Source organism: Ipomoea nil, unplaced genomic scaffold (assembly GCF_001879475.1).
Source record: "Ipomoea nil cultivar Tokyo-kokei standard unplaced genomic scaffold, Asagao_1.1 scaffold3016, whole genome shotgun sequence".
NCBI classification, from domain to species: domain Eukaryota; kingdom Viridiplantae; phylum Streptophyta; class Magnoliopsida; order Solanales; family Convolvulaceae; genus Ipomoea; species Ipomoea nil.
This window is the reverse complement of record NW_017619444.1, coordinates 2,191,088-2,263,176: the sequence shown is the minus strand read 5'-3', so window position 1 is coordinate 2,263,176 and position 72,089 is coordinate 2,191,088. Positions and strand designations below refer to the sequence as shown.

Genomic DNA, 72,089 nt, shown 5'->3' with positions numbered 1-72,089 from the left:
ACAACAATCAATTTTCTCCACTGGTAGCCCAAGCCCTTGTATTAGTTTCTTTGTCTGGTAAAAACTACCAACCATGTTATTGTCTTCAGGTAAACCATCCTTAAACAATTGACAGAATGCATCAAAGCATTGCTCTGGCAGACGATATTCTGTCTTTATGTTTAGCAATCGAGCCACAGCAGATAATTATGTCAACTTTTCACAACCAGGCCATAATTGTCTATCAGCAACATCTAACATGTCGAAGAATTTTTTATCTTCTACATTTGGCTCCTCACGCATATTCCTCGCTATGAGATTTGGACCATCAGCATCATAAACCATCTGCTGATATGATTCCAACGGTTCATTTTGCTCATTTAAACTCCAATTTGCATCAAACTCCATTGAAGTTCGATTGTGTGACATTTCTCCATGTCTATTCCACTCAAAGTAATTTGGCACAAAACCAAATTTGCACAAGTGAAATCTCACCATCTCAGTTTCTTCAAATGAGATGTGACGACATCTTTTACATGGACATCGAATTTTAGTTCCATCCATAAAATTCGGCTTACTACATGCAAACTCAATAAATGTTTCCAATCCTTCAATAAAATCTCGATTAAGATCACCACGTTGAGTTCGTCTTTGATGCATCCAACTTCTATCCATATTAGTCATTTATGCCTATATATTTATATTCACATATATTAACATGATTTTCAAAGTAATGATTATGCAACAGAAATTAGGCAAGGAGTTAAAAAAAAAATCAATGTCTCTAAAATACAAGTGAAAACAAAACAGAAATGACAAAGGGTTAAAATTAATGCATGAAATTCATATTTAGAGTATTTCATGATAGGATCAAATGAGAAAAATTGCTCAGCTCAACTTTTAAGGTAAATTTTCTGCCACTTAAAAGGGACAATATAAAGAGCCAACCTTTGGACTTATACTACTCCAATGTAAAGATAACTAATTCAGCAATTAATTCCCCCCCTTAGGTTCTGAGAACAAATTAAATAAAGAAAGATGGTTTTTTTCCTTCAACTGGAAAACAACAGAGTTACCAAAAGTGGATACTTTTAATTAGGCAAGAATGGCTCCTTTCACCACACAAAAAACCAATAATTATATTTTGAACAGGGAACCTAGAAATTCAAATCCAGAATTATAATTTCCACCTTTTACTGCTTCATTTGCTGTCAAAACTCAAAAGTTCACCAACCAAGAAACCAATAGAGCAGATATCAAACAACAAAAGTAACAATTCTCAGTTCATTGCCCAACAAATGCTATACTAAATTCAAACAAATAAACAAAACCAAACAAAAGATATGTTTTTTGAGTTTTTGGTTTAAGAAACAGACATCACAAAATCCTTAATTAAAAACAAATTGGTTTGGTGAAGTTAGCAAAGTTAATTTGTACAATTAAAACCACTTACATGTCCAATGCCAACTAATTATTATCTACATGTTTTGCACATGCTAAAGTAGCTTAACTACACTCAACATGCTTTGAAATATCATGTTACATGCCTTAACTTGCATGCTTAGTAATATCATTATATTGTGCTATACTAAGAGCCTAACACAATTCATAGCTACAAGCCTACATTTTAATCAGCTAGAAGCCCATAAGTCATTCATCAAGTTTAGTTTATTCTAAGCCTGTCCTCATATGAAACAATAATTAAGTTACAATATGAAATCTTGATCATAATCAGAAAGATATATAATCTTCTTAAGAGGACAAGGCAAGTACAGGTTGGTTCTCCTTATCTGCCTAGGGAAAATCTGTATGGTGATTTGTAACTGTGAACACATCTAGTGAAATCTTGGGCTTGTTAAATTAGTAAACCAGTAACAATCTGTTCATTAGAGGTTCAAAGATTAATCAACAAAACCAACAATTACAAATGGTCAACAAATGGGCAGTATAGGCTATTCCACAACAGAAGAGAGGCAGAATATAACCATCATCCATAGCATATTCAAACAACATGATTGATTATCTCACTCTAAGTTCAAGTTATATATATATAGCACTTACTAGTTCAATTCAACCACAAAATTACAAAGTGAAGCAATTTGATTCAATTAAATATATATTGTACCACCAAAATTAAACAATAAGCAGGAAAATATAGACTGGAAACTTAGCTTGGCTTTGAAAAAAAAAAAAAATAGATTTCAACATAAGGGTTCAAGAGGAATTATTTAATCGAAATTTGAACTGGAAAAAAAAAAGAGAAAGAAAAAATAGAGGAATGTACCGGTCATAAATGGAGGAGAGGAGACGGAGTTTTGGTGTGGACGACGATGAAGAAGGCTACGGCGGTGCTCTGCAGCATGGAGAAAACGCGAGGAGAATAATGCGGAGAGATCAAAGCAGTTGAGTTCGATATTTTCGCCGCTGTTCGGGTTGGTGAAGGAGGACACCGAATTTGGGTTCAAAACTTGGAAGATCTCGCCGGTGAATAAAGTGGGAACAAGCGAGGATAGCTTCACCGCCGGAGAGATTCAGAGCCCGGAATTTAACCGGAAAACAGGCGGGGGCATGGATAAGAAGAAGGAGGAAGATTAAAACACTTACAGCACGTTTGGTTCACGGAATGAATTTTAAAGTAATAGGAATGCTATTCCACAAGGAATGGAATAGGCAAGGAATAAAATATGAATTGTATTATATTGTTTGGTTCGCGGAAGGAATAGACTTTAGGAATTATATTACAGTGTTTGGTTGATTTAAGGAATAGAAATGAAATATGTTTTAAAAGACATAAATACCCTTATAAAAATATGTGATGGTAGTGGTGGTGGTGGCGGTGGCGGTGGTGGTAGTGGTGGTGGCAGCGGTGGTGGTGGCGATAGTGTTGGCGGTAGTGGTGGTGCTGGGGTGGTGGTGGTGGTGGTGGCGGTGGTAGTGGTGGGGCCGACGGTGGTGGTGGTGACGGTGACAGTTGACGGTGACGGTTGTGGCAGTAGTGGTGGGGGCGGTGACGATTGTAGCGGTGGTGGTGGTGGCAACAGCGGCGGTGATGGTGGTGGTGGGGGCGGCGACGGTTGTGGCAATGGTGGTGGTGGTGGCGGCGGCGGCGGTGATGGTGGTGGTGGCGACGACGGTGGTGAAATAGGATAAATTTATATATAGGATAAAAAAATTATGTTAAAGAAAAGGGTAAAAAAGAAAATAGATTCTAAAATCTATTCCTGAGCATTCAGTAATAGGCTAATACCAGGGGGGCCCTAGTAATAGCTATTACCTTATTTGAGGTAATAGGTTATTACCAGGAATATTATTCCTGGTATATTATTCCTGGTAATAGAAATAGTTACCAAACAAATGAATAGACCTATTACTAGGAATGCTATGTCATTCCCGGCCTATTCCGTGAACCAAACGGGCCATTAGGGCTTAGGAGTTCAGCGTGGAGGAGTTCAGAACACTTAGGGCTACAAAGTTTTCTTTTATTTTAATTTTAATTTCATAGTTTTTTTTTTTTTTTTTTTTTTTTTTTTTTTTTGGAAAAAGAAGAGGGTAAAACCCGTGGGTAAAAACAAAGCGCCTAGTTACACTGGGCACTATCGCTCACTCCAGCACCAGCATTGTCTTCCCACAAAATGTCTTCGAGAATCCCAGGCTTATCCAGCAGTTCCCGCGCCCCAAGCTCATGTAAGAGGGCTGTTGCGGCAAGGCGGTCGGCTGCCCTATTCTGAGTACGTAACACATGCTTAACGGCCACGGTTTGAAAATACTGATACTCCCGAGCACAGAGTTGAAGAATTTTGCACCTAATGTTTTCCCCTTTACCGATTACGGTGAAACTCTGGACAGTCCCTAAAGAGTCGCTTTCGATTATCAAGTTTCGCACCCCCCATTTCGTCGCCATCCTCATACCCAGAAGGAGAGCTCACCGTTCGCCTTGGTCTGCTGAGCAGGAGCCCAAGTTACACGTGAAGCCTCACACCCAGTTCCCCCGTGAATCTCGTAGCACGCCTCCACAGCCTGCTTTGGAGCTTGCGCCTTTGTAGCACCCGTCCACATTGAGTTTCAGCCATCCATCGTCCGGTTTCATTCATGGCCTCCGCTCTGTCGTACCTCGGCTCTTAGCGCTCCCTGGACTCTATTTCCGCTTGAAAGCCTCCGTAATTTCCCTCCTTTGAGCACTCACCCAGGTTATCTTCTATTGAACACCATCTCATTTCTCCAGCGCCAGCACCACCAAAGGCTTATTCCAAAGAAAGCTGGCCAATCCTCCGCCTAACTTAAGCCGTGGGATGCTCGCAAGTTGGCAGCGAGCCAATCAGTCCAGTTCATTGCTCGGACCTCCACCATCGCTCGCCATGGCATAATCCTTTCCCAGAACCCCGCAACCTCCTTGCATCCTCTGAAGATATGATCCAGCGTCTCTGGTTTCCCTGCACAAACACCACACATTTTATTAGGCGTAAATCCCCGTTTATGTCTTTCCACATTGGACATTAATCGCCCATGCTTAACTAGCCACAGGAAGTGACTAATTCTACTCGGAACTCTCAGACTCCAAATGATCTCCGAGTCTTTATGCACATTAGCTACATCGCTGTTGTTTAAAGCTTCGTACGCAGTCCGGACAGAGAAGCACCCGTTTGGCTCACCCAACCATCCCATTCATTGTGCACTAAGTCATCTTCGATCAAAGTAATGGCATGGATCCTCGCTATCCACTCGTCATCCAGCACTCCGTTTATCTTCTCCCACTTCCAGCCCTGGCCCCGTTCCTAGTAGTCCGCCACAGGGGCATACAGCTCCGAGAGACTCACTGGCCTTTGCATGTAGTCTCTGCCTTTCCTTACCACCCTAGTTAAGCCACTCTCCAGCACTCGCGTAGCACCTGTAATCCCACGCCATGCATTCGAAGATCGTCTGCTAGACTGTGCCGTTGAGTATTTTCCTCGCAGCACTTGCACCCAAAGCTGGTCTGGATCCTTACGCATACGCCATCCAAGCTTTACCATAAAGGTAGAATTGACATCCTAGATACGCCTGATGCCAAGTACCCCCCCCCCCCCACGCGTTCTTTCCCCTCGTGACCATCTCCCAATTAACCAAGCTAAGCTTTCGAGTATTGTTGTCCCCTCCCCAGATGAACCGTCTCGTTAAAGCCTCAATTTTCTGGCAAACTCCCCTAGGCATTGCCATCGTCTGCATTGTATAAGTCGGAATTGCGCAAAGAACGGACTTTGCAAGAGTAACTCTGCCTGCAAAACTTAAAGTCTTGCCACACCACCCTTCAAGCCTGGCTGTCATCCATTCGATAATCCCTGAAAAATTTGCCTGGGTGACCCTACCATGTAAAGATTGAACGCCTAGGTACCGGCCCAAGTCGGCCTTACGGGGGATGCCCATCTCATTTGATATAGCCTCTGCCTGGTCAACCTCAAAATTTTGAGAGAAGAACACCTGTGATTTTCCTAAACTGATGTGTTGTCCAGAAGTAGCGCAGAACTAGTCCAGGCACCGCCGCATGACTTAGACTTGCTCCAAAGACGCCTTGGAAAAAAGGACCATGTCGTCCGCGAAGCATAGGTGCGAAATTGTAGGCCCTGTCGCAGATAGCCGGACTCCCTTCCACATCCCGCTATCCACCTCCCCGAAAATTGCCTGGCTGATCCTTTCCATGCAGAGCACGAAAAGGGTAGGGGACATGGCATCGCCCTGGCGTATGCCCCTTCCAGTCTTGAACGGCGCCAACTGTGCCCCATTCCACACAATTTGCATGTCCGCCGTCTTGACACACTCCATAATGACACGCGTCCACTTCTTGTTAAAACCTGCATAAAAAAGGGTGTCGTTAATAAAATTCTAGGATAGGCAGTCATAGGCCTTTTCTAAATCGATTTTGATAGCCATTATCCCTTTCTTCCCCTTTTTAGTTCTCATTGAGTGCATGACCTCCTGGTACACCAGGATGTTATCAGAAATTTGCCTTCCTGGGACAAACGAGCTTTGAAACGGCCCTATGAGTTTCGAGAGGACAAATTTGAACCTGTTCGTTAAGGTTTTTGTAATAAATTTGTAGAAGACGCTGCACAAACTTATTGGCCTGAACTGCTTAATGGTTTTGGGCGAGGTCACCTTTGGAATAAGGACCAAAAGGGTCGCGTTAAGCTCTGCCGGGAGTTGGCCTGTTTCAAACACCTTTCTTACCATGCTATACACACTCAGCCCCCCCCCCCCCCCCCCCCCCACGGTTGACCACTCATGCTGGTAAAATGCCGCATGTAAGCCATCGGGGCCTGGCGCCTTCATAGGGCTCATGTCAAACAAGGCATCGTGAACTTCCTCCACTGTCACGTCCCTATTGAAAATCCGCCAGTCAATATGGCCGAGGCTCGGGAACAGACCCCGAGCGCATTGCATAGGCACGCTGGGTTCATCAGCCTGGAAAAGCTTTAAGTAGAACTCTTTAACGTGCTAACACAGCTTTTCCGGGTCGTCGATCCAAGCGCCCTCCTCATCCTTCAAACTCACGATTCTGTTTCTTGTTTTCTTTACCATAGTTGCCGTGTGGTAGAACTTGGTGTTTCTGTCCCCTGACACTATCCACTCCACCCTAGAACGTTGGTACCACATAAGTTCTTCCTGGTACAACACTTCCTCCAATTCTCCACGCAGCCGCTTCTCTAATTTCCAAAGGCCCCGGTGGAAGGACTACGCCATCCGTTTCTGAATTCTTCCTATCCGTGCCAACATAATTTTCTTTCTCACTTCAATACTGCTGAAGATCTCCCGATTCCATGCACCAAGGTCCTCTTGTACTTTCTTAATGTTTTCTTGAAGCCCGCGGCCGGAAGACCACGCCTGCCTGATCACATCACTAAAACTTTCGTTAGTTAGCCAGGCAGCCTGGAACTTAAAATTATAACTTACCTGGCCCCCGCCTGGGGTACACGATTGGAGTAGAAGTGGTGCATGGTCGGACCCCACACGTGGTAGATGCCGCACGTTGGCATCGCTAAACCTTTGGCGCTAGTCTACACTACATAAGGCCCTGTCCAGATGGGCCCCTTTTGCGTTCAGACTATTAAGGCCTCTCATCCAGGTATGCCGGGGCCCACTAAAGCCCAAATCCACCATGTCTTCATCGTGGATCCAATTGACAAAATCCTCGTTCCTCTGGTTTGCGGTGCTGTATAATTAGAAGTCTCCTCTTTGCAGGTGACAGCATTGAAGTCCCCCACCGCTACCCATTCACATGGGTATTCCGTTTCTGCGCTCTAAGATCATTACAGGGCCTTTTCCTCAAGTGGTGGCCCGGGCTTCCGTAGACGATTGCTAAACCCCATAGATCCTCCCCATTCTCTTGTACTTGCATTAAAATGAATTGGGGGTGAGTAAACTGAATACTAACCTCGACCGGTTTGTTCCAGAAGACCCAAATCCCCCCACTGAAACCAACGGCCTCAACTCTAATCCAATCCGAAAAACCCAGTCTAGCACAAATCCCGTCGGCCTGCGTGCCAGAAACCTTCGCTTCCACTAGCCCGAGCAGATTAGGCCTATGAGTTCGGATTATGTTCTTTAGGACGCGTTGGAAGCTCCTCCCTCCAGCGTCCTGACAATTCCAGATCAGACTAATCATAAAACCAAAACAAAGGATGAAAAAATACGGGATACCCAAAGCATGTAAGCAAACAAACAAAAACCACAAAGCAAACTCATGGGGCACTCAGCGCCCCCTCTGCCAAGCCGGCTTCCAGATCCATAACAACATCGCCTTCCTCATCAAACCGCCGTAGTAGATCACTATGATGCTCCTTAGTAATCTGCCAAACTAGAGAAGGAAGATCTTTGGCCAAACCACCAGCGACCATCCTTGGTGTTTCAACACCCAGTCTAACCTGCCTGCCTCTAACGACGATGTGTTCATTCTCCTCCGCCGCCCTTCTCGGCGTTTGTGCATTCTCCCGCCCATGTCTGCCGGTAACCACCGCTGCCACATTGCCACTCATTTGTTGTCGTACCCTGGGCGATGGCGCCCCCGCAATGGATGTTTCCCCTAGTTCCCCCTGGATTCGTTTTCAATTTGTCGTTCACTAACCACAACGTTCGGACAACGTGCTCTAATTTCGCCTACCACCCCCGTCATGTCTTTTCGTCTACTGCTATCCCTCACACCTCCGGCTGCCTGTTCTGTTTCCTCCACCCTCACCTGCTCGTCGGTCGCCTCAGGTTCATCTCCCATTAAAGGCACAAATTTGGAGGCTTGGACCAGGCCCCCTCCGTGGGTTCCGTTTTCCTCCCCTTGTCCATAGCCGTTTTTATGCGCTCGAGCTGGTTGTCTCGTTGCAAACCTTCCCTTTCGTGTTGGTGCAAGCATCCACGACCCAAACGGGATCTTGGGATCCAGACATTCAGACACCACTGGCACAGGCCCGTCGACTTTCTTTGCCCCCCCCTCCCCCCTCTATTTGCATCCGTGTCACCCTCCTGGGCATTCGCCGCTCTTCGCAGATCCAGGAAAGCCTCCTTCGTGTGTCCGTATAGACAGCATGCAAAGCACACCAGATGCATTCCTTCGTAGGAGACGTGTCTCACCTTCCCTTTATAGGTAAACTTCGAGATCAGGGGCTTCCTCATATCCAGCTTGACACAAATTCTGGCAAACATGCCACGCGACACCAAGCTAGTTGCTTGATCCACCCGAACTATCCGTCGATGCGATTCCCCAGCTTCCTGAGAAAAATATTATCAAAATATTCAGCAAGTAAATCAGGAACTCGTAGCCAAACCAAAATTTTCTCCGTAGTGTCATTATATGGATCAAAATTCGGCTCCCAAGGCTTCACGATTAGGTAGTGATCTAGGATCATCCATGGCCCTTCATACATGGCGAATTCCAGGTCATTGATCGATCCAAATCGCACAAGAAAATAATCATTTTCTATGGCAATCAGGTCCATATCATGCTGCCTTTCGGTCTCCACATGGAAAATAGTCGACGTTGGAGATACGCGTACCCGACCCGGCGGCCCATCACCTTGATGATCAGTGCCTTCCGCCAAGGGGCGCAGATCGCCTCGACCTCCTTCTTAGACAACCTTATCAAGTTCGATTCCATTCCTACTGATTATGCGTCCATTGCCACGCCTTCTATAGATTAGGTAACCATCTTTATCCAAAATCGTCTGACTAACATATTTTTTTGGAAAATACTTTGAACATTTACCATTTACCATGCACATCGAATTCTTCCGGAGTTGTCTGCATGGTCCGTGTAACATGAATGCGCTAACTGTGTCATTGTACTCATTGTCAGCATTTGGGTCTGGAATTTAAGCAGAAATTAAGGCATCAATTTCGGTTGTGGAATTTACCCGATTTATTCTTTTGGCAAATAGCAATATGTGCGTGTGATGGAGTTATCTTTTTTGAAAATTCAATCGTGTAGATAACTTAGCAGAATTTAAAAAAAAGAAAAAAACAGTTGAATTTTATACATTGAATTTAGATTTAATTATGGCACATTAAAGCATGTATGATAATCAAATACATACCTTCACATATGTCGCCAAACAGCTTTTCTGTTTTGATCTCTTCAATCAAAGCATCAAGTTTCATCTTAAACACGCGACAAACAGTATTGGGTCTATCCTCTGCTTTAAGGCCATGTTGTGCAACATACCGCTCAATCTCAGGCCACTTCGGGTTGCATGTGAATGTTATGAACAGATGTGTAACACCCCAGATTTTCGAAACTTTTGAAACTTATATAAAGAAGGTAAAATCTCATTAAATCCCAAAACGTAACATAAAGAGTACGGGGTGCTATGCCACACCTGAGCTAGAGAACTCAGGTGCACAGGCTAACTAACTAATATCCTCAACAATGTAAATGCATAACCATGACACGCAGGCCGAAAGGGAAACTATCTACTTCTATGTTCCATGATTCTAGCGCGCTCCCGTGTCTACTCTTCTGTGCCTGAAAGCCAAATATATCTGTTTAGCGAGAGATGCTGGTAACCCACTCCAACGCATTGAAATACAATACATATAGATATATACATAGTTATACGAAAAACCATTTCGAAGCATGAAGATATACCCTAAGATACTCAGGCTTTCAAAATAGGGAATAGACTCAACAGATAGGGCTTAGCACAGACAACAGACATAATCGAGCATAAACAATTCACAAGCATAAAGAAACAGGCAAGGCAGATAAAGATAAGCACAGTTAATATCCATAACCCAACATATACGATTCCCGGCATAAATCCCAAAGTCACCTCCCGAGACACTCATAACAACAACTCATCCATATCTCATCACATAGCACACTTTGTTGGCACCACAGGACCAATCGCATGCCCATACATGAGGGTCAGCGCATATAGCTCTGACACGGCCCTGCAGCACCCTGCCCCGTATCGCAACATGGAGGGGTCGATCGCAACCGACCGATGAACCGCAGCTCATCATAGTTTGATCGCAACCAAACAGTGGACCGCAGCCCAAGAGTAGTCATCTGACTGCAGCCAGGAAATATGAACCGCAGCTCATGTAGAAACGTTTGATCGCAACCAAACGGTGGACCGCAGCCCAAGAGTGTAAATCTGACCGCAGCCAGCTTCTGAACCGCAGCTCAGGAATAACCAATCCAATCGCAACCGAATTGGGGTATCATGCACACATAACGCATAGCAAGCACATGCAACCCACATTAACACATTGGGAAGGGGGAGAAAACGTATAACAAAACCTATGCGTGATCCTTCACATACTAAGAATAATCCTAAGGGGTTCATACTTCTTTCACCTAGGTCAACAGGATACCAATTCAACTAGCATGCAACATATAAGACTCATACAACCTACGAACGGTACCCGAAATATCAAACTAGACATAGGCACGATAGACGGAGTCCATTGGGACGCCACAGGGATCGGGGGAACATCAAACGGGGAAGCCAAAATCCCAAATTGGGTATTTTTCCAGCGGGTAGCCGGTGGGTGAGAGTTCACCTGCCGGCTGCCCGCCGGCGACGATGATTCCGGGCAGCGGGTGCCCGGCGGGCAGCTGCCGGGCAGCCGGCGATGCCAACAATGGCCGCGGGTAGGTGGCGGTTCCCCTACCCCCACCTACCCCCACTGACTCTTTTATCACAAAAACGTCCCGGGAACCTTTGTGGAACCCGAAACCATGCTTAGACACTTTCGAACGCAATTGATAACACACGTAGACAATTAACGGATCAAAATCAAGAAACATATGGCACATTACCTATCATGCTTTTCTAAACATAATCAACACCCAAACATACAAATTCCCACCCAATCTACCAAGAATAATACCATACGAATTCCACGATATAACCTAGGGTTCTAATTACTTTTAAATCACAAGAACACAATTCATCTTCTAATGTCAAGATTAGGTAAGTATATCACATAAACATCAAGAACATCATATAATCATCAAGAACATCAAGAACACCATATAATCATCAAGAACCTCTTATCATCAAGATTACCCATGGAATCATAACACCAATAATCAAGATCATTATAACGCATCATCAACACACAAGAATATGGGGGAAATCCTAAGAGAGGAATCATAGCTATGAAAATAGGTTTTGTTGAGACATGGGTTACCTTTTAGCCTTAATTAATTCCTTGGCTATGAAGGGTCTTTCTTGAAGCTTTCTTCTTTCTTGATTTCACCTATGGGAATTCTTGGAACTTCTTATGTGGTGAGGGATTATTGTGGTGGGGGGTTCTAGGTGCCTCTTAAGTCCCCTATTTATATATTTAGGAGTCCTAATTAGGAACTAATATTATAGGCTTGCTAATTCTATTCCTTTTTGGGCTAGGGGTTGGGTTTTAGGGGTGAGGGCCCACGGACCATGGTGGGCCTTTTCCCTAATTAATTATCGTAATTTAATTCTTTCTTTGGATAATTGGTTAAATGATTAATTGGTTTTAGGGGTCGTAACACGGGGTGTTACAAGATGTGGATAACCGATGTGCCTGCATATTGCCATTGCATCGTGATAGTTTTGAATCATATACCTAGCTCCACCCATGAATGATGATGGGAGTATAATTCTTTCATCCCGATCTATGGGATCTAATTCGCCCCTTGTTAATGCATCACTCAACCCCTGATAAGCTTCACAATGCAACGCCTTCTGATGAGTTCTAATGTAGATCAAGCATGCATATTCAATCATTGTATATGCATCAACCAAGTATTGTTGAAATAATCTCCTAGAATATAACAATGTATGCTTCTCATTTACCTTCTCATGTATATAGAATGAGAAATACTCGGTAGGGCTAATTCTTGTCCTACCACCATGATGTCCTTGCCGCCATGCATGTGTGCAAATCCCATTTTCCATGCTCACACCAAACATGTGGAGATCAATTATCATTTTGTTAGAGACAGAGTTTCTTTTGGAGATATTCAAGTAAATTTTATTTCATCCAAAGATAACATTTTTACTAAAGCATTGCCTGACCCTAGATTTTATTTTATTAGAGACAAGCTACAGGTGACTAGTATACCTTGTGCTTGAGGGAGTATTATGACTCTATGTATTTGAGTTAGATTATGACTCACTATCCTAGTCTCCCTGTGATTTCCTCCCATTGTATTCATGTATCTTGTATCTTTGTAATCATGTTTATTCAATACAATTTATTCCATTCCCATCATTTCTTTGTTAATTGAATGACTTTGACTTGTACAATCCTTCTACAAGCTTTGCTACTTTTTTTAGAAATAATTCTTATGCCATTTTTGTTCCAAAAGTAAAATTAAAGAATTTTTTTCTAATTGGCATGAACAATTTTGATTTCTTCCCCCTTTTAATTAAAATTTCAAAGAGCTAGAACTAAGTATCTCCAAAAATTTTCCTAGACTGTAAATAAAATAAAATTGAAAATATTAATAATTTTTAAATTACATGATTCCTCATTTTCTGCTGACCTTGGTACCTCTGTGCCAACTTTTATGGATTGGATTGATGTGAAAAGCTTAGTAACTCCGTTGAAAACTTTCTATGATATAACTGTGAGAATTTCTGGTTCTCTTTATGTGACATCTAACACTTTCTTTAGTGAGATCTCTGATCTTAGTTGCATGTTAGATGACATGACTGGTGTTGAATCTGGAAATGAAAAGGTGAATTTAATACCTGTTATTCTGTTGAGCATTGTTTAAAATATGTATGTGTTAATTCTTTGTATCTTAGCTTGGTTACAATCTTAACAGGATATGGACACCCAAATGAAAACTAAGTTTCAAAAATAGGGGGGGGGGGGGGGGAGGGGACACTGATAAAATGAACTGTGTGATATTCTTTGCCAATATTTTGGACCCTAGAGATAAAGTTGAGTATATGCCTGCCCAGTTTACTCAAATTTATGGTGAAGATAAAGGCAAAGACTGTTTTGCTAAGGTCCAATCTGCACTGGTTGAGCTGTTCAATGATTATGCAGCCACTTACTCTGTGAATGTAAGCACTGAACCAACTGCTGTTGCCCAACCTTCTCAACCAGTGACAGTGCAGTCTAGTGCTACTATTGTTGGTAAGTCACAATCTAGGTTGAAAAGTGAACTCAAAAGGCAAAGGTTGGAAAGTGGTGGAAGGATTAGAAAGACTGAGCTGCAGCTATATTTGAGTGAGGCTGTTCTGGAAAACAAGGATGATTTTGATATCCTTAGATGGTGGAAGGTGAACTCTGAGAGACTACCCACTCTCTCAAAAATGGCAAGGGATATTCTTGCAGTTCGAATATCCACTGTGACTTCTGAAAATGCTTTTTTTCTACAAGTGGTAGAGTGTTAGTGTAACACCCCGTGTTACGGCCCCTAAATTAAAATGAATTAAATTATCACCCACCCTAGAAAGGGAATTAAAACCCATTAATTAGCCAAAAGGGGGTCCACCATGGTCCAAGGGCCCTTATCCCTAAAGCCAACCCCTTAGTCCTGTAAGGAATAAGATTAGTGAACCCATGCCACTTAGACCATAATTAGGACTCTTAATTATATAAATAGGGACATAGAAGGCACCTAGAACTCACACCACAAATAATCCCTCACCACACAAGAAAGTTCCAAGAACTCCCTTAGGAGAAATCAAGAAAGGAGGAATCTTAAAGAAAGACCCTTCATAGCCAAGGAAATTAATTAAGGCTAAGAGGTAACCCATGTCTCAACAAAACCTATTTTCTTCGCTATAATCTCCTTCATTGGCCTCCCTCTATATTCTTGTGTCTTGATTGAATTCTTCTATGATAATTATGTTATGTTCTTGATGATTGATAAGATGATTTATATGCTTTCTTGATAATCTTGATAATCTTAATGTTGAGAAGAAGTTCTTGATTATGATGTGATGAATCTTGATGTTAAAGATTAAATATGTTCTTGATGATTTGGGTGAGATTAGAGCCCTAGGTTGGATTGGGAATTTGTATTGTGATGTTCTCGATTTGTATTTTGGGAGGGAATTCGCATTTTCGGGTATTGTTTACATTTAGAAGTCATAATAGGATAAGTCCTACATGATTCTTGTTTTTGATCCGTTAATTGCTTACGTGGTGTCGTTATTTGCGTTTAAAAGTGTCTAAGCATGGTTTCGGGTTCCACAAAGGTCCCCGGGACGAATAATTGAGAAAAGAGTCATTGGGGGGTAGGTGGGGGTGGGGGAACCCACCACCTACCCGCTGCCCGAGAGGGCGCTGCCCGGTGTGTAGGGCGCTGCCCGATTGTGCGCACCAACGGTGTGTAGGGTCGTAAGTCCCCTCTTGTAAAGGGGATCGCGGTCCACTGACTGGGCGCGTCAGCGGTGTGTCGGATCGTGGTCCGACGTTGAGTTCGTCAGCGGTTCTCCAAGGGTTGGTTGCGATCAACTCTCCTCGTACTGCGGTACTGAGGTAGGGTGCTGCGGGGCCGTATTAATGCTATAGGCATTAACCCTCATATTCGGGGCATGCGATTGGTCCCGTGGCGCCATCGATGATTATGTGATATGAATGATGATTGGATGATAATGTGGATTGGAATTGAGAAGTGGCTTGTGACCGTAAATGCATATTCCTTATGATGTTGTTATTATTGTCTGATATGCTTATCCCTATTTGCTGAGTCTATTCCGAGTTTTAAATCTAGTGTCTCTTAAGTGTATATATATATATATATATATATATATATATATATATTTCAACGCGTTGGATTGGGTTACCAGCATCTCTCGCTAAACAGATATATTTGGCTTTCAGGCACAGAGGAGTAGACAGTGGAGCGCGCTAGAGACTTGGGGCGTAGAGTAGATAGTTTCCCTTTCGGCCTGTGTGCCATGCTTATGTATCTACATTATTGAGGATTTTTAGTTAGTTAGCCTGTGCACCTGAGTTCTCTAACTCAGGTGTGGCATAGCACCCCGTACTCCTTTATATTATGTTTTGGGATTTAATGAGAATCTACCTTTATTATATAAGTCTTAAAAATTGAAAAATTTCGGGGTGTTACAGTTAGATCCTTTAGGAGTTCCTTAACTCCTAAGATTGTGGAAGCTTTAATTTGTACACAGGATTGGTTGAGATTACCAAATCAACCAATACAAATTGAAAAAAATATTGATGATTGTGAAAGGCTTGGAAAAGGTAATTAACTTATACTTTCATTACTTTGTGTTGGTCCCGATAGGGTGGTGAAAGTCTAGAGGGGGGGGGGGGGTGAATAGACTTTCAAGCGTTTTCAAAATAAATAACTCTTGGTAACTTCAACTCTAAATATCAAGTAAAATAGAGTAAGTTTAAACTGCACAGCGGAATAGGTAGTATGTAAAGAGTTATGCCCAATTAATGAGTTAAATACGCATGTAAGATAGAATAAAGTAACAGAGGTATCTTGAATATATAAAGGAGATGGTTCACTCAATATATAATAACAATATTCAAGATTGTAAATAAATATCGTATCACGTCGACCGTGTAACGAATGTTACATGCAACACATCAAACTTGCTTAGAATAATTCAATATTTAAGCTCAAGAAGTTTGAGTCACATGCATACGTGAAAACACACTGAACCCGAATGATTTAGATTGATTGTGAATAGTAAACGGGTTAGTCGGATAAGATAAATAGATAGAGCAAATTATGTAAGTGCGGTATGTAAATGAGAGAGGCAATTTATAGTGGTTCGGAAGTGGCGTAATCTTCCTAGTCCACTTTACTCCATTCACTTCTAGGAGTAATTCACTATTTTCCACACACAGTTACAATAGTGAATAAGCACAAGCACTTCTTCCGGATGTCTTGCACACAGCTACACCCAAATCCGAGTGTCTCGCACATAGCTACACTCAACTCCGAGTATTTCGCACACAGCTATACTCAATGCCAACTAAGTGTCTTGCACACAGCTACACTTAGCAATTACGAGTGTTTTGCACACAGCTACACTCACTAGAGTATTTTGCACACAGCTATACTCTTTTTACAATTGCAAATACAAAGGTAATTGTATCTCTCTCCAACTAGATTTTTTAGACTATTCAGACTAAGTTGTTGGAAAAATTAGCTTAAAATGGCATATTAAGTGGCTATTTTGTGGTACAATTATCAGTGGGGTCCACTTCCGATTTGGGTCGGGTCAAAGTGGATTCGGATTCTTCGTAGTAAGATGAAGAGATTGATATATTGTACGCTCAAAACGGATAATGGGTGAATGAGATATTAATTCTCAAAGTAGACCCATTTAAGTTGGGAAATGAAGGAAAATGTAGGACTTTGTCCCACATTGGTTTGGAAACAAGATTTGCCCCCCTTATATACATGAGCTCTTTTCAAGCTTGTAGAATTGTATAGCATAGAGGCTCTCTCGCGCGGGGGGGGGGGGGGGGGGTGCAAATCAAAATCCAACTAGAGGACATGAAAAAGGCTTGAAATCAAGCCCGAGCTCGCGTGCGCCGGCACCTGCGGGCACGAATGTCGTCCGGAAATGGGCTCTCGTGTGAACCTGCACCCCAACGGTCTGAAACCCAAAAGTTCAGCCTGTTGTACAGATTAAACTCATCTGTTACGGAATTAATACTGTTTTAATTCCAATTTTAAATTCTGAGTTTAATCCTACTTAGTGGTGACCGTTACAGGTGTTATACAATTGGTTTAATACCAATTTAATGGTCATGTTGAATGCTATCACTCCAACATCCCTATATAAAGAGAGGTAGAAGCAGTAGCATTACACACAGTGAGAAACAAAAGGAATTCCAGTAGCTTTTCATCTCAAAACTCTGCCTCTACTCTCTTCTTTTAGCCAACCAGTGTTCTAAGCTTTGCTTTGTTTGCTGGGTTCCTTGGTTAGGTGCTTAAACAAGGAATCGTAGCACGTTTTATCCTGGGAAACCTAGGCTACAACGCTCCTAGCACTTGTGGGAGGTAGCAAATAAGGTTTTAAGGAAAAGAACTTTGTGTTCGAACTCGTGCTAAACCTTTACCCAAACACTCAACCTTTTCCTTCCCAATTCTTTATGTTTTCCCATATAATATTAATCTTTTCGTAGGATTATTATTTTTGGGAATTTTCAACCATATTACCCAACAATCTTAAAACCTTATATCCGTTTCCCGTTGGTTGTTTATCTCTAATTTCCTAGAAGAAATGGAGAATCCAGTTTTGCCAGCTCTCGGGGAGGAGAATGTTGTTGAGAACAACAGTGGTGGGAATGGCAATAATGTTGCTAATTCCCAAGCTACACCAGTGAACGTTGGTTCACAAGATGGTGGGAGCACCGAGGGATATATTCCCATGACTCGGGTACCTACGGTACTGAGTGGTTCGGCCGAAAGACCGGAGAAATTCACCAGTATTGGATCGAATTTCAAAAGGTGGCAACAAAAGATGTTGTTCTACCTAGCAACTCTCGGCTTGGCGAGATTTTTGACCGAGAAGGTTCCCGAACTAAGGGAACAGGATGCCCAATCCATGATGGCAGTTGGCTATTGGAAGGATTCGGACTTCCTATGCCGAAACTACATCCTAAATGGATTGTGTGATGTGTTATACGATGTATATCGCAAGATTGGCACAGCGAAAGCGCTGTGGGAAGCTTTGGATCATAAATACCAAAGTGAGGATGCCGGCGCAAAGAAATTTGTGGTTGGCCGATTCCTTGACTTCAAAATGGTTGATTCCAAAACCGTGCTAAGTCAGGTTGAAGATTTACAACTAATCTTTGATGAAATCCGTGACGAAGGCATGACGTTGAGTGAAGCCTTCCTAGTGGGATCTGTTATCCACTTGCTACCTCCAGGGTGGAAGGACTTCAAGAACTACCTTAAGCATAAGCGAAAGGAAATGAACCTGGAGGACCTGATCCAGCGACTCCGAATTGAGGAGGGGAACAGGACGAATGATGGAAGAAATTCTGTCATTATTGGTGCTAAAGCCAATGTTGTGGAGCATGCTAAAAACTCCAAGAAGAACAAGAAGGACAAGCAAAAGCTAGGTCCGAAAGGAGGCATTACCAAGAAGAAATTTCATGGAAAATGCTTCAATTGTGGCAAGACTGGCCACAAGTCCTCTGAGTGCAAAGTTCCAAAGAAGAAGAACAAGAGTTCTGAAGCCAACATGGTTGAGGAAAGCAATCAGAAGGAGGTCGAGATTAGCCTTTCGGCTATGGTGGCCGAGGTGAACCTCGTGGACTCTAACCCACGAGAGTGGTTCATCGATACTGGTACAACAAGGCATTTGTGTTGCAACCGAGAGATGTTCAATACCTTTGAGACTGTTGAGGGCGAGAAGGTTTGGATGGGAAACTCTACTCAGTCTACTGTGGAAGGCGTGGGCAAGGTGGTTCTGAAGATGACTTCCGGGAAGGAACTGACGTTGAACAACGTGCTGTATGTTCCAGAGCTGAGGAAGAATCTGGTGTCTGGCTCACTGTTGAACAAGCATGGCTTTCGCATGGTGTTCGAGTCAGACAAGGTTGTTTTGTCTAAGTTAGGAATGTTTGTAGGCAAAGGTTATGTAACTGATGGGCTTTTTAAGCTCAATGTAATGCCTATTATCATGAATAAGAGCAAAGTTAATTCCGTTTACTTGCTTGAGTCTTCCAATTTGTGGCATGGTAGACTAGGTCACATTAATTATAATTCTATACGTAGATTAATTAACATGGACCATATTCCTAATTTTCAAATTAACACAAATAACAAATGTGAAATTTGTGTTGAGGCAAAATTAACGAAAGTACCTTTCAAATCGGTTGAAAGGGAAACTGAACCACTAGAATTAATCCATAGTGATTTGTGCGATTTTAGATCGATACAAACGAGAGGTGGTAATAAATATTTTATCACGTTTATCAACGATAGCACACGTTATTGCTATGTGTATTTGCTTAAAAGCAAAGACGAAGCCTTGGAAAAATTCATTCTTTATAAGAATGAAGTTGAAAACCAACTTAATTGTAAGATTAAGAAAGTTAAAAGCGATCGAGGTGGTGAGTACGAAGCACCTAATGGTGACTTCTGTGCGAGTGTAGGTATAATACACGAGCGTACTGCACCTTACTCACCTCAATCGAACGGTGTTGCCGAACGAAAGAATCGTACATTGAAAGATATGATGAATGCGATGCTTATAAGTTCGGGCCTACCTCAAGACGCGTGGGGTGAAGCTATTTTGACAAGTAATTACCTTTTGAATAAGGTACCCCACAAGAAGCTCGATAAGACTCCTTATGAGCTGTGGAACGGTAGGAAACCTTCTTACCAGTATCTGAAAGTGTGGGGGTGTCTTGCCAAAGTTTTGGTGCCAACACCTAAGAAAGTAAAGATAGGTCCTAAGACGGTGGATTGTATCTTTATTGGCTATGCACACAATAGTAGTGCTTATCGGTTCTTAGTACACGAGTCCCATAATCCGGACGTACACGAGAACACGATAATAGAATCAAGGAATGCATCTTTCTTTGAAAATGTATTTCCTTGTAGGTCCAATGAGGGACCGAGTTCGTCAAAACGAACGTTTGACGAAGCTATGGATAATGATAGTGGGGAATCCGAGAGAGAACCCGAGCTCGAGCCAAGACGCAGTAAGCGGGCGAGAGTTGGAAAATCATTCGGTCCTGATTTTCTAACTTACTTGTTGGAGTACGATTCGAGTACTCTAACTTGTTTATTAGAAAATGAACCCGATTTTCTATCTTGTTTGATAGAAAACGAGCCTCGAACGTACGGAGAAGCCGTGACTTCTACAGAAGGACCAATGTGGAAAGAGGCTATTAAAAGTGAAGTGGATTCTATTTTACAGAATCACACTTGGGAACTTGTTGATCTTCCTCCGGGTAGTAAACCCTTAGGATCCAAGTGGGTCTTTAAAAGGAAGATGAAACCCGATGGTTCCATCGAGAAGTATAAGGCTAGGCTTGTAATCAAGGGTTACAGTCAACGCGAGGGCCTTGATTACTTCGACACGTATTCTCCCGTGACGAGAATAAATTCCATTAGAATGATACTTGCTATAGCCGCGCTGCGGAATTTGGAAGTTCATCAAATGGACGTTAAAACCGCTTTCCTAAATGGCGAGTTAGATGAGGAAATCTATATGGAACAACCCGAAGGGTTCGTGGTTCCAGGCCAAGAAAGGAAAGTGTGTAAGTTGGTTAAATCGCTATATGCTTTAAAACAAGCGCCTAAGCAATGGCACGAGAAGTTTGACCATGCGATGTTAACTAATGGGTTTAAAATAAACGAAAGTGACAAATGTGTCTACGTTAAGGAAACGATAGACGGTTATGTCATTCTTTGTTTATACGTAGATGACATGCTCATCGTTGGTAGTAACGATCGGATGATCAAGTCTACCAAAAACATGTTAAATGCGAGATTTGACATGAAGGATATGGGTTTGGCTGATTTAATCCTCGGGATTAGAATCATTAGAAGACCTGATGGTCTGGTGTTAAGCCAATCACATTATATTGATAAAATCCTTGAAAAATTTAACAAGGATAATCATCAAGGGACTAGGACGCCATTAGATCGAAGCGTTCATCTAACCAAGAACCACGGGGAGTGTATTTCTCAAGTAGAATATGCTCGGGTTATTGGTAGTTTGATGTATCTAATCAGCTGTACTAGGCCGGATATTGCCTTTGCGGTTAGTAAACTCAGTAGATATACGAGTAACCCCGGTGCCATGCACTGGACGGCAATAGTGAAGGTTCTGAGATACTTAAGGTATACTCGAGACCTTGGACTGCACTATGGGAGATATCCTGCTGTACTTGAAGGGTATAGCGACGCTAGCTGGATATCCGATATTAAGAACTCCAAGTCCACAAGTGGCTACGTGTTTACACTAGCCGGTGCATGGAAATCCTCTAAACAGACCGTGATAACTAGATCCACGATGCAATCTGAGTTGATAGCCTTGGACAAATGTTGTGAAGAGGCTGAATAGCTACGTCATTTTTTAGAGGATATTCCTAATTGGGAAAGACCTGTACCTCCAATGTGTGTGCATTGCGATAGTCAAGCTGCAATTGGACGAGTACAGAATCATATGTATAATGGTAAGTCTAGACATGTGCGTCGTCGACATAATACCATTAGACAACTTCTCACAACTGGTGTTGTCTCGATTGACTACGTAAAGTCAGAAGACAATATAGCGGATCCGCTAACCAAAGGGTTATGTAGAGTAGCTGTGGAGAAGTTGAGACGAGGAATGGGTCTAAAGCCCTTGGTATAAAGTTCTATAGTGGACACCCAACCTAGCTGGAACCTAGGTTCAATGGGACAACTAAATTATGGAACGGAGCGTGTCACTGTGGGGGTCTCGGATGTACTCTCGTGTTGCCTGGTCCGTGTGCTCTCGTGTGAACCTGCACCCCAACGGTCTGAAACCCGAAAGTTCAGCCTGTTGTACAGATTAAACTCATCTGTTACGGAATTAATACTGTTTTAATTCCAATTTTAAATTCTGAGTTTAATCCTACTTAGTGGTGACCGTTACAGGTGTTATACAATTGGTTTAATACCAATTTAATGGTCATGTTGAATGCTATCACTCCAACATCCCTATATAAAGAGAGGTAGAAGCAGTAGCATTACACACAGTGAGAAACAAAAGGAATTCCAGTAGCTTTTCATCTCAAAACTCTGCCTCTACTCTCTTCTTTTAGCCAACCAGTGTTCTAAGCTTTGCTTTGTTTGCTGGGTTCCTTGTTTAGGTGCTTAAACAAGGAATCATAGCACGTTTTATCCTGGGAAACCTAGGTTACAACGCTCCTAGCACTTGTGGGAGGTAGCAAATAAGGTTTTAAGGAAAAGAACTTTGTGTTCGAACTCGTGCTAAACCTTTACCCAAACACTCAACCTTTTCCTTCCCAATTCTTTATGTTTTCCCATATAATATTAATCTTTTCGTAGGATTATTATTTTTGGGAATTTTCAACCATTTTACCCAACATAAGTCTCTAAGAATATTTGAGCACTTGCACTTTTAAATTTTCGTGTGTATTGCACTTCTATCTCGTGTCTATCTTGTGCACCTCTGCTTCTGTCTTCAAGTCTTCATGACTTTTTATAGGCAATCAAATATATCCGTTGAAGTGGGATAATTTGATATTTGAAATTTGAATCTTCATAGCCTGATATTGTTAACAATAGTAGGTCTTAAATTTTGATTTGATTGTCAACTTGCCTGACAAGATAATATCTTATCTCCAATTAATTTGTTCAAAATATTATTTTGTTGTCATATTGAATATCCAACGTATCTTTGAAATAAATTCATCTGATAGAATTTATTTCTAGGATAAGTTTTTATATTCATTTCTTTCATAGATATTTTTCCGTTCTGATCAAATGTCTTTCAGGCAATTTTGGCTTCTTGTGGCATGTGGATAGACTTAGAATAAATTCCTTCAAATTTGTCCAATTTCTGATCATCTTGCTTCTTTGCCACATTGTGCTCCTTTGACTTGAGCATCGTGCTCCTTGACTTGAACATTGTGCTTTTCTGATTTGGTCACATTGTGACCCTTTGGACGCATCGTGCTTATTCACATTGTGCACACATCGTGCTCCTTAGCATACATCCATTGTGCTCCTTAGCACACATTGTGCTCCTTTTGATAGCATTGTGCTTGTCCGAAAACTTGATTTGTAAAAATTAAGTCCTTGGGGGGAATCAATCTCGAGTGTGATCATTTTAATTAAGGACTTCTACCATTTCGCCGTTAGGCTCATCCAATCATTCTTTGCAACGCCATTCCTTTATGCTTCTTTCTCGGATGAATACTCGTAGGATTAAAATTAATTTCTCAAATTAATTTTGTTCTTCCTATGGTAGATTCCTTTTGATTCGCTATTCTGATTTATGATGCTTGTACTCAAAGACCTAAACACTAAGGGGATCTAAAGTACATTTGACTTCATCAAAACTTACAAAAATATTCCTATCACTTTGTATTTAAAATATTAAATAATACTATGTTTTACTGTTTTAATTTATGTGTTTTTGTCTTTTTGATTTGCATAGTTGCCAACTGGAGCTAGGAGTGCTGTAACTCCCCTACCCACCATTGCAGTAATGTTCATTCATTCTGCTCTAAATTTTATATTTAGCTGTTATTCTGTTCTCTTAGAATATTAGATTATCATTATTTGTTATGAGTTTTGACTTATTAATTTAATTATGTAAGTGAATTTTAGAAGTACATGACAATGGCTTCATTGGTTTGGCAACAATTAACTTGTTACTGCCTTGAATCCTTGGCCCCTTCCACTTGAGTCAACAACATGTTACATGTATAACAATATCAGTTCAGTATGTGCCTTAGCATTTTGCCTTGATCCATTTATGAATCTTGTTTGCATATGTTAGCCTAATCTGATCTGGTATTATGATTCTACCTTACTCTTGTACCTATTAATTTTCTATGGGCTATAATGATGCTTCCACCTTTGTCTGAATCAAAGGACTTTGGGATGATATGCTGCTCAAGTTTTGGTTTTTTTTTCCAAAACTTTAGAAGCAATTTCCTCCCAATCTTAATTTGATATGAAAACACAACAATCTGAGCCTATTTTAGTTTATGAACAAAAATGTTAACTGTTATTCTTTCAAGTTTTTTTTTTATGTTATTTAACTATGTTTTAAGTTTGCACCTCAAGCAGGAGGATGAGGAATGCTGAATTGCTTGAGATCTGATTTGCTGACTTGCTGACTTGCCGTTGCACACTTGAATACTGAACTATTTTTTGTAAACTTGAAAAATGTAATTAAAGTTTTGTAGTATGTTCAGTCTATAAGAGTTCATTAAGTTGTATGAGTTTTGATTTTTAAGTTGTAAGTTGTTAAGTAGTTAGTAGTTACTACTTAGCTAGTTAGCTAACTTAGCTTTACTTAAACCAATTTTTGCTGATTTACTTATTTTGTGCTTAATTTGTATTTTTTTTATCCAATCCGACTCAATCCGAAATCCGAGCAAAATCATCCGTAATCCGACTTTGAAATATCCGATGAGTTAAACCCTTAAATAAATGGATAGAGGAATAATCTGTCACTCCGAAATCTGAACGGTTTAGGGGTTCCAAAATCCGATCCGCCCGAACCCGTCCGATGCACAGTCCTAGCCATAGTTACCATATTCTAATAATCCCTTTTGTTACGATTCTTGAGCCTGAATATTTGGACAATCCTTTGGTTAGCTCTCTTTTCTTTATTGGGTCTAATCAATGGGATTCTCAGTTAGTGAGGGATTGTCAAGAAATTCTTAGTCTTCCTATTTTACCCTCTATCATTTTGTTAGAGACAGAGTTTCTTCTGGAAATATTCAAGTAAATTTTATTTCAACCAAAGATCAACTTGCTGACATTTTTACTAAAGCACTGCCTGACCCTAGATTTTCTTTTCTTAGAGACAAGTTACAAGTGACTAATATACCCTGTGCTTGAGGGGGGTATTAGGACTCTATGTATTTGAGTTAGATTATGACTCACTATCTTAGTCTCCCTGCGATTTCCTCCTTATATATTCATGTATCTTGTATCTTTGTAATCATGTTTATTCAATACAATTTATTCCGTTCTCATCGTTTCTTTGTTAATTTAATGACTTTGACTTGTACAATCCTTCTACAAGCTTTGCTACTTTTTAAGAAATAATTCTTACGCCATTTTTGTTCCAAAAGTAAAATTATTTTCTAATTGGCATGAACAATTTTGATTTCTTCCCCCTTTTAATTAAAATTTCAAAGAGCTAGAACTAAGTATCTCCAAAAATTTTCCTAGACTCTAAATAAAATAAAATTAGGAATATTAATAATTTTTAAATTACATTTTTGGCTCATCAAAATCTTACAATTATTCCTAATAGATTTATTTTAAAAACAGATGCAAGAAAATGATGTTCAAGGTTTCTTATTTGTTATCTTTGATGTTCAACTTTGAATACTATTTATATAGTAAGACTAATTAATACACCAAAATTCATGTTAAATTTTATATTGTATTTTTTTTTACAGTATATGTTCAACAATTATGCCAACTTTGATTGGGATGAGTTTCGAACCTAAGACATTCCTTATGAAAATCAATGAGTAAGTTAAGAATAATAAACAGTTAATGGATTACTCCATTAATGGAGTGCAAAGGTATTTAGGAAAAAATAAATAATATAATAGAGGGTAAAATAGGAAAATAAAAATATTAAAATAAAATTAATCTTTTGGTCTTCTATTAAAAAAAATAGTTGAAATTTCGTTAATTAAATACAACGGTATTTCGCTCTTAAATTATGAATATTTTTTTAAAAATAAATATAACGGGTCAACGCAGTTTGTATTAAAAAGATAAAAATGTCCTTCAATTTAACGAAATTTCAACGATTTTGTTGATAGAGGACCAAAATTGGTCATGTCACAATAATACTATGACCAAAAGTGAATGTTCTAATAAAAATAGATTAAAAGTAGATTGCCACCTATAAATATAAGACCAAAAATGAAATTAACTCAAAAATATAGACCAAAACTATAAGTCAAAGGTTGACTTTTACAATTTAGTTGCAACTCTTTACATGACCACAGATTCTAATATTCATCTTTAAAAAAAAAAAAATAATTCCAACGAAGTCAATTAATTATGTGATCTAGTACTTTAGAATATATTACTTGTGTGCATAAATAAAGAGAAAATTGACCAATAATTAGTCACATAAATGACTATTTGCATACTTAAAAATATATTTCGGTGTTTGATGATTACTTGTTAGCTAATAGTTAATTGAGTTGGTTGTTTTATCTAGTTAGTAGTATCAATGATTTATAAAAAGATGTTTGGTAAATTTACTATAGAGTAATCATTTGGTGTCAAAAAAAAAAAAAAAAAATTTACTCCAAGTTGTTGTAATGTTGTTTGTGCCCGTTAGCTCCTAACCGGTGATTTGAGTATAGTATTCAAAGTACTCCGTATAAGCTAAAACAAGAACATAGTATAGAGAGATAGGGGGAAGAGTAAGTTTCATTTCACTAGCCTCCAAACAATACAACATATGTAAGTATATATACAATGCAAGTATAACAGATACAATAATGGTATGCTTAATTACCGGACCGTTACGTCCGTTACATAATAATGTCCACTAAGTATATATATTTATAACACTCCCCCTTGGACATTATTTGTCCATAGTCTTGCCTCGTTAAAAACTTGCTAGGAAAACCCGGTGGGAAAAACCTAGACAAGAAAATAGTACAATAGAAAATATATTCATGCCTCATTAAAAACTTCACTAGGAAAACCACGTGGGAAAAACCTAGTTGAAGAAAAGAGTACATGATATATGTAAAAACATATATTGTATTTGGTAAGCCTCATTAAAAACCTTAACTTAAGAAAACCCTGTGGGAAAAACTTAGTTAAGGGAAAAAGAGTACAACCATAAGCCTTCAGGGCGCAAACCGCATAATCTTCAAGATTTTGGGGTTTGTCCATTTAACCAATTATTTTGCAACTTTTCCTCATTGTCATTACTATATCATACTCATGCCTCGTTAAAAACCACACTAGAAAACCCAATGGGAGAAAACTAGTGAGGAAAAGAGTACATGATATTTATGTATTTATTCGTTGCAAATAGTGCGCAATTGTTAGTCTTTTATGACTTAATCTTCAGGATTTTACGTTCAATCTTCTGGATTGATTCAAGTAAATGTATTTCCCGTTGTGTTGCAAATAGTGCGCAACTATTAGTCTTTTATGACTTAATCTTCAGGATTTTACGTCCAATCTTCCGAATTGATTCGAGTAAATATACTTCCCGTCTCCCCCTGAAGATAACAATCTTCAAGTTCTACATATATTTCAAAATTTGAAGAGATGGATTGGACAAATCTTCTGGATTGTCTCTAGAGTAGTGTACAATAATCTTATGGCTCTTCTAGAGCTCATATAACATTTGTGCAATACAAGTGTTATTGTCCTCATTTTGATCATTTAGGAAAATTCAGTGTATAACCAGTTTGGACTTGGCATTACAGGGATCAAACAAAATAGCCAGTACCCAAGTAGCCTATTAAAACCGTATCACAGTTTCTTACATAAATATCATGTCTTTGTATCTTGAAGATACCGGAGGATATGTTAATCATTATTCAAGTACTTCATTGTAGGGGGAGCACTAGATTTTGCTAGCAACTTCATCGCAAATATCATGCATGTTGCGATTATGGAACTTCTGGTTCCAAAATGGTGCTCCAACGATAATGAAGTAAGGGACTTCGAGTCCAAATGGTTCGTTATCTGCTTCAAGAGATTATTAGGCAACCTTTAGTTTGATAAAAACATGACACTTATGCATATAGACATGTGAAAAGCATTTTTAGATGTAGGTGACTGGTGTATAAAAATTCTTCAAGGAAAAACTCGATCTTCAAGTCGAGATAATACTTATAGCTTTCACAAGCTTTTTATTTCAAAAATCGATCTCAGTCTTTAAACATGAACTGACATCATCAAGCTCTTTATATATTTCATTGATGTTTACACCATCAATATTGACTGAGATAATAAATAAGTCCATTATCAACTCTTTATTGAGCACATAATGGTACATATTATTCCTTCTACATGAGGATAATAACCCCATTCGCAACTCTTTAAAGAGTAAATAATGGCACTTAATAATACTAAATAAATCCTCATTCGTAAATTATAAATCCATCAGGGATTTCTCATAGATATTTTGTAGGTATAGATTTGCTAACTTGTCATTGGAGCAAATCTTCTAGACAAATATTTTATCACTCTTCTGGAGTTCATGTGGATCAAGGTATTTTATATCATAAAAAACTATATACGTTTTTATTTGTCCGAAGTATGATGACTTCATGTCAAAAGCATCAATATGAATATTTGTACCTTGATTTGCTATTCCTTATTTCATCTCATAACTTAACAGTCGCTATGACAAAGCGGGAAAGTAATAACGAGATGATAATATACAAAATACATCTATAAGAACAAGTATTATCCCTTAGGCTTTAAGATGCTTAAAGCTTAGATTGATTTATAATATATCAATCCAAGTCATGGCGTTTAACATAATGCCAATATTCAAATGACTTCTCGAAAGATGTATTTTATACCTTAAGGATATTATTTAACATCATTTCCTTTTCTTTCTAGGAGAATCACCAAATCACTCTTTACAAATTACAAAAATAAGATGTGAATTTGGGAATTTTATGTCTCAAAGAAAAGGTATTCAAAAACTGACGTTTTGAAGCAGTGGACTTCTGGTCCTGAAGTATCCTTTTAGGTAAAAATGGTCCTTATCTACTTCGGGAGATTATTTGGACATAGACTAAATAGTATGTAAAATTCCTTTTAAGGAAATGCTCGATCTACAGGTCGATGTAATACTTGATTCTCCATCTCCAATAAGCCCCTTAATAAGTACCTACTGGTACATATTCATTTCTATAATTTCCTATTTTAAGAGGAAATTACTCAATCAATTGCTTCACTATTTTAAGTTTGAGTAAAGCAATTGTACTTCAACAACAAACGTGTTGTGATATTTATTCTCTTTCATTTTTGAGAATTATAAATCCATCAAGGATTTTCATATAAACATTAGTGTCTAATGACCCATAATTTCTAGGTCATGACTTTAATAAGCTGCATATCTAGAATTATTCTGCCAATCATGTAGCGGAACTTTTAATAATATTTATCATGGGAGAGTATACTTGATTCTGGGTTTCTGCGTGAACCCTTAGGCTACAGACTCGCTTTATATCTCACCACCTTATCATTCTTGTTTTCCTTCATACAAACACCATTTGTAACCTACAGGGTTAATACTTCAATGGTGTACAAAAGGAATATATTAGCGAGTTGAGATGTATATGCCTTTAATTGCTCTCTCTATATATTAATCAACCTAGGCGCTTCTGGCACCTAGTTCTGGATCCAGATTGTCATATAATATGAGCAATTTGAAGGCAACTGTGTTGTCGACAACTTACAATATTTTTAAGAATCTCTCCCATATATATAAAAGTAGTTTTCGAAGTTAACCAGATTATAGCCATTTCCCAAGGATATTTATATCTGGTTGTTCCGCAACCCAGTATTATGAATATTTAGTGCACCAATAATTTTACTGGGCTTTTTCTCGTCGTCTGGACGATCGTCTTAAAGATATAACTTTTTAATATTTCAAGAGCTTTTAGATTTTCAAGAGTGACATAAATTCTTTACTAGATCTAGTTGATTCTTTATTTTTCTATCCCAATGAATCTCCCGCGCTTCTGGCGTCAAGGAGTATTGATAGATATATATGGTCCAATTTTGGAGAATATGTATGGGACCTAGTCACTCTTTTTATGAAAAAGATTATTTGGCAGATATGTTTGATTTCTTTCTGAACTTCCTGTTCAGTCTAATTGGTACGTGGATTTAATTTTTGAAGATCATTTCATGAAATTTCTCGGCATTCCATTTCAATTTTGATCATATCTCCCCCTAATGCCGTGAACCGATCTTCATGCAGTCAGCGTATCAATCGCGTCTCTCTCAGGGGCTTTAAATATTGGAGACAATAGATGGAGGTTTAGATGGATACGCTATGGTGGTTATGTAATAGATTGGACTGCATTCATAAGAATAGAAACGCAGATTTGGGAAATGTTTTTTTGAAAACCACGTATTAGATGTAAGGGGGAATAAGGATTTGCAGTGTGCCGAAAATTTTAGCATAAATATAGAATTTTCCCACCAAGTATCCGGCACATTGAAAAGTTGAAAAATAATGGTTTAGTAATAACCCATAACTTTATTAATTAGCTAAACCATTTGGGTATGAGCATAAGGTACTTGATACTCCGCCTTAATGCTTAATGTCATATAATAATCGTCGAAAAAGGACGAAGTTCATAGGATAATCCATAAAATAGGCATTATCCATAAGGTACTAGATCATATATATCCATCTTTTTAGATCATAATGAACGAGTAACATATGTCTACTCATCAGATGAAGGATATTTGATCAAAGTAGGATATTTGATCGGATGAAGGCATTTCAATTTATAAAAAAATTGAAGGAGTAACAGTGAAGCTCTACCGGAACCCACAAAGGAAACCTTATCAATAATTGCAGGAAGAAGTTAGATGTTTGTATAAAGATCTTCCAAAATAAAACATCACTGAAAATATGTTGAATGAAAAGGTAGGTCATCAATATGGCCAACAAGAGCGTTTGCTTCAGGCAAGGCAACTTGGTTGGATTCAACATTGTGATGTTCATTTAGGTTTCAATAAAATGCATCGGGGTGTGGCACGCACGTGATTAGTGCCTTTTTCACCAACAATTGAAGCATATTTGTTGTTGGGCCAAAATTATGATCATATGAATGTGGTTGTCGAGATGGATCATATCGCTGTTTATTATGGTTTCGAGAGTTATTGTTGCCACATTTGCCTTGATTCATATCGCGACTTCTTCCTCAGCCCCTCTCATGACTGAACAACATTGTGTGCTTCAGGCACTGGTACAAAGTTAAATTGGAACACAATTTTGTGTAATGCCAAATTATAACCAGTCACTGACTTTAAAATCTTGAAATTTCAAGTTAAGTCAGTTAAATTGCGGCTAAGGAAGGGCTAGGAATATTTGCTAGTTAAAACTATCCTCCAAGGATTTCAATAAGGCATAGCGATCCTTTTTCAGAAAGGTAATTGCTCCCATTGAAACCAAGCTCGGTGAATTCACACTTGGTGATAGCAGCCAAGATCGAGATTTTTCAAAAAAAATCTATACATACTAAGGCTTGCTAAAAAACGAAGGTCCACCTCTAAAGAATAATTCACATAATAATAAACTATATATATATTATGGTAATAAGACGGAATATGCATATGAATTCATCATCATATTATCCAAATAAATTGCACGAAATAGCAATTTAATATATAAGCATATTCAACAATAAATATATTTAGATAATAGGCCCAAAACAAATGATATATCATACCAAAGAATAGTCCCCAAAAAAAACTTGGGTGAGTAAAAAAAATTGGCCCATTCAAATGAAGATGGTCCAATTAAATAAAGGTGGATTTGCTTTCAAAAAAAATAAAGGTGGATTTTTATTTATTTATTTTTTTTTTTAAAAAAAACAAACCCTAGTTAAAGTCTAATAAAAATAACGCAACTGGCGTTATTAGGCTCAATTAAAGAGCCATTTATTTTACGCAGCAAACGGTGGAGAAAACGAGGAGGCCTACGTCTTCCTCATTACTGATCGCCGCTGCTCTACTTCGACGCATCAACGGCTCCGCCGCTGCCCTACGTCGGAACTCCACGCCGCGGCCCTCTGCCGGAGTGCCGCGCCTCCGCCTTCTGCCGGGGCGATCACGATCAGACTTATGCCGGACGATCGCACAACCCCGCCATAGCCATTGCCATATGCAATCGGCGGAGGGAAGATGCTGCTACCGCCGCCGCCGCATCCGTCCATAAGAATGCGGCCAGCCAAGCAGCGCTGCCGTCGCAATCACCGAGACCGCCGCAACCTTCCACCGGCTCGTAGCCAGCGAGAACGAAAAGGCTGAACTGGACGCGGAGATTTCAAAATAAAATTTCCAAATTTTACTGTGCGGAATAAAAAAAGTGTTCAACTGTCCAGATCTGAAAAAACAAGGCGCAAGCAAGAAGAAGACCCTTCTTCTATGGCTTTCCAGGAGAACGAATGTCACTGCTTCATTCGTCGGACTGCCCTCGCAACTGCCCAACGAAACCGGTGATAACCACCAACGCACTACAGCCTTCTCCTCCGTAGCTATGACCACCCGGGACGCATATCGATGGAGAAAAAAAAGGGCCAAAAACAGGTTTTTTTTTTTTTTAATGTTTTCGAAAAAAAAAACCATAAAAGTACATAGACATTCAATTTTTCCAGAGAAAAAAAAATTGTGAATTTCATAATTTCGAAATATTTTTTGTTGAAAAACAAATTGCAAAGAAAGTTGTGAACTCAAGGGGCAGAAGATGCCAACGGTGTCACCGTAGTTCGGTAACCAAAACTGTATTTCAAAGGGAATTTCTTCTCAAAAAAAATCTGTATTTTTCAAAACTGTGGAGGCTCGAAAAATATGTATTAAATTTCGAAAAAAAACCTAAATGTTGCATACTGGGAAAGGCATAAATTTTATTATAAGCTAATTGTATGCTTCACTCTGTCAAACTCACTACAAACTTGAATTTGTTGTGTATATATGATGAAATCAAAGATATGCATATTCAACTAGGCAGATATCATAGCATATACAAACATTCATACTGTACCAATACAAATCGCATGTATATTTTAAAGGATATACTTCAAATCAACAGGATTTTAGAGTGTAAGTATGCCATTTGAACAAATAGGCGTGATGAGAAAAATTAGCATACCGTTCACCGGAGAAGTATGTTAGTAGCATAGTAGCAAAGTGCCGATAACGTGTTGTAATGTTGTTTGTGCCCGTTAGCTCCTAACCGGTGATTTGAGTATAGTATTCAAAGTACTCCAAGTACTCCGTATAAGCTAAAACAAGAACATAGTATAAAGAGATAGGGGGAAGAGTAAGTTTCATTTCACTAGCCTCCAAACAATACAACATATGTAAGTATATATACAATGCAAGTATAACAGATACAATAATGGTATGCTTAATTACCGGACCGTTACGTCCGTTACATAATAATGTCCACTAAGTATATATATTTATAACAAACTTTTTAAAAGGAAAAATAATAATTTAGTTTATTGATATTGATAAGTTAAATCAACAAAATTATTTACATAACACTCATTTTAGTTATTTGACCATGTTAAAGAGTTAAAATTGATTAAATAAAACAAAAGTTAATTGATTGATAACTGTTTTTCAAACACACCAATTATAAACCAAATGTGCAACTTTTACATGTGAGTAACAGAGTGAGGATAAAAACAATCACTTTTGTGAATAAATATTAATTAAATAACGATCAATTTTAGAACTCATAATAATTAAGAAGTATAAACAAAATTTACAATCACCTTATAATTTGAACTAGAAATGCATGCAATTTTTTCTTATAGTAAAGGGATCCAAATTGAATTATGATACTAGTCACTTTTTTTTTTTTTTTTAAGGATCAGTCATGCTGCTTTCATCTTTGAAAATATATAAGTAACTTTTTCAAGTGATTATATTGATCATAAGAATAAACATAACTATTTTTATGACTAATTAAGGATCATATTTACAAGTCCTAATAATTAAAGATTAAATTAACACTGATTTTATGAGTTAAAAATGTAATTTTTGGGAAAGAAAAAAATGTAATTTTATTTTTCTTAAAGAAATGTATAGTTGTGTGTTACACATTTAAACTTTACATACATCACTCAACACACCTAGACTTTGATGGACTTAATCAACACATCTCATTTTGACTCTCTATGTAATCATACAATAAAATAAATAAATAAATAAATAATAATAATAATAATAATAATAATAATAATAATAATAATAATAATAATAATAATAATAATGTTTTAGTGTTTTACCATATCAGACTTATCCATATTATATAACATAACTAAAAATATATCCAAGCCAATAACCTATTAAGTTCACTTAAAATTAAGTTGAGATCATATTAATGTTTTTTAGTAAATATTTAAAATATTTTTGGATATATTCATTTGAGTTAAATGTAAATATATACTTTTTACTTGGCAAAAACTTGTGTGAGACTGTCTCATGTACATCCATGAGACGGGTCGGGTCAAGATAAAATATAATACTTATACTATCAAATGTATTACTAAATCAGGAATAAAATGTTTATTATTCATATGAGAAAATGTAATACTTTTGAGAAAAAATATTAAATAAAACATTTGTCCTCAAAAGTATTATGTTTTCCGTAAAAAAAAAAAAATTAATTCTTGATTTGTATTACATTTGCTAGTATAAATATTACATTTACATATTAACCTGACCCAATTCGACCCGTCTCACGGATAAAGATCCATGAGATGGTCTCACACAAGTGTGAACCTTTCTATTTTGAAGTTTAATATATGTGAAATTTTAATATCAGATATCTGGATCTAACTTATATTACGATATAACATAACTAAAAATATCTGAACCAATAATATATTGAGTTCAATCAAAATCTAAAAATTAGTGTAGAGTTCAAATTTTAATTGTGATAATGTGAATAATGTCTACCTTTAAGCTTAAGCAAATAAGTTATGTTTATATACGTAAATGCAAGTAGAAAAGATAGAAAATGATGATAAATAAAAGAAAATGATAATTAATGTAATCAATGTAATAAATAAATATGTAAATATGTACTCTGATTCGTAAGTAGATAATGGTAAAAATGTGGTTGTAGTGATATATAGCCAAAATAGATATTATTCATTTCGAAAATATTTTTCATTTAGAAAATAGTTTTTTAGAATTCTCAAGTTTTCTAAAAAATTGAAAATATTTTTAATTTTCAAAATCAAAAATGGTAGTAATCAAGTTTTCTATTTTTTGTTCTCCAATAAAAAAAATTGGATAAAATTTTCAATTGATAAGCAGCCCGGCCTTAAATTTTAATTTACATCCATCACTCAACACATGGCAAATTCTTGCGTGGACCATGGTCCATACAGTGTTGTATGCACCATAACAAAAAGTACATTTTTAATATACTAAATGTACATTATTTTTGTACTGAATGTATATTATAAAATATAATGTACACTTAATATACAAATAATGTACATCCCCTAAATATAATGTACATTATTTTTATATTGAATGTACATTATTTTTATATTGAATGTACATTATTGTACAGTATACAAAATATGATCTACACAATTTGTATGGACCATGGTCCATACAATAATGATTGCTCAACACATCTACACTTCGTGGACATACTCAACACATCTCATTTTGAATTTCTGACATAATCATACAAAGTCTATGCCCGGATACACAAAATAGGGAATAAGCTAAAACAAGCATAATCAGGGCTGCTCGTCCGAACCCGGTGCGATGGCAAGTGGCAGCTAGGTCGACGGCGCAACGGCGACGGTCACTCCCTCGGGTCCCTCATCCAGGTCGGGGACGTGAACGCTTAGCAAATTGGGTGAAACAACTCCCGAGGAGGCCACCAACTCCACAGGCTCGTCGGCGCGATCAAGGGGTGATAGTGAGAAGCCCGCGCAGGGGTTACTGGCTCGGGGTTCTCCATCTCGGCCGGCAGCTTGAGGGTGACCGAGTCGAAGGCATTTCCTTTCTGACGAAGGGCGGTGTAGATCTCCTGCTGCATAGCATACCGGCCCACCTGGAAGGCCATAGCACTCTCCTCCGCAATCGTCTCCTTCCCAGCGTCGCTAGCTAGCCACGAGGTGACTATGTCGCCGCTGCGCCCACGGACATACTCCTCGGTATCTCGCTCGAACTCATCAGACTTCTTGTAGGCGGGGATGACCTGTCCAAGCTCCTCCGCATGCCTCTTCCGCTCCACCTCCAAGGCCTTCCGGGACTCGGCGTCACGCCTGACCGCCTCATCGGCCCGCCTGGTCTCGGCTTCCAAAGTCGCACCAGCTCGCGAGCGCGACCCTGCTCATCCTCGACAAGGGCCACGGCCCAACCCTGAGAAGAGACACAATCATAACAAAGCAACATCGAGGACTAAGTGCAATAAAGGAAATCACAAGCAAGAATACATACCTCGATGGTACGGAGGGCCTCTCGAACGATAGCGGGCAAGCTCCGCGTCGTGTGATCGGCAGGCGGCGGCGGGGGCGGTACAGCCGGCGGTACAGGGGGGCGACTCGCCTGCGGCCGCGTCCCTCCCGGTGGGGGCGCACCAGGCTCAGAAGGGGGGGCGCCAGACTGCGCGGTAACCTTCTGTCTCTTCGCAATAGGGCCACGCGCCACGACGCGCTCAAGGCGCTCACGGAACGAAGACATGATGGGAGATCTCGCTGCAAAAGGAGACAAGCAAGGGTTAATCCATAAGCCATATGTACAAACGACGGGCCAGTGAAGGAAAGGGGAACAAACCACGAGTAGAGGCACGCGAAGGGCCGACAGCGGACCCGGAGGACCTGGGCTCGGCAAAAACCTCGCCCGAAGAACCCGAGGATCCCGGGGACTGCTCTGGGGGCTCATCGTCCGACAACTCGATCAAGGGACGTGCATCCGACTGGGGCGTACACAGAAGGCGCAGGCGAATACGAGGCGGTAGCGGCCCATCCGACACAAAGCCCAGACTACGCATGTTCTCCGGCGTAATCATCTCGCCAATGATAATCTCTCCCCGATCGCCCCGGAAGGCATGGACGTCCCGGGCTAGAGCGGCCGTCTGGAGCGGGGCCCTGTGGCGCACAAACCTGTTGTTCCAAGATAGGAACGGGCGACGATCGCCGACCGAGACGAAGACGAAGTGCAGTTTCCAATCTCTGTTGGTCTGATTGAAGTCATGGAACGTCTTCATACGCGCCCGGGCCGCTATGCCCACGAACCCCTTACTGGCCTGGCCGGAGGACGAGGTGACTTGAAACAAACTCTGGAAGAGATCCATGTAGGGCTCGACACGAATGGTGTGGCAGCGAAGCAGGAAGGCAAGAAGTAAGTAATGGGCATTCGGTACCAACTGCCCGGGTGCGATGCCGTAGTGGTTGAGAAAGGATTCGACGAAGGGATGGATAGGGAAGCGAAAACCGAGGTACAGGGACTACATGTGAATCCCGAAGAAGAGGGGTGTCGGAGGCTCGGTGACATTCCCCGACAGGGAAGGCAGGCGTACCTCGCCCGCAGACCCAACATAGCGTTCGGCCTCCTCAAACTCCTGCACGGAGGTCCGAGCCAAAGTCGAGGCCGCGACGAGTGTCTCTAGAGGGGTGTACTGGACAGGATCCTCGTACGGGACCGCAAAGGGGTCCTCCATGACGGGAGGATGGGCGTCCAACAGACCCTCGTATGGCATGGTGACCTCCCCAGAGGGGGAATGGGCGGGAAAAAGAGTGGGGGGGTCGCTGGTTTCGTCCATGGGAAGGATGTGAGTGTCTACGGAGTCCAAAAAATCGTCTAAGGAACGAGAAGAAGTGTACATGCACCGACTAAACCTACGAGATAAAAGAGAAGGGGTATAAGAACGGGGCATGCTTGAGCCATAAAAGAAAAAAAAAAAAAAAAAAAAAGAGGGTGGTCTTTAAAGACCCCGGCCCAGGCCCGCGGTCGGGCCGGCACGGCCTCGGCGGGCAAGGTCGGCGGAGCCCGGCCCGGCGCCGGCGTGCCCACGCTGTGGCCGGAGCTGCTCAAAAAAAAAAAAAAAAAAAAAAAAAAAAAAAAAAAAGAGGAGGCAGTTTGGAGGACCTCGACCCTAGGCCGAGGTCAAGGTCGGCAGGACAGGCCGGCCGGCACGGCCTCGGCGACCGAGGTCGGCGTGACCCGTCGCCGAGGGGAGGCGCGTCCCCGGCAATGGGGGACGGCCGTTACCGCCCTCGCCGTGGCCCGAGCCCGGGGGGTCGGCCGGGGACCACGGGAGCAAGGCCGGCGAGCCGCCCCCGTGGCAGTGGCGCGACAGCGCCGCCGCGACAGAGCAGCGGCATCATGGCGAAGCAGCGGCGTCGCGGCGGCGGCAGGGTGGTGCGAAGCAAAAAAAAAAAAAAAAAAAAAAAAAAAAAAAAAAAAAAAAAGGGAAAGAGAGAGGAGAGAGGGGCGTACCAAGCTCGGGCCTAAGGCTCGGCGACGGGGTAGTTGGAGGACGGTGTTTCCGCGGGCTCGCCGGAATCCGGTGATGGCTCGCCGGAAGTCGCCGCCGTGGGGTCGCCGGAATCCGGTGGAGGGGGGGAGGGGGGGGAGGAGTGTGAGGTTGATGGTGAAAGTGTAGAATAAGAGGGGAGAAGGGGTTTATATAGGAGAGAGGGAGATGAAGAGGGGGAAGTTTTGAAATTCAAAATTCAAAAAAAGGGGGGGGGGGGGGGGGTGAAGGTGAAGAGATAGATGTGATTGGTTGACTTGAAGGAGATGATCAAAACCTAAGAGGACTCTACTGTGTATGTGTCCTAACAGATGGATTCGTATTCCGGATGGAGTTTTTCATCATTATCGCGAGAAGTACACCTGGACGGCACCTATAACGCAGGGACGCAGGCGTCTCGGGGTCGGCATTTTGTTAGGTCGGCCAGAGCATCTACTCTCCTTCACTGACGATTACTTGCAGCTCGGAGAGTGGGGGACTGATGACGGATATATCAGGAACCGACCCGCACCGACCCGAGGGCGCGGACAAGAACGGGTCCCGGGGCGGCGCCACGTACCCGTCCCGGACGGGGCCTCGCCACGTGGCCCCCGCACGGGCCACGTCGGAGGCCGGGCCGACCTCCAAATGGGTTCAGCCCGAGCCCATGACGGGCTCGGCCTGGCCCCACGGCACGGCCCGGTCGCGAGACCGGGCGCGGTCAACTCGGATCTAACCACCCCCCGCTTTGGGGGGTGGCGGTTAGGGGCGGGGGTTGTATAAAAACCCCCCACCCTGTCTAGTTAGGACACGATCTAAATTTCCTACATACTTTGCCCTAAAATACTACTGTAGTAGCCAATTCTACGGCATTTAATACAATCTACGGTCTCACGGCCTTGGCTATATCATTCGTACCATTTATTTATTATTCGTACTCTTATTCGGGTTAGTTAAGTCGGACCCCCGGTTTAATTAATTCCATCAATAATAAATAATAATAATAATAATAATAATAATTAATAATAACACGGAGTAATGTTTTAGTGTTTGGACTATGACCTTTGAAACCTTCAATGACAAACTAACAAACAAAGAAAAAAAAGTAACAAACAAAACAAAATACCCAGCCATCCCGTGGCGTGACCTCCCTCTATAAATACTTGTCTTGTAACACATTTTGCCAGAAGAAAACAGCTACAGCAAAAATGAGGAACTGATCGTTATCAGGGACGAAGTTAGAAATTCGATGGAGGGGGGCGAAGAAATAGAGACGGATTCAGAAAATTTTTTCAATAAAGGCGAAACATTAAAACAAAAGATATAATTTAAAAAATAAATAAATAAATTATCTAAGAAATATAGTTATAAATATTATTGGATATAGACGAAAAATAAAACACATCGAAACTTTATAAAAATATTCATAACAAAATATGAAACATAATTAATTTGATAAAATAATTTGAATAGAAAACACATTATTAGTTACACATCTCATTATTAATATAAAAGAATGTTATATATATATATATATATATATATATATATATATATATATATGCTGCTGGAAATCAGCAGATTTCCGACCACCTAAAAGTTGTCGGAAATAGCCTTAATTCGGTCGGAAATGTCTGTTCCGACCACTTTTCCGACCAATTTGGGTATCCGGAAAAATCCCCTTCGCTATTTCCGACCACTAAAGAAGTGGTGTAAAATAGCGACCACTTTTCTAAGGCCGTCGGAAAAAATGGCCAGTATAATAGTCGGGCAGGTCCGGATTTTCCAACCACTTTGGTGGTCGGAAAATTTGACGTAGTCAATAAAAAAAAATCATTTCACCACAGAGAGGAACCCCTCTATAGTGATATATATATATATATATATATATATATATATATATATATATATATATATATATATATATATATATATATATATATGTATATATTCCTTTTTGCAAGTTGGTAATATATTTAATGAAAAGCATATACACATTTCATGTGTTCTTGCCGGTAAATAATCCAAATTGAACTCTGTTCACAAAGCATATGATCTCTTAGAGAAAAATAAAGTATGACAATCAAGAGTAGCAAAAAATTTTAATACAAAGTATCACAATCCAAATATTGTACTCATAAATCAATCCATGAACTACATCCTTCACTTAACTTAAAAATGGTGCAATCAGTTAAAATTTTAGTATAAAAAAGTATCATACTATGGGGAAATGATTTTTATAAGAGTTATGTAAGAACAATTTGATTACTAAAACATACTACCTTGCCAAATGTGCTGAAATGCCCGAGCAAACGCATCACCCCTTCTTTTTGCATCTTCAGTGCCACCCTCACTAGCCACTGCCTGAATATTTAACATTAAGCTGATTTAAAATCATTACCAAACATATACCATGTCACAGATAAGTAATAAAGCCCATAAAAACATAAAAAGTAAGATAGAAGTTCACCCCAATAATTATATTCCTGAACCAAACAAATTCATCTTTTACCTTATCAACAGGGTCTGGCAGATGTTCAGATAATACAGTCAACCAGTTACCTGCAACAAATGAGTATTCAACATAAGAGAAGAATTGAGGAAACAATTCTTTGTTAAGACTTAAGAAAACTTGATATGTCTCTTTAATCTTCATAATCATAATTGGCAAACATAACCATAAGCTTTGACAAACACAATCAGTATCATTATCAAGTTTCAGTAAACAGAACTTACCCTAGCTCACTAAGATCGGACAGGTCTACAGTGTTAGGTTCATATCTGTAAATAATTTTTAAAGAGTCAAATTTAGTTAAAGAAATATCTGTACAATTGCTAATTCTTGAAAATAACAGAAACAGAATGATTGCTACCTTAAGAAAATCTTAGTTCATAGTAAGCAAGATAGAAAAAGAAATCATATAATAAGAGCACCTTGGATACAGTAAGAAGTCGACAAGTGTTTGTTCAACCAGAACTAGATACAGAGTGCCAGATAGCATTCTTCTTCCACTCACTGTAAAAATCATGTAACCAAGAATCAGGTAATCTTGTCAGTAATGGGTAGAAGTACATATCCAGCATCAGTACACTCAAATATTTTGTAAGACCTTGAAGAATTCTAGAGAATTAGTGTGAAGAAACACATCCTATATTTGTATGTCAGTAATAACCAAGAGGAAACAGATAATAAAGAGGGATAAAAAAAGTAATGAGATCACTTCAAATTCAACAAACACAAAGTACACTCAAAGGAAAAGGCACGAGATACAAAATGTAAAAGAAATAATGCATGCACAATTTAATAATGTGCAAGAAGCATGTGATCAACAAAACATGAGAAAGTAAATAGAAATTGAAGGCACAAATTAATCAGGATGCGTTGGATGTGCACATATTCTGTATATGTATGACGAGAAGAATCTTAAAGGAAATTTGAGATGACGGAATCAACTTGGCATACATTTTGGGGTTTGCCAAGATTGGAAAAACCCCCAAGCTTGGGACAAGATGAAAGACACCAACATTTAATTTGCTTGCATCAGACCGAAGAACTCCTTTAGATGATGGAACTTCAAAGCCTCCCAGCCCTGTAGTTCCCGGTGGAGCCATTGGAACAGGAGCAATAATTTCAGTTCCCTTCTGGACAAACTTTTCCATCCACGAGATCTGCAATTAAACCAACCAGTTTCCCAAATTATTCCATCTCTTATGATTAGTTCAACTATTGGTCCTCTTGGAGCTCTTGGTTGTGTGTATGCATAAGCTTGTGGCACAAAATGACGTGACAATCCTTCCCCCTTTTCGGCAGCATCTATGAATTGTTGAAAGCTCTTGGTGGAAGAATCTTGCTTGTCACGCACTCCCTCTAGAAGATCCATGTGAATACGCGATTGAGTTAGTAAACCTTGCACTTGTTGTTCCAAAAGTTTGAGCCTCGACGTAGTATCGGACCCATGCTTTCCCATTTCATTGAACAACTTCATCACATCTTTCTTCAATTCATCTTTGGCCGTGTCAATTTTGGTTTTTAATAGGCCTTGCCTATTAAACAATTGTTGAGTACGATCCACCATCTCCTTGTGATAATCATCAAGTTTTGTGTCCATTGCCTCCACCTTTGTTCTCAATCCACCCGTAGATTCTTGTACAATGGCTTTAACATCTCCAACAATCTCTTCTCTTAAGGCTTGAGTATCGATCAAGGGTTCATGTTGCACGGGTGGGGTTGGAATTGGCAAAGGGTGTGCAAAATCATCTCTTGGTGTGGTAATCATTGTATCAACAAGGTTGGGTTCGGCTTCCTCGGTGTTGTAGCAAAGAAGCAATGTTGATCTATTTCTTGGAAGTTCTTGGTCATAAAACTCATAGGAAGATGGCAAATTCCTTGTTTCATCCAAGTTCAAAGAAACCCCTTGACTTGGTGCATTTCCTTCTTCCCGAATAGACTCTGTAACCTCCGTTACGGGATGTGGAAACTGGAAAGTAAGATTCAAAGCTCAAATTTTCATTCAAATTTTCATCTCCAAAATTCGCAGGATATGGATCAAATGCCACGATCTCTACACCATCATTTCTCGCCAAAGATCCCTCTCCGGGTCCTCTTCGGGTATCCTCTAAAGACATAGTGGTGACACGGCGAATATCATTCGGATCAAATTCACCTATAGGCACTTCGGTTGTGGCTTCAACCATCACTCCCTTTTCGGTTCTCTTCTTCTTAGCGAGCATGGTCAAGAAGCAAGAATTAATCACCGAAAGCCGGGTAGCTCTAGCAAGATCACGTGTGCCCAACCAATTCAACACCATTTCTTCCCTTTCCAAGGTATTCGGCCCTATTGATTCGGCTAGCAAGTTGTGATCCCTTAATCTCCATGCTCTCCATTCTAGTGCTCTTTTATACTCCTCCAAAAGTGCACTATCCGCCCCAATTGTTGATATTTCATCATCACTTCCAACTTCAACTTGATCATTCACAACAACATCGACTTTAACTCTATTTTCCTCAACAAAGCCGTGGCTCTCAAAGATAATTGGGTTCGTGTTTTGAGTGGTTAAGGGTCTTGAGATTGGGTGGCTTGATTGTTCTTCGTTGGATCGGACGGCATGGGTGTTTGAACCTTCCTGGCTTGGTTCTCGGATATATTGTTTAAGGTTTTGGAAGGGGTTGGGCAATTTTCTTTTTTCGGGTGGATTTTGGTAGGCTTGAGGGTAAGGAGGGATTTTTAGGTTCATTGGAGTTGGGTGGCCGAAAGAGGTAGCTATGGTTTGTAATATGCTTGGCTTTGGTAAGGGTGACATTTTTGGTTCTCAAAATCTCACCAACGGCAAACCCGTAACCGATCTCCTGTTGAAACCATCCATCCACCAAAGGCTTGGTCTTCCTTAAAGACTCACACAACCTTCCAAACATAAAGGCACCCCAATACACACAAACATTGTTCAAAATAATGTCCATAATCAACAATTTTTCTTTTGACAACTTGTCACGGCAATGATACCGGGATTCTACACATTTATGAACAATATCCAACAACAATCCATAATCCTTCTTCAAATCTCTTTTGTTACCATTAACCTTCGGAGATAGCGGTGCGTTTGCATTGCGTACCTCGGCCCAAATGGCATTGACATCATGCACATGATTTTCTACCCTCAAATTCGATTCAACAAGATTAAACATCCTCCGAAAATCATCGAGATTAATTTCTACATCAACACCTTTGATCATAGAAATAATTGAGCCATTTTCTATTCTAGCATTCATGTATAATTCGGTCACCTCATCTTTATAGAAACCAACATATCTAAAAGTGCAAAAATTTAACAACCCACTAGATTCGAGAGAGTTGATAATTTTTACCCCAATAGATTTGTCCTCCACTTGCTTATTGAAGTCGGTGACATCAAGAATCATCCCGCTAAGTACACGGCTCGACCTTCTTGATCCTCCAGTTGTGAATGACTCCATCTCCACTTGATTAGCCTCCATTTGAGTAGAAATAGAATTTAGGAATCTTTTGGTGCAAGATTGAGTGATTCGGCAGTGAGGTTCGAAATAGGATAGAAGGGATGGGTTTTTGGATTGTGAGGTTATTTGGGTAGGATTTTGGGTTTGGGTTTTTGTGTGTAGAAGGTTTTTGTGTAGAGAAATTAGAATGGGTGTTAGAACATTGAGAGATTTTTGGATTCTTCTTGTGCTATGTTTCCGGCCGGCGAGAGAGAGAGAAGAAGAAGATTTTGTGTTCTTCTTTAATTCCACTTTCTACTCGTTAGAATTGAGTGAGAAGGGATGCGAAATTACTCCTTTGCCCTCTAGTGGGTAGAGAGAGAGTATTGATCTCCTTGAGGATAAATTCGACCTTTCACATGATTTTAATTTGCCAGCTCAGATTTTTATACTCCATTTGTGAGTACATGGCGCCAAAAATTGTGCTTCAAATAACCGCCAACCTGGAGCAAATCAGAAAAAAAAAAAAAAAAAAAACTCGAAAATAATCTGTTAGACCAATAAATATACTCCAGATAAATATTATTATTTCAATTTCATATTTCAATAAAGCTGATTTTCTGAAAAGAAACCTGAAAAAAAAAAATTGATCAGACTGATACCTAATATCTGAAAAGAAATTTCAAGTTCCCAAAACAATTAAATCTTTTGACTTTCTAAAATTGGGCCTAACTTGTTTGACTTTTGAATCTCCAAAATGGGCAAGCATTCATCAGAAAAACATTTTTCTCAACATGCAAACTCAAATAAACCCAATAGGCATGCAAATATCTAAATTTCCCTTAAATATATTCATTTTCATCAAAATTAACCCAATTGAAAAAAAATTGTTCCCCCTAAATTGCATACTAATCTCAAATTAATCTAATTAAACACATTTAGCAAACAAATTACACAAATCAATTATGCTAAAACGTGATAATTTAAATAGACATACGTATCACATAAATAAATCACAAATTTAGGTACGCAGATTTCGTAAGACAAAATTATAACACATAAATTTTACGAAAACATGTACACAAATAAACATATATTATACGTACATACACAAATAAATTAAGCACATAGATCACATAAATTACATGCAATACACAGTACGTATCAAAAATTAACAAGAATTAAGAGTTAAGGAATTGCTTAGCTCATTTCGATCATTCCCATTTCATGCCTTAGAGTTGCAAAACGAGATTCACACAACGGCTTTGTGAGAATGTCGGCAATTTGATTCTCCGTGGGAACATGATCGATTTTCAAATCTTTCTTTTCGACGTGGTCTCGGATAAAATGGTGTCGAACGTCGATATGCTTGGTTCGCGAATGAAGCACCGGATTTTGGGTTATGGCGATTGCACTTGTATTATCGCATAAAATTCTAACATTTTCGCACTTAATCCCATAGTCCAACAATTGTTGCTTCATCCATAAGATTTGTGCACAACAACTCCCAGCTGCAATATATTCGGCTTCGGCAGTGCTCGTAGCTATGGAGTTTTGCTTTTTGCTGAACCAAGAGACCTGTCTTCCCCCTAAGAACTGGCATGTCCCTGAGGTACTTTTTCGGTCTATTTTACAACCTGCAAAATCTGCATCTGAATAACCAGTTAGTGTAAAATCTCCTTCTTTGGGATACCATAATCCCACATTGATTGTTCCTTTAAGATATCGAATTATCTTCTTAGTTGCAATCAGATGACTTTCTTTGGGCTTTGATTGGAATCTTGCACATACGCCAACCGAGTAGGATATGTCCGGTCTGCTTGCGGTTAAGTATAGTAACGATCCAATCATCCCTCGATACATGTTTGATCGACGTCTTTTCCTTCATCATCTTTATCCAATTTTTGAGATGTACTCATGGGAATTTTGACTGAGGATTTTCCATCTATGCCAAATTTATTGATAAGATCTCTTGTGTACTTGGCTTGATTTATGAAAATTCCTTCTTCAAGTTGCTTGACTTGCAGTCCCAAAACGTAATTTAATTCTCCCATCATACTCATCTCGAACCTGTTCTGCATGAGCTTAGAAAATTTCTCACATAAAGATTTATCAGTACTTCCAAAGATAATATCATCAACATAAATTTGTACTAATAAAATGTGATTATTTTCTTGAATTCTAAAGAGGGTTTTATCGACTAGACCTTTGGTGAATCCACAACTAATTAAGAACATCGACAAGGTGTCGTACCAAGCTCGCGGAGCTTGTTTTAACCCATACAATGCCTTCTTTAATTTGTAGACTTGATCACCAACGTCTTTTACCTCAAAACCAGGTGGTTGTTCGACGTAAACTTCTTCTTCAAGTAAGCCATTAAGAAATGCGCTCTTTACGTCCATTTGATACACAACGAAATTCTTGTGTGCTACATATGCTAGGAATATCCGAATTGCTTCGAGTCGTGCGACAGGGGAGAATGTCTCATCAAAATCAATTCCTTCTTCTTGTGAATACCCCTTCGCGACTAATCTTGCTTTATTCCTAACAATGACGCCATCTTCGTTTGCTTTGTTCCTAAAGACCCATTTAGTGCCAATTACATTTTGGTGCGTTGGTCTTGGAACAAGTTTCCATACGTCGTTGCGCTTGAATTGATCTAATTCCTCTTGCATGGCATCTATCCAACTTGGATCGGCTAAAGCTTCATCAATTTCCTTTGGCTCCAGTTGTGATAGAAAACATGAGAACATTGCATCTTGTTGTTGATTCCTAGTAGATGATCGCGTTTTCACTCCGTCACTTGGATTTCCAATGACTAAGTCATGGGTGTGACTTCTTAGCCATTTCCGATTTGGTTGAAAACTCATTGGATTCTCAGAGTTTCCTTCTTGATGTGATTCCACTTGTTGTGTATTATTGACGAATGCTTCTTCGGTTTCAACTACTGGAATTTCTTCTTGTTGAATTTCAGTTGGAGGCATGCGTGACATTTCGGGTATCTCATTTGATATTGCCTCAAATTGGTGAGTACCCATATCACTTGATTCTTCTACTTCCTGCAACACATTATCTTCGAAATTGTCATTAGAAGTAATTAAATCACGATTACCTTCATCATTTTTGCAATTATTGCCGTGATTTTCATCAAACACAACATGAATCGATTCTTCTACCACCATGGTTGATTTGTTGAAAATTCTATACGCCTTGCTGGTGGATGAATATCCTAAGAATATTCCTACGTCCGCTCGCTCGTCAAAAGTCTTTAATTGAGACTTTCCATTAACAAGTACAAAACATTTACAGCCAAATGTATGAAAATAAGTGAGATTGGGTTTTCTCCCTTTCCATAATTCATATGGTGTTTTGTTATAAGACTTGTGGATTAGACTGCGATTTTGAGTATAGCACGCCGTGTTAATCGCTTCTGCCCAAAATCTCTTTGGTAGACCGGCGGCCGTTATCATGACTCGTGCGGCTTCCTTGAGTGTTCGATTTCTTCTTTCAGCTACACCATTTTGTTGCGGCATTCGTGCGGCAGATAATTGATGTAAGATTCCTTGTGAATTGCAATAGGATTGAATCACTCTGTTCACGAACTTTGTTCCTCGATCGGTTCGTATTGTTGCAATCTTCATGTCCTTTTCGACTTGTAGAAGTTTTAATAGCTCTGGCAGCTTTGATAAGACTTCATCCTTTTTCTTGATGAATATTGTCCAAGTGTACCTAGAAAAATCATCAACAACAACCAAAGTATATTTCTTACCACTTATACTTACTGGGTCTACTGGACCAAATAAATCCATGTGCAGTAGACTTAAGGGTCTTGATGTTAACTCTTGAGCTTTGACTTTGAATGATGCTTTGATTTGTTTTCCTTTCTGGCATGCATCACAAATTTGATTTTTCTTGAACACAATGTTGGGTAGTCCTTCGACTATATTATTTCTGGCAAGCTTGTTGATAGTTTTGAAATTCAAATGATTTAGCCTTCTGTGCCATTCCCAACAAGCTTCATTAGAATTATTTGCCATCAAGCATACGGATTCCTTCGTTGTACTCCAATCCACAACATACATGTTTTTCTTTCTTGATCCGGCGAGTACGACTTCATTCGTGGATTCGTCCTTGACTTGACATTTGCCTTTGTAAAATTCTACAAAATATCCTTTGTCGCAAAATTGACTTGTACTAAACAAGTTAAATTTTAATCCTTCGACATAAGATACGTCATCAATTCGTAGACCATTTTTCACAATTGCGCCAGTTCCTTTTGTCATTCGATATCGATCGTTTCCACCGAAAACTACTTTTGGTCCTTCGATACTTTTGAACTCAACTAGACTAGCTTTATTGCCGGTCATATGTCGAGAGCAACCGCTATCGAAATACCAAATTTCCTCTTCGTCGATTTCACGCGCCATATAACATTCTTCATGTTCGGGTGTCTTGCCCACTTGGCATAGTAGCGCCGTATCTTCTTGTGATGAATCACTCTCGTCACTAGATGATTCTTCGGATTCACTTGCCTCTAACGGATCGCTTATTAGTGCCTTCCGTTTGCCCTTTTTGAATTTCTTCTCTTTGGATTTGTATTCCACTTGTGGAGAAGTATTCAAATTTTTGTCCGCCTTGGGGTGTGGACATTCGGCCATAAAGTGTCCAGGCTTTCTACAATTGTAACACACGTTTGTATTATCTTCGACCGGTTCCCTTCTTGATCTTCTATTTTCTCGAAAGAAATTTCCTTGTGGTGATCCTTTGTTCTTTCGCATGAACTTCTTGAATTTCCTAACAAATAGAGAAAATTGTTCATCAGATAAAAAATCATTATTTCCTACTGACCTTGATGTTGAGGGTTGTTCAGCCATCAATGCGGATGTTCGTTCATCACGTTCTTCCTCGACTCGTGTCTTCATTTCGAACTCATACGCCTTAAGATCACTAAAGAGTTTATCCGTAGATAATGTCCTTAGATCTCTATGATCGCGCATTGCAGTCACCTTCATATCCCAATTTGTAGGTAGTCTGCGTAACACTTTGAGCGATATTTCTTTCTGGGTAATGGTCTTTCCCAGATCCGTGATTTCTCCAAGAATTTTGATCAATCGAGCTTCCATGTCGGTGATGCTTTCGTTCGGTAGCATTTTGAAATCTTCGAATCTCTTCATGGCAATGGTTAGTTTGTTGTCTTTTTCTTATTCATCGCCTTCACCGATTCCGATAAGTGTATCCCATATTTCTTTTGCTGTGGTGCACTTTCGAATCTTTGGGAATATGGTGTCATCGACCGCTTTGAACAAAATATCTTTGGCAATGTTGTCCAAATTATTTCGCCCTCTATCTTCCTTTGTCCACTCCATTTTTGGCTTTGGTATATATCGTGGAACATTTGGAGTTAGTGCGGCTGCAGTGTTAACTTCCATAATTTGGATAGGACCATTTGCGATGACTTTCCACATTTCGTCATTTAAAGCAGATAAGTGCACCTGCATACGTATTTTCCAATCATCAAACTTATCAAGTGAGAAAAGCAAATTTTGAGTAAGAGCCATATCTCTCTTCATTTTGAAGATTTTGAGATCTATCTAGCAGTCAAAATTGACTCAAATAGACAACCGCTCTAATACCACTTGTTGGTCCCGAAAGGGTGGCGAGAAGTCTAGAGGGGGGGTGAATAGACTTCTCTAACTTTTTAAACTTTCTTTGAAAACACACAAGGCAAATAACACTTTGGTAATTTCAAATCTAAGTAACAAGTATCAACAAGATAAACAACTTAGAGTGTGCAGCGGAATAAGTAGCGGTAAAGTGTTATGCTTAATTAGTGCGGTGCTCCAAGAGAGATTCTAAACATGCTACACGTTAGAAACACTTGATATGGTTCAAGGATGATGTATGTAAAGTTTGGCTTGCATGCAAACGTGGGAACTATCAAACCCAGACAGATAAAGATATGCGATAAATCGTAATCGGGTTAGTTCGCAGTTAGAATAAGCATGCACAAAATAAATGAGCAGTAAGTAAATAGAGAGAGAGATTTATAGTGGTTCAGAGGTGGTGTAATCCTCCTAGTCCACTCTTCTCCTTTTACTTCAAGGAGGAAATTCACTATTCTTCGATCACCCAGATACAATAGTAATAAGTGTCCAACGACACTTCTCCGAGTGCTTCGCACAAAGCTACACTCCTCCAAGGTTTTTCGCAAGCTCCTCTTGTTACTCCGCCTTCCCGAGTACTTCGCACCAAGCTGTACTCCTACACCACGAGAACTACGCACAAAGCTACATCCTCTCAGGGTTTTCACAAGCTCCTCTTGTTACTCTGCCCTTCACCACGAGTGCTACGCACAAAGCTACACTCAACCAGGGTTTTTCACTCTCTCTAGTTACTCCGCCCTCTTTCTACACTCAGTAGAGAATATTACAAAGAAATAAAATTTCTCTCTCACTCAGACTTGAATTTAATTCTATGAAGCTCTGTTTCCCCCTTTTCGGCTAATTAAAAAATAACTTGTATCTTTTGCTTGTAGGTCTTAGCCGTTGTTCAAGTTGTTGAACTGCTCAATCACTTGGGGTTCTTATCTCTGAACTCTTCACTGCTTGTTTTCAAGTCTGCTTGGACAATTTATAGCTAGTGAAAGCTATTTGCCCGTTTGATCAACTATCGATCTTGATCGTCCATTTTGAATTGTAGTTGATCAAATAATATTGTCAACTTGATCTGAAATATTAGGTAGATGTCATTTCTCCTTTTGTCAGATGATTTGAATAATTTTCCCGTTGCTGTGTCTTGAATTTTGTAGCCTCCAAAATTTGAATAAGTTCGGCGCGGCAATCTTTGACATTTCTGGTCCTTCATAAATACTCTGACATGTCAAGTTGATCAAATAATTTATCTGTTGATTCTTGCTTGAGTATAAAATAATTTCTCCGCGAATCAGCCTTCTTTAAGCGTCTCCGGTTCCACTGTTAAAACTTGATGTTCAGATGAAAATATATCAGATATTTTCTCCTTCGTGATCCTTGTAAAATATTATACTGGAACCTCTGTAAAAACTTCATAGTTGTTCATGGTGAGATGCTCTGTTTCGAATTTAAGCTTGGTCCACCATACTTGGTGTGTTTCTCCATATGGTGCATGGCTTTTGTGAGACTTGTGCACTTTACTTAGTCTCCATATTCTTAGCTAGTCTCCTTTACCTAGTCTGCATCTAGCTAGTCTCCCATACGGTTTGGTATACTTTGAGCTACCCATACGGTTATACGGTCCAAGCTAGTCTCCCATACGGTCCAAGCTAGTCTCCCAAGCTTAAAAATGCTTCACTTGAGATTCAAACTTAAGATCATTTGGCATAGCTCACACGCGTTTCTTCCAACTCCTCTAGCATGGTTCTTGGTAACTTATCCGCAACTTAATTATGTTAAGCTATAATCCCGCTTAACATTTAAAATCAACTTGTGATTTTCCAGACTTGTACATGGGTTGCATGATATGGGTGCACCATACTCCGTAGACTCAAACTGACTCAAATAGAATAAAAATGGGAACTACTTGATTTTTCAAAAATACATTCGGCTCATCAAAATTTACAATATATTCCTAACAAGTATGTCTTAAAAAATAAAGACTCTTTTTAACAATAAAGTCTACAGTTTTGGGTGTACTTATACATCTAAGTGTATAATACTATGTATAACTTTCATATAAAAAAAAAAAACAATTTTTTTAAGAATATGTATAGGAAAACTGTTTGTGGTTCCCTTTCTAGTCTACTATTATGAGATTTTAGATATTTGATGTTTTTTTTTTAAAAAAAACTGTTTAATTTTTTTCCTAAGTTGTGGTGTTAACTTGTTATACCTAAGTTATATGATAACTTTCATATAAAAAACAATTTTTTTAAGAATTAAGTATAGGAAAACTGTTTTTATGAACCTTTCTGGTCTACTATTATGAGATTTTAGATATTTGATGCATTTTTTTAAACTCTTTTGATTTTTCTAAGTTGTGGTGTTAACTTGTTGTTTGTTTAAGTATCATGCAAGATACTCTAAGTGTATTATAGTATGTCCTAAAAAATAAAGACATGTTTTAACAATAAAGTCTACAGTTTAGGGTGTAGTTTCATATATAGGAAAACTGGTTTTAGTTCCCTTATACACTTTATTGTTAAAACATGTCTTTATTTCATATATGTCTTTATTGTTAAAACAATAAACTTTTGATGCATTATTTTTAAAAAAATCTGGTCTAAAGACTTTGAATTGTATATACAATGCAAGTCAAATTCTAAGCAATATAGTATTTGTTGTTTGTCCTAGGAAATAATATAGGAAAAAAAATAAAATACAATAGTATCCTTAAGTAATTTTGTTATATAATTAGGAGAAATTAAAACATACTAAAAACCATAATAAAAACCAAAATAGTCCAGAATAATACTCAGTTAAACCAAAACATAGTCAACAAAATGTTTAGTGCAATGCAGAAATTAAAAAAAAAAAAAAAAGAAAAAAAAGAAATCAAAACAGCTCAGAGGCTTAAAGTATTGTTCAGATGTTTTTTGAAACAATTCAGTTCATCTTCTCCTTCTTAATGAGTCCCCCCTTTGACCTTTTGCTCCCTTTTGAGGATGAGAACTGATCCAGCAATGACCTTTTAGTAGTAGGAGAATCTGCTTGAGCATCAACTTGGGATTCTGATGGCCTTGTGTTAGCAGGACTATTGACCTCTTCTTCTTTAGAGGCTTCCTGCAAAACAATATGTAGAACAAAAAATTAGAAATTACTTAACGTATTTAAGTAAAAGATAGGGTTTAGTTAAACACAAATCACCTCAGAATGTTGAGAAGTGTTCTCATCCTCTTCTATTTGCTGTGACATTAGGTCTTTTTCTTGATCTTCAAATAATCTGGAACAATAAGGATCTAACAACTGCTCATCCATTAGAACCCTCATTACATTGTAAGCTGGATTACTGCCTTTCATTTGAGCTCTTTTAATCCCCACTTTAAAAATCATTTTTAAACCAATCACCACCTCAATCTCAGTGGGGATGTCAACATCGGCCTGATAAGTACTACGATTAGTAAAAAAAAGAATAGAAATTTTAGAAGGCTTATACAATTAGTAGAAGCAACAGAAGTACCTTTTTGTACTTCTCATACAACAGAGTAGCAAGAATGCCAACTAATTCTGCCATTTCCCTATCCCAGAGCAGGAAAGTTGCATCTGTGGTTTTGTCTAAGACTCTCACCAAAAGCTTATATCTAGCAATACCTTCCTCAAATGGTTTTACACACTTGTCACAGCTTAAGACCCCTTGAATTATTTTAAGCTTCCTGTTACAGCCAGGTGTCATGCATGCCATGTAGTACCAATCGTCTATAGAAGACTCTATAGCCATAATTTCACCAGGAATATAGTAATCCTCATCCTGAAAAAATAGTTACAAAAAATATGTTTAACACCACAAAATAGATTTGTAAGAAAGCTTTTTAATATGTAATTAACAACATGCAGCTTAGATAGATCAAAGATTGTAGACACAATCCTTTCACCCTTTTGGAAACTCTCAATCCCTGTGGACTGGGAGTTTAGAGTCACAGTGCTCAAACTTTTAATTGGAGTCTCTTGAACTTTTAACCTGCAAAAAATAAATAGATTTTTAATCAGTAAATGACATTCATTTAGAACTCATAAATGGTAGGAAGTTTATGCATTACATAGACTTACTGAGATTTGAAGTCCTTGAACTCATCAAAATTAGCATTTACCCAGATCTTAGTTGCATCATATGATGATGTTATTCTGACCTCACCTACAAAAAAATACACATATAAAAACACATAGCATTGGTGTCTATTGCATAAATTAGAGGAGGACAGTATAAGGTTCAAAGACTCACCACTAACCACCTTTGCCCTACAACATTGAATAACTACAATCACTGGTTCATTTGAACTTGAATTGTAGTATGGCAGTAGAGACTCAACATGAGAATCCCACAAGGTACACATCAAGTAGTTATCACTGTTTTTGGTAGGTAGAAAAGGAAAATAATTAAATATAATAAACAAAAAAGGAAACTTAGAAAGTGGAATAAATAAACAAACCCTAAAACTATAGGAAATAAACAAAATATATAAAACTTACGCATTATCACAGATTTGAAAGTCAATTAGTTTTGTGGCTTTACCACCCACAATCTTGTCTACAGGGTTATATATCTCCACCACACGACCTATAACATCTGAAACATATTGAAAGAATATAAGCAGTGATTATATGCCTAAGCAATTTTATTAGTAATAGTATAATTAGGGTTTTACCAATGAGCTCCTTGTCATTAACTTCCTTGGGATCTTTCAAAGACACAAAACTTGTAAGCCGAAACATAAAAAGTGGAAAGCCTATAGAGTTGATCTGTTTGACTTCTGTTTTATAATTAAACTTCAGCATATAATTATGCTGAGTGACCTTGTACAGGTAATAGAGACTCAACATGAGAATCCCACAAGGTACACATCAAGTAGTATTTCCTTTATTCTCGTATTTGAATAAATATTTAACCGATCTCGACTAGTTGCACCATTCAACGTTAATTTTTGTGCAATATTTTAGAAGCAGATGTTTATTATGCGAGACAACGTAACGGTTATCAAGTTCGATTCCATTCCTACTGATTATGCGTCCATTGCAACGCTTTCTATAGATTAGGTAACCATCTTTATCCAAAATCGTCTGACTAACATATTTTTTTGGAAAATACTTTGAACATTTACCATTTACCATGCACATCGAATTCTTCCGGAGTTGTCTACATGGTCCGTGCAACATGAATGCGCTAACTGCGTCATTGTACTCATTGTCAGCATTTGGGTCTGGAATTTAAGCAGAAATCAAGGCATCAATTTCGGTTGCGGAATTTACCCGATTTATTCTTTTGGCAAATAGCAATATGTGCGTGTGATGGAGTTATCTTTTTTGAAATTCAATCGTGTAGATAACTTATCAGAATTAAAAAGAAAAAAAAAAAAACCAGTTGAATTTTATAAAATTGAATTTAGATTTAATTATGGCACATTAAAGTATGTATGATAATCAAATACATACCTTCACATATGTCGCCAAACAGCTTTTCTGTTTTGATCTCTTCAATCAAAGCATCAAGTTTCATCTTAAACACGAGACAAACAATATTGGGTCTATCCTCTGCTTTAAGGCCATGTTGTGCAACATATCGCTCAATCTCAGGCCACTTCGGGTTGCATGTGAATGTTAAGAACAAATGTGGATAACCGATGTGCCTGCATATTGTCATTGCATCTTGATAGTTTTGAATCATATACCTAGCTCCACCTATGAATGATGATGGGAGTATAATTCTTTCATCCCGATCTGTGGGATCTAATTTGCCCCTTGTTAATGCATCATTCAACCCCCTGATAAGCTTCACAATCCAATGCCTTTTGATGAGTTCTAATGTAGATCAAGCATGCATATTCAATCATTGTATATGCATCAACCAAGTATTGTTGAAATAATCTCCTAGAATATAACAATGTATGCTTCTCATTTACCTTCTCATGTATATAGAATGAGAAATACTCTGTAGGGCTAATTCTTGTCCTACCACCATGATGTCCTTGCCGCCATGCATGTGTGCAAATCCCATTTTCCATGCTCGCACCAAACATGTGGAGATCGATTATCTTTTTGTTAGAGATAGAGTTTCTTCTGGAGATATTCAAGTAAATTTTATTTCATCCAAAGATAACATTTTTACTAAAGCACTGCCTGACCCTAGATTTTATTTTATTAGAGACAAGCTACAGGTGACTAGTATACCTTGTGCTTGAGGGGATATTATGACTCTATGTATTTGAGTTAGATTATAACTCTATGTATTTGAGTTAGATTATGACTCACTATCCTAGTCTCCATGTGATTTTCTCCCTTTATATTCATGTATTTTGTATCTTTGTAATCATGTTTATTCAATACAATTTATTCCATTCTCATCGTTTCTTTGTTAATTGAATGACTTTGACTTGTACAATCCTTTACAAGCTTTGCTACTTTTTTAGAAATAATTCTTACGCCATTTTTGTTCCAAAAGTAAAATTAAAGAATTTTTTTCTAATTGGCATGAACAATTTTGATTTCTTCCCCTTTTAATTAAAATTTCAAAGAGCTAGATCTAAGTATCTCCAGAAATTTTCCTAGACTCTAAATAAAATAAAATTGAAAATATTAATAATTTTTAAATTACATGATTCCTCATTTTCTGCTGACCTTGGTACCTCTGTGCCAACTTTTATGGATTGGTTTGATGTGAAAAGCTTAGTAACTCCGTTGAAAACTTTCTATAATATGACTGTGAGAATTTCTGGTTCTCTTTATGTGACATCTAACACTTTCTTTAGTGAGATCTCTGATCTTAGTTGCATGTTAGATGACATGACTGGTGCTGAATTTGGAAATGAAAAGGTGAATTTAATACCTGTTATTCTGTTGAGCATTGTTTAAAATATGTATGTGTTAATTCTTTGTATCTTTGCTTGGTTACAATCTTAACAGGATATGGGCGCCCAAATGAAAACTAGTTTCAAAAATAGGGGGGGGGGGGGGGGGGGGGGGGGGGGGAGGACGGGGGCGGTGGTGGGGACACTGATAAAATGAACTGTGTGATATTCTTTGCCAAAATTTTGGACCCTAGAGATAAAGTTGAGTATATGCCTGCCCAGTTTACTCAACTTTATGGTGAAGATAAAGGCAAAGACTGTTTTGCTAAGGTCTAATCTGCACTGGTTGAGCTGTTCAATGATTATGCAGCCACTTACTCTGTGAATGTAAGCACTGAACCAGCTGCTGTTGCCCAACCTTCTCAACCAGTGACAGTGCAGTCTAGTGCTACTACTGTTGGTAAGTCACAATCTAGGTTGAAAAGTGAACTCAAAAGGCAAAGGTTGGAAAGTGGTGGAAGGATTAAACAGACTGAGCTGCAACTATATTTGAGTGAGGCTGTTCTGGAAAACAAGGATGATTTTGATATCCTTAGATGGTGGAAGGTGAACTCTGAGAGGCTGCCCATTCTCTCAAAATTGGCAAGGGATATTCTTGCAGTTCCAATATCCACTGTGACTTCTGATTTGCTGACTTGCTAACTTGCTATTGCACACCTGAATGCTGAACTATTTTTTGTAAACTTGAAAAATGTAATTAAAGTTTTGTAGTATGTTCAGTCTATAAGAGTTCATTAAGTTGTATGAGTTTTGTTTTTTAAGTTGTAAGTTGTTAAGTAGTTAGTAGTTACTACTTAGCTAGTTAGCTAACTTAGCTTTACTTAAACCAATTTTTGCTGATTTACTTATTTTGTGCTTAATTTGTATTTTTTTTTATCCAATCCGACTCAATCCGAAATCCGAGCAAAATCATCCGTAATCCGACTTTGAAATATCCGATGAGTTAAACCCTTAAATAAACGGATAGGGGAATAATCTGTCACTCCGAAATCTGAACGGTTTAGGGGTTCCGAAATCCAATCCGCCCGAACCCATCCGATGCACAGTCCTAGCCATAGTTACCATATTCTAATAATCCCTTTTGTTACGACTCTTGAGCCTGAATATTTGGACAATCCTTTGGTTAGCTCTCTTTTCTGTATTGGGTCTAATCAATGGGATTCTGAGTTAGTGCGGGACTGTCAGGAAATTCTTAGTCTTCCTATTTTACCCTCTATCATTTTGTTAGAGACAGAGTTTCTTCTGGAGATATTCAAGTAAATTTTATTTCAACCAAAGATCAACTTGCTGACATTTTTACTAAAGCACTGTCTGACCCTAGATTTTCTTTTCTTAGAGACAAGCTACAGGTGACTAATATACCATGTGCTTGAGGGGGGTATTAGGACTCTGTCTTTGAGTTAGATTATGACTCACTATTCTAGTCTCCCTGTGATTTCCTCCTTATATATTCATGTATCTTGTATCTTTGTAATCATGTTTATTCAATACAATTTATTCCGTTCTCATCGTTTCTTTATTAATTTAATGACTTTGACTTGTACAATCCTTCTACAAGCTTTGCTACTTTTTAAGAAATAATTCTTATGCCATTTTTGTTCCAAAAGTAAAATTATTTTCTAATTGGCATGAAAAATTTTGATTTCTTCCCCCTTTTAATTAAAATTTCAAAGAGCTAGAACTAAGTATCTCCAAAAATTTTCCTAGACTCTAAATAAAATAAAATTAGGAATATTAATAATTTTTAAATTACATTTTTGGCTCATCAAAATTTTACAATTATTCCTAATAGATTTATTTTAAAAACATATGCAAGAAAATGATGTTCAAGGTTTCTTATTTGTTATCTTTGATGTTCAACTTTGAATGCTATTTGTATAGTAACACTAATTAATACACCAAAATTCATGTTAAATTTTATATTGTATTTTTTTACAGTATATGTTCAACAATTATGCCAACTTTGATTGGGATGAGCTTCGAACCTAAGACATTCCTTATGAAAATCAATAAGTAAGTTAAGAATAATAAATAGTTAATGGATTACTCCATTAATGGAGTGCAAAGGTATTTAGGAAAAAATAAATAATATAGTAGAGGGTAAAATAGGAAAATAAAAATATTAAAATAAAATTAATCTTTTGGTCCTCTATTAAAAAAATAGTTGAAATTTCGTTAATTAAATACAACGGTATTTCGCTCTTCAATTATGAATACTTTTTTAAAAATAAATATAACGGGTCAACGCACTTTGTATTAAAAAGATAAAAATGTCCTTCAATTTAACGAAATTTCAACGATTTTGTTGATAGAGGACCAAAATTGGTCATGTCACAATAATACTATGACCAAAAGTGAATGTTCTGATAAAAATAGATTAAAAGTAGATTGCCACCTATAAATATAAGACCAAAAATGGAACTAACTCAAAAATATAGACCAAAACTATAAGTCAAAGGTTGACTTTTACAATTTAGTTGCAACTCTTTACATGACCACAGATTCTAATATTCATCTTTAAAAAAAAAAAAAAAAATCCCAACGAAGTCAATTAATTATGTGATCTAGTATTTTAGAATATATTACTTGTGTGCATAAATAAAGAGAAAATTGACCAATAATTAGTCACATTAATGACTATTTGTATACTTAAAAATATATTTGGGTGTTTGATGATTATTTGTTAGCTGATAGTTAATTGAGTTAGTTGTTTTATCTAGTTAGTAGTATCAATGATTTATAAAAAAAGATGTTTGGTAAATTTACTATTTACTATAGAGTAACCATTTGGTGTCAAAAAAAAAAAAAAAAAAAATTACTTCAAGTAACTTTTTAAAAGGAAATATAATAATTTAGTTTATTGATATTGATAAGTTAAATCAACAAAATTATTTACATAACACTCATTTTAGTTATTTGACCATGTCAAAGAGTTAAAATTGATTAAATAAAACAAAAGTTAATTGATTGCTAACTGTTTTTCAAACACACCAATTATAAACCAAATGTGTAACTTTTACACGTAAGTAACAGAGTGAGGATAAAAATAATCACTTTTGTGAATAAATATTAATTAAATAACGATCAATTTTAGAACTCATAATAATTAAGAAGTATAAACAAAATTTACAATCACCTTATAATTTGAACTAGAAATGCATGCAATTTTTTCTTATAGTAAAGGGATCCAAATTGAATTATGATACTAGTCACTTTTTTTATTTTTTTTAGGGATCAGTCATGCTGCTTTCATCTTTGAAAATATATATGTAACTTTTTCAAGTGATTATATTGATCATAAGAATAAACATAACTATTTTTATGACTAATTAAGGATCACATTTACAAGTACTAATAATTAAAGATTAAATTAACACTGATTTTATGAGTTAAAAATGTAATTTTTGGGAAAGAAAAAAATGTAATTTTATTTTTCTTAAAGAAATTTATAGTTGTGTATTACACATTTAAACTTTACATACATCAACACACCTAGACTTTGATGGACTTAATCAACACATCTCATTTTGACTCTCTATGGCATGTTTGGTTCATGGAATAGGTCGGGAATGGAATAACATTCCTTGGAATAGATCTATTCCATCGTTTAGTTGGATCATTTTGTCATGGGAATAGCATGCCTAGGAATGAGCTATTACCTTCGCAAGGGTAATAGCCATTCCTAGGGGGGCCTTGGTATTAGCTATTCCCATGCCCTTGGGAATAGCTTTTATATCACAAATACCAAAAATACCCTTTGCACATTATATAATATTTATATTTATTTAATAAATATAATGTATTATATAAATGTATATATTTAATTAATTATAATTTTTATATATCCATATATATATATATATATATATATATATATATATATATATATATATATATATAACATTCAATATATCATAATCATATTCATTATTATTATTATTGTTGTTATTGTTGTTATTATTATTATTATTATTATTATTATTATTTATTATTATTATTATTATTATTTCTATAAGGGTATTTATGTCTTTAAAACCTATTCCATTTCTATTCCTTTAACCAACCAAACACTGGAATACAATTACTAAAGTCTATTCCTCTAGCTAACCAAACAACAGAATACAATTCCTATTTTATTCCTTACCTATTCCATTCCTTGTGGAATAACATTCCTATTCCCTCCAAATTCATTCCGTGAACCAAACGTGCTACTAATGTAATCATACAATAAAATAAATAAATAAATAATAATAATAATAATAATAATAATAATAATAATAATAATGTTTTAGTGTTTTACCATATCAGACTTATCCATATTATATAACATAACTAAAAATATATCCAAGCCAATAACCTATTAAGTTCACTTAAAATTAAGTTGAGATAATATTAATGTTTTTTAGTAAATATTTAAAATATTTTTGGATATATTCATTTGAGTTAAATGTAAATATATACTTTTTACTTGGCAAAAACTTGTGTGAGACTGTCTCATGTACATCCATGAGACGGGTCGGGTCAAGATAAAATATAATACTTATACTATCAAATGTATTACTAAATCAGGAATAAAATGTTTATTATTCATATGAGAAAATGTAATACTTTTGAGAAAAAATATTAAATAAAACATTTGTCCTTAAAAGTATTATGTTTTCTGTAAAAAAAAAAATAAAATTAATTCTTGATTTAGTATTACATTTGCTAGTATAAATATTACATTTACATATTAACCTGACCCAATCCGACCCGTCTCACGGATAAAGATCCATGAGATGGTCTCACACAAGTGTGACCCTTTCTATTTTGAAGTTTAATATATGTGAAGTTTTAATATCAGATATCTGGATCTAACTTATATTACGATATAACATAACTAAAAATATCTGAACCAATAATATATTGAGTTCAATCAAAATCTAAAAATTAGTGTAGAGTTCAAATTTTAATTGTGATAATGTGAATAATGTCTACCTTTAAGCTTAAGCAAATAAGTTATGTTTATATACGTAAATGCAAGTAGAAAAGATAGAAAATGATGATAAATAAAAGAAAATGATAATTAATGTAATCAATGTAATAAATAAATATGTACTCTGATTCGTAAGTTGATAATGGTAAAAATGTGGTTGTAGTGATATATAGCCAAAATAGATATTATTTATTTAGAAAATATTTTTCATTTAGAAAATAGTTTTTAAGAATTCTCAAGTTTTCTAAAAAATTGAAAAATATTTTTAATTTTCAAAATCAAAAATGTTAGTAATCAAGTTTTCTATTTTTTGTTCTCCAATAAAAAAATTGGAGAAATTTTTCAATTGATAAGCAGCTCGGCCTTAAATTTTAATTTACATCCATCACTCAACACATGGCAAATTCTTGCGTGGACCATGGTCCATACAGTGTTGTATGCACCATAACAAAAAGTACATTTTTAATATAATAAATGTACATTATTTTTTTACTGAATGTATATTATACAATATAATGTACACTCAATATACAAATAATGTACATCCCCTAAATATAATGTACATTATTTTTATATTGAATGTACATTATTTTTATACTGAATGTACATTATTGTACAGTATACAAAATATGATCTACACAATTTGTATGGACCATGGTCCATACAATAATGATTGCTCAACACATCTACACTTCGTGGACATACTCAACACATCTCATTTTGAATTTCTGACATAATCATACAATAATAAATAATAATAATAATAATAATAATAATAATAATAATTAATAATAACACGGAATAATGTTTTAGTGTTTGGACTATGACCTTTGAAACCTTCAATGACAAACTAACAAACAAAGAAAAAAAAGTAACAAACAAAACAAAATACCCAGCCATCCCGTGGCGTGACCTCCCTCTATAAATACTTGTCTTGTAACACATTTTGCCAGAAGAAAACAGCTACAGCAAAAATGAGGAACTGATCGAGTGATCGTTATCAAGGACAAGTTAGAAATTCGATGGAGGGGGGGCGAAGAAATAGAGACGGATTCAGAAAATTTTTTCAGTAAAGGCGAAACATTAAAACAAAAGATATAATTTAAAAAATAAATAAATAAATTACCTAAGAAATATAGTTATAAATATTATTGGATATAGACGAAAAATAAAACACATCAAAACTTTATAAAAATATTCATAACAAAATATGAAACATAATTAATTTGATAAAATAATTTGAATAGAAAACACATTATTAGTTACACTTCTCATTATTAATATAAAAGAATGTTATATATATATATATATATATATATATATATATATATATATATATATATATATATATATCAGTGTGTGTGTGTATTAAAGGCAGAAAGGCTGAAGAAGAGAGAGATGTACTTCCCAATGAGAAAATATATATGCTATTAAGGTTTAATATATTACAACTTATATAGTGAATTAGTTGTGGCTGAACATCAAGGACAGACAAAATTTTTTTCAATTTGGATATTTTCTTGAAAATTTCCTATTAGTAAAAGCCCCTTGCAATTTTGAGATTTTTGTTTCAAATATTCTTGTCCAAAGACTAAATATGTTATGAGTGTTCTTGCTTTGTGTTCAATGTGTAGTGATTATTCGATCTTTTTTATTATACTATCTGCTTATTGAACGATACCAATATACCATTCATGGTTGTTAACTTGACGCGGTGAACAGCATGTAGCAAGAATTGGTATAATTGTCTTAGAATAATACTCTTCTTTAACCTGTACACCAAATTTAAAAAATGCTGCCTCAAATAGAGTAGAAAAGTGGATGGACTTACCCAGCGGATTAAACCCGTTTTGAATTTAGTTGAGAGCTCGTTGCATAATCATGCACCCTTTTGTCAAGACACTCTTGGCCGAACTAGTTGCATAGAGTTTACTATCCTTTTAGATGAACTTGTCACATAGGGTGTAGCCACCTTGTCACATAGGGTGTAACCACATTTCTTGATTGAGCTAGTCAGTTCACATATGGTGTAGCCACCCTCCTTGGTTGAGTTAGTCGCATAGGGGTATTATAGCTACCCACTCGGTTAAACTTTTTGAAATGGTATAATCATAATCGCTCTCGCATATGGTCTAATACTCTAATACGCTAGGCCGCCCACTTAATTGAGCCCTTATCGCATAGGATCTAACTGCGCAATTTCCCAACATACTGACCGCCGTCCGCCGATAGAGCATCATCGCCATAAGTTCAACTGCAATTTTCCTCCAAAATTGACCACAGTGGGAGTCGAACCCACGACCTTTTGATCCGAAGTCAAACGCGCTAATCCACTGCGCTATGCGGTCATGTCTGTACAAAATTATGAAATAAATATACTTAAACACAATAGTGATACAACAAAAGTGTCAATCTGTTAACCAGCGAGACGAATAAATACTCCGCATATGCAACAAATGCTTTGTATTTTGTAATATAATTATAATCCACTTGATAATTAGGAAAATTCAATTTATTAATAATTTAAAAATATGAAAAAGTTAAGGGTGTGTTTGGTTGACAGGTTTAGCTCTAAGAAATGGGTATCAAAGTGATTGGTATTGTTTGGTTGATAGGTTTTTAGAACACTACTATGAGTTTCAAATATCCCCTTAATTGAAATACCCATACTCAAATAAAATAAGGGTATCATCCCCTTTCATTCCCTTATTCCTTCTCATCCCCTTTGATTAGTGCTTTAGAATTTTTTTTTTTTTTTTTTTTTGTTCATATTGGTGTTTTGTATGTCTTTATATTAGAATAAATTGTCTTGATTTTGTGTTCTTGTATTTTAAAAATATTTATTCCCATTATTGGATCATACATAATCAAACAACATTATTGATAATCATTCACATTCCATCCTACTAACAAATATGCAAAATACTTTCACTAAAAGTCATTACCATTACCAAGTATTTGATACCCATTCCGATTCCCATGTGCAAACCAAACACACCCTTAGTATATTTAATGTGAATTTTGATCCGAGAAAGTTTGTTTGAATCAATAATAAATATAATTCTTTGAAATTATAAAAAATAAATCTAAGCTAGGGTTGGTTTAATTCTCTATTTTTTTTCTGTAAATATATTTTCTGAAATTATTTAAAAAAAAAAACTAATTGACAAGAAAATATCAAATGACCAATTAAATACATTCCGTGTATATATATATATATATATATATATATATATATATATATATATATATATATATATATATTTTAAAAATAATTGATGAAAAAGTATCAAATGATCACTTAAGAAAAAAGCTTAGATGTCAATGGAATGAACATATTGATATTATTTGAAAAAAAAAGAATTATAAGCATTCTTATACATAAGTAAAATTAAAAGCATTATAATTACACTATTACGTTAGAATTTATCAAATTAACGTGAACTTACCAAGCGGCTTGTGGTTCACTGATATTGGGTTGCTCATTTATGTGAGAGGTTTAAGGTTTGAGTCTCAATGTAGGTGTAGGTTGTATATGTAGATAGGTATCCCCTTTCCTTTGTAATTTAAAAAAAAAAAAAAAAAAAAAAAAACGTGAACTTCTATAGAAGAATAGATCAATTAATGTGTTGAGAAATACTTCTACATCATTTTCCATTCTCATAAATACACCAAATTAGTTTTCAATCAACATTATAAAACACCATAACTATATTATATTTTTTCTACCTTCAAAAAAATATTATATTTTTTCTAATAAATACGGAGTATTTGATAATAGAATCACTCTACATCCTTTGGCCAAAAATATAAGTCAAAGGTTAACTTTTGCTATTTAGTTGCAACTCTTTAAGGCCACAAATTCTGATCTTTTTTTTTTTTTTTTGTTTTTTTGTTTTTTTTTTTTTTTTTTTTGTAAATATTCCAACAATGTAAACTAATTATGTGACCTAGTATTTTAGAAGATATTACTTGTATGGATAAATAAAGAGAAAATTGACCAATAATTATTCATAGAAATGACTATTTGCATACTTCAAAAATATATTCGAATGTTTGATGATTAACGGTTAGCTGATACCTAATTGTGTTAGTTGTTTTGACCAGTTGATAGTATTATTAACGGTTTGTAGGAATGTGTTTGGTAAATTAATTGTTTACTATCTGCGAGTAATCATTTGATGCCAAAAAAAATTACTCCAAGTAATTTTTTTTTTTTTTTTTAAAAATAAAATAAAATAACTTATTGACATCAATAAGCTAAGTCAGCAAAACTATTTAGGAAACACTCATTTTTAGATGTTTAACAAACGATTGATTTCTCTCTCTCTCTATCTCTCTCTCTCTCTCTCTCTCTCGTAGAGTGTTTCTTCCAGCCTGGTATTAGGATTTTTCGCTTCCTGAATTCTCTTTCTAATTTTCAGGGTACGTTTCCATCCTTTAGTCATCTACGATTGAGAAGGGTGAGCATAGTGGTATTGTAGAAGCATGCAAAGCACTTCAAATTGGTGATGACGATGATGGGGTTCTTGTTGAAGTTGAGGATATCGCACAACTAGTCTTTGATTTTCGGTTTGCGGCGATTGGTCGTGTTGTTACTGAAAAACCAGTGAAGCTAGATGGTAGTGTTCCGGGATGTCATGGATTTTGCGTGGCGTCCAAGGCGAGGAGTGCATGTTCGTGAGCTTGGTGATAGTCGTTTTTTGTTAACCTTCTACCGTGAGAATGACATTTGTTGGGTTCTGGAGGATGGTCCTTAGAACTTTGATCAGAACTTAGTGTTGATGAAGCGTTTAGGGAATGTAGACGATCCTTTGAAGGTTCGGTTGGATTATGCTTCCTTCTGGGTTCAGGTTCATAATTTGCCACCGGGATTCATGTTTGAGAGGCTTCCCACACTTATCGGTAATCATTTTGGGGTGTTTGAATCCATTGATCGACGTAACTTTAACGTTGTCTGGAAAACTTTTAAGGCAGACTTACGGATAGAAGACGAAGAATAGGAGAAATCCAAATTAAATTCATTGAAGGAATATAAGGCAGACTAAAGGGCAGCTCACTCACTTGTTCCCAATCAGCTCTAAATGGTCGGCTCAAAAGAGTCTGCCCGAGTATTATCTCTTATGCGAGCCTCGAGGATGGATCCTTCTGCATATGGCGAGCTTAGCTTCCAGTCACATGTGCCGCACAACAGATTGGGATATATTCTGGGCGTGGCAAGAAAATACATATACATTCCAAAATATTGCTCATGGAATTTCTCATCTACAAGGGGCTATATAAAGGAAGAAAAAGTAAAGCTACAACCGAGAATCACCCCGACAAAAGGACGCGAGTCAGTAAAGAAAGAACCAAGAGTTCAAACTCTTAGAAGTTTACTAGAAAAAGAAAAGTCATAGCTAGGAGTCGCCTCGACTGAGGGACTCGGCCAGAGAAAAAATAAAAGAAACAAGGGCCAGGACCCTTAGACGTTTCTTAGAAAAAGCCGAAGGAGTCACCTCGACTGAGGGACTCGGCAAAAAAAGAAAGAAACAAAGGGCACTGTCTCTTAGACGTTTCATAGAAAAAGTCAAAGGAGTCACCTCGACTGAGGGACTCGACAAGAAAAGAAAGAAACAAAGGGCACTGTCCCCTAGACGTTTCAAAGAAAAAGCCTACAGGGGTTGCCTCGACTAAGAGAATTTGGCAAGAAAAGAAAGAAACGACGGGGCACTGACCCTAAACAGTTTATGAGAAAGAAAAAGCCTAAGGGGTCGCCTAGACTGAGGGACTCGGCGAGAAAAGATAGGAAACAAGGGCCCAGACCCTTAGACGTTTCCGAGAAAAAACCTACAGGAGTCGCCTCGACTGAGGGACTCGGCGAGAAAGTAAAGAAACAATGGGGCACTGACCCTAAATAGTTTCTGAGAAAGAAAAAGCTTAAGGGGTCGCCTCGACTGAGGGACTCGGCGAGAAAAGATAGGAAACAAGGGCCCAGACCCTTAGACGTTTCCGAGAAAAAGCCAACAGGAGTCGCCTCGACTGAGGGACTCGGCGAGAAAGTAAAGAAACGACGGGGCACTGATCCTAAACAGTTTTTGAGAAAGAAAAAGCCTAAGGGGTCGCCTCGACTGAGGGACTCGGCGAGAAAAGATAGGAAACAAGGTCCCAGACCCTTAGACGTTTCCGAGAAAAAGCCTATAGGAGTCGCCTCGACTGAGGGACTCGGCGAGAAAGTAAAGAAACGACGGGGCACTAACCCTAAACAGTTTCTTAGATAGAAAAAGCCTAAAGGGTTGCCTCGACTGAGGGACTCGGCAAGAAAAGAGAAAAGAAACAAGGGTTCAGATCCTTAGACGTTTCTTAGAGAAAAAGAGAAAAGAAACAAGGGTTCCGACCCTTAGACGTTTCTTAGAGAAAAAGAGAAAGGCAACAGGGGTTCTGACCCTTAGATGTTTCTTAGAGAAAAAGACAAAAGAAACAAGGGTTTCGACCCTTAGACGTTTCTTAGAGAAAAAGAGAAAAGAAACAAGGGTTCCGACCCTTAGACATTTCTTAGAGAAAAAGAGAAAAGAAACAAGCTAGGGTTCCGACCCTTAGACGTTTCTTAGAGAAAAAGAGAAAAGAAACAAGGGTTCCGACCCTTAGACGTTTCTTAGAGAAAAAGATAAAAGAAACAGGGGTTTTGACCCTTAGACGTTGCTTAGAGAAAAAGACAAAAGAAACAAGGGTTCTGACCCTTAGACGTTTCTTAGAAAAAGAGAAAAGAAACAAGGGTTCCAACCCTTAGACGTTTCTTAGAGAAAAAAGAAGCTATCACCGAAAGTCGCCTCGACTGAGGGACTCGGCGAATAAAGAAGGAATCGAGGGTCCAAACCCTTAGAAGTTTATTAGAGAAAGAAAAAGTTACAGCCGAGATTCACTTCGACGACTAAAGAAAAAAAGGGGCTCGAAGCCAGAGGGTCGCATCCATTGAAGCAGTCGGTCATATGGCGAACGAAGAGAATTCATGAGGATGGAGTTGTTTGGAATCTTGAATGAAGTGTTGGCAAAAATCGAGGCGGCTAATAAAGGGAATTTTGAGGTGAGACAATATACTTTTCCATGCCCTGCTGAGTGCGAGACATAAAAAAGTGAGGGACTAGTTGATGGGGTGTGAACCCCGTGGGCTCCGGGCCCAAGAAGAAAAGAGATCAAGCCCAAGAAGAAAATGGAGCAAGCCCAAGAATAGATATCGGCCAAACCGAGGGGTCGGTTCGACCCAGGAGTCGGCTCGACCCGGAATGTCGGCACGTGTAGAGGGTCGGCCTAAACTAGCCGTTATTCCTACATTATCACCCATGAAACCTATTTACTACCTTATTATTGCCTGATTATTACCCTACTTACTAACTAGCCGTTAGCCTCTTTATCAACCAACTATGTACCCATAACCCCCTAATTATCACCCATCAATACCCTACTAAATGGTCCAACGGACACTTTTGGGATGAGCTAGCTATAAAAGGGAGAAGAAGAGCACAAGGAGGGGGATTCCACTCATTCATCTACACATGGGAGGACTCTCCCAAGCACTATTCCTACACACTAGAAGACCACATATCACTCTCCCACAACTACTCTCCCAGGAAGGCTTCACTCCACACATGAAGAAGACTCCATCACTCTTCCACACATTAAGAAGACTCCATATGAGAAGAGTCCACCACCATCCCACCAAGAAGCATACTCCATTTCTCGGTATCAAAGATTGCTTTATTCTTAAACAATATCTCTATATACAAAATAGCCATACAACATGTACAAAGACACCTACAAAATACATAGTGGAGTTAGGCTTGGCACCGCCCAAAAAGGCCCGTGATTTTCCTTTCGGTTTCCACGTGCAAAAAGCATTGAGTTATATTTGTTCTACTTATTTTTCTATAGGCCGCATGTGAAAGGTGAATCCACCGACCAAGGTTGTGTTGGACCTCCCTGGGCCCAAAAACCCAAAAACCAACAATTATATAGTGCAATTGATGATTTTTGTTTAATCGATTATGTTTTATGATGTTATTATTGCTTTAATTCGAGGAAATAATTACCCATATAATAGCGAACATGTAGATATATGTATCTGGTACTGAAAGTTTAGACAATTTATATATCAATGTTTCGGATTTGTATTAATTGATCTCATTATCTTGTTGTGTAGTAACTCAGGTATAGAAATTATTTGCACGGAATATATATGTAATATGTAAATATCTAACAATTTTGTCATATTTTTGTAAGAATAATACATAATATAACTGCTTTGAATTATACATTGTTGAAAACTCCTTTGTAGACTACTTGGAGTAATTTTTTTGGCATCAAATGATTGCTCGCAGATAGTAAACAATTAATTTACCAAACACCGTCCTACAAACCGTTAATAATACTATTAATTGGTCAAAACAACTAACACAATTAGGTATCAGCTAACCGTACCGTTAATCATCAAACACTCGAATATATTTTTGAAGTATGCAAATAGTCATTTCTATGAATAATTATTAGTCAATTTTCTCTTTATTTAATATTTATGCGCACATGTAAAGTGGATGTTATGATAAAAAGGGACTAAAAGTAAATTGTCATCTATAAATTTAGGACCCAAAATAGAACTAAGTAGAAAATATAGACTAAAACTATTAAGTCATAGGTTGACTTTTACAATTTAGTTGCAAATCTTTACATGACCACAGATTCTGATATTCATCTTAAAAAAAAAAAAAAAAATTCCAACGAAGTCAATTAATTATGTGATCTAGTATTTTAGAATATATTACTTGTGTGCATAAATAAAGAGAAATTTGACCAATAATTAGTCACATAAATGACTATTTGCATACTTAAAAAATATATTTGGGTGTTTGATGATTAAATTGTTAGTTGATAGTTATTTGAGTTTGTTATTTTATCTAGTTAGTAGTATCGGCAGTTTATAAAAAGATGTTTGATAAATTTACTATTTACTATATGCGAGTAATCATCATGTGCCAAAAAAATTTTTCTAAGTAGCATTTTTTTTTTAAATGTAGTTTATTGATATCGATACGTTAAGTCAACAAAATTATTTATATAACACTCATTTTAGTTATTTGACCATGTCAAAGAGTTAAAATTAATTAAATAAAACAAAAGTTGATTGATAACTGTTTTTCAAACACACCAATTATAGATCAAATGTGCAACTTTTACACGTGAGTAACAGATCAGAGTGAGGATAAAAATAATCACTTTTGTGAATAATCAATTTCAGAACTCATAATAATTTAGAAGTATAAACAAAATTTACAGTCACCTTATAATTTGAACTTGAAATGCATGCAATTTTTTCTTATAGTGAAGGGATCCAAATTGAATTATGATACTAGTCACTTTTTTTTTTTTTTTTTTTTTTTTTTTTTTTTTTTTTTAAGGATCAGTCATGCTGCTTTCATCTTTGAAAATATATATATGTAACTTTTTCAAGTGATTATATTGATCATAAGAATAAACATAACTATTTTTATGACTAATTAAGGATCACATTTACAAGTACTAATAATTAAAGATTAAATTAACACTGATTTTATGAGTTAAAAATGTAAGTTTTGGGAAAGAAAAAAATGCAATTTTATTTTTCTTAAAGAAATGTATAGTTGTGTATTACAAATTTAAACTTTACATACATCACTCAACACACCTAGACTTTGATGGACTTAATCAACACATATCATTTTGACTTTCTAATAATGTAATCATACAATAAAATAAATAAATAAATAAATAATAATAATAATAATAATAATAATAATAATAATAATAATAATAATAATAATAATAATAATAATAATAATAATAATAATAATAATAATAATGTTTTAGTGTTTTACCATATTGGACTTATACATACTTCTTATATAACATAACTAAAAATATATTCAAGCCAATAACCCAAGTTCACTTAAAATTAAGTTGAGATAATATTAATATTTTTTTGTAAATATTTAAAATATTTTTAGATATATTCATTTGAGTTAAATGTAAATATATAATTTTTACTTGACAAAAACTTGTGTGTGACTGTCTCATGGACATCCGTGAGACGACGTGTCGGGTCAAGATAAAATGTAATACTTATACTATCAAATGTAATACTAAATCATGAATAAAATGTTTATTATTTATATGAGAAAATGTAATACTTTGAGAAAAATATAAAATAAAATATTTGTTCTCAAAAGTATTATGTTTTCTGTAAAAAAAATATTTAAGAAAAAAGCTTGGATGTCAATGGGATGAACATATTGATAT

General features: G+C 37.3%; 2 long non-coding RNA genes and 1 other non-coding gene across 3 annotated transcripts; 1 reads left to right on the top strand and 2 right to left on the bottom strand.

The window, feature by feature from the left end:
• Positions 1-40,609: 40,609 nt before the first annotated feature.
• LOC109163286 lies at positions 40,610-41,102 on the bottom strand. The gene is made up of 3 exons (XR_002051242.1): positions 41,064-41,102; positions 40,840-40,889; positions 40,610-40,691 (listed from the first exon to the last, which is right to left on the bottom strand). It is a non-coding gene; the product is annotated as an uncharacterized LOC109163286 (long non-coding RNA).
• Positions 41,103-44,996: 3,894 nt separating this feature from the next.
• Positions 44,997-64,450, top strand: LOC109163284. The gene is made up of 3 exons (XR_002051240.1): positions 44,997-45,012; positions 46,187-46,188; positions 64,325-64,450. It is a non-coding gene; the product is annotated as an uncharacterized LOC109163284 (long non-coding RNA).
• Positions 64,059-64,132, bottom strand: TRNAR-UCG. Its single transcript has one exon. It is a non-coding gene; the product is annotated as a tRNA-Arg (tRNA).
• Positions 64,451-72,089: the final 7,639 nt, after the last annotated feature.